The sequence below is a fragment of the Podarcis tiliguerta genome, assembly GCF_965153285.1.
Source record: "Podarcis tiliguerta genome assembly, chromosome: 6".
Lineage (NCBI taxonomy): Eukaryota > Metazoa > Chordata > Lepidosauria > Squamata > Lacertidae > Podarcis > Podarcis tiliguerta.
In genome coordinates, this window is record NC_139539.1 from 71923037 (window position 1) to 71992218 (window position 69182).

Sequence of the window (69182 nt, forward strand, 5' to 3'; positions counted from 1 at the left end):
TTCCCAGAAATATGTTGTAAATCAGTGTACCCAGATAAGGTTGCCTTGACTCCGAGAAACGAAAGCTTCTTTGTTCTCGGCTCTGGATTTCTACAGCGATTTTTTTTGTTGCAAAAAAGGATGGCTTGGCTCGTGTGTTTTTTTTTTATCTTAGAGGAAAATGCATTTTTTAAAAAATGTTTGCTGTTATGGGAAAACCCCATGCTTTGAAGACTGACAACGGCTCTGCATATATTTTTCATGCTTTTTCTGACTTTTGCTCTCTGTGGGATATTAAGTTGCTTTACAGGACTAGCAATCATTGAGCGTGCCCATTTGACTTTTAAGACTCTCCTCAACAAGCAATTGGGAGGTCGTTCAGCTCCTGTCCCTGAAATACCTAACACTGTGCATCAAGTGTTATTCACCTTAAATCATCTGCTGTATCCTCACAACAGGAATTTTACACCTGCTGAGCTTCACTTCAGGAGGGTAGAAGTGTTGCAGCACCCTTTAGTGTCTTACAGGTTGCTTCCAGACCTGGAGTGGAAAGGTCCAAGTTCCCTGATTTCCTGGGACACCAGCATCTCGAAACCATACTTCACGCTGTCTGCCGATGGAGATCTGCCATCTGACCTCAATCCACACTGCAGCTGGAGACATCACCACATTCCTTCCAACTGTGCCTTCTACAGCTGTTCCTGTGTTTCCTGGCATGCTGAAGGGCCATCTCCGTCCTTATCGCATTGGCCCTCCTACCTCCTGGGAAGCCACTTGATTGATTACCAAATACCAGTACAGTTTTGCTGCATCTTGCCTGGGGAATGAGCCTGGCTTTGAAGGATGTCCTCGCCACACTGGCCTTGCCTGGGTTTTATTCCCCAATTTCGACTACCCCATTTGTGTTGCTACCTACAACAGGGGTTGGAATTTTGATTCAGTACAAGGAACCGTGAATATAGCCTATTTACAGCTAATGGGCTCTTGTGTTTGCAAAAATGGTTGTGTTGTCTCTTCTGGATTGTGGTTTTTACATGCCAATAATCGAGCCACGAAATATCACGCAGGTTGCTCTGAAGCAGCCATTGGAGTGATTTACCATTCTCATCCTTATTGCCCCCCTGAACTATTAGTTTGGCATCGACCTCACAACTTTAAACACCTGAAAAACTCTGTAAGACGATGCCGTGATGCTCCTTACAAAAAGCAAGAAAACCTGAGATATATCATCAGATTTGGAGTAATAATATCTATATTAAGGACATAAATCATTTTGCTTTTATGCTCAATCTTTCTGATTGTTGGATGTGTATGCATATTCTTCCTCAATCAAAGCGGTTTTGCATTTATTATTGCATAGTATTTTAGTAAATGCTTTATATAAGATTAGTAATAATATGAAGGATATTCGTATGAGTTTACCTCCTGTGTTTTTGTCGCTTGTAGAAACAGCGTCTCATTGCTTTTGTTAAAAAATTACAATAGCAGTAAATTTTTAGGTCATTATCCATATGTTTTAGGAGTTTGTGCTTTAATTCATTTTCATTTTTGTATGTATATATCTGATTAATCAAATCAATATTTCTGCAACAATTAATTGTTGCAAGAAATGATAGCTCATAATCCTTTGAAACCACCTGAGGGTTTTGACCCATGGGAATGGCTTTTCTCTTGGTTACCTAATGGTGAATGGTTAAGAAAAATTTTGTTGATTATAATTGCATTAATTGTTGGATTTATAATTTTCTGTTGTTGCATTTAATGCTTATTTTTTGTTTGCTCAATGCAGTGGAATAGACTGTGTCCAGCCTCTGGGCTGACTAGAAGGATTTATGTGGCACAATATAAACGCTTAGCAAATTCCATGTATGATGCTGATTAAAGTTGTTTTCATTTGCGCTTAAATATATAAAGAAAAGAGGGCATGTGGGAAAATGGTTGCTTATATATATTGGCATAGAAAGAAGTTTCTTCCTGGACAAAGCAAGATGCTGCTTGGGGGCATGGACAACGCGTGAACAGTTCATGCCAATGTAGCGATTGGTCTGTGTAACACGATCTGAGGGGGCGTGATGTACTGTACATTCTTTATCTGCTAGCTGAGAGATTGTTGCAGGACTTTTGCAGAGAAGACTCCTGCAGAGACTTCAATAAAAGCGGGCAGCAGCTTTTGAGCTGTGTGAGAGAGAGCCCTTAAAAATCCAGCTTGGTGTGTGAGATTCTTTTCAAGCTAACTTGGTGAAACATTGCCTCATCCCAAAAAGACGAGCTGGTTCTCGTCAGATCCTGAAGCTGAGACTCCAATACTTTGGCTACCTCATGAGAAGAGAAGACTCCCTGGAAAAGACCCTGATGTTGGGAAAGATGAAGGGCACAAGGAGAAGAGGACGACAGAGGATGAGATGGTTGGATAGTGTTCTTGAAGCTACCAGCATGAGTTTGAGCAAACTCATGGCAGTGGAAGACAGGAGTGCCTGGCGTGCTCTGGTCCATGGGGCTATGAAGAGTCGGACACGACTAAATGACTAAAGAACAAGAACAAAGGTGCTACTGGACTTTTTTTTTTGGTCTTTTATATATATATTGACTGTGTCAGACCAACACAGCTACCTACCTGAATGTTGTCACTGGTCCCACTTGTGTGAACTTACCCCCAGCCGTAGTCAGAGGATCCATGTATTAAATAGAATGCTTGTTTTTGGACTTTTGTGAAATGTGCAAACTATTCCTTTACCCTCCTTTGGTTCCCATCTGCAGAAGCGATGACTTCCAAGTTGCAGAGAAGTCAAAAGCATCACACAGCTCTTGACACTTTAGCTCGGAGGCGTTCTTTTGTACCCTTGCCCTGGTGGGGCTTCTGGCGACACAGTCCCCTCATTATAAGATTGCGGAGAAGAACTAATTGCGTGTGCAGCTCAAATCCATGTTGCCTCTGAGCCAAACACACAAGACTCTTGAAAATCTACATATCTTTCAACAAATCTACCACTGCCGGATGTTAGATCAATATTGAAAAGGACGCGTTTAAAGAACTTGAGCTGTAAATTGCAGGGACGCATGTCTCTCCTGCTTTCAGCACATGCTGGAAGGTCATAGTACTAAGCTGGTTGTACAAACCAATCATTTTCATCATCTGGTGCGAACTGCAAGCTCCAGCTCCCTGAGGGAACGGAACAGGAGAATTCCCATAGCAACCTTTGCATCGCAAGACAAAATAGAACGAGAGACACAATATCCTTATATGAAGTAATTCAAACAAAAAGGATTCAGATGATTAAGTGGTAAGAGAGCTTGACAAATCCAAATCCAACTGGGAAGCAAATATTGGTTTTTAAATGAAAGGCTCCTAAATGGAATATTTGCATTAACTATTTATTTATTTAAGCTGTCTTCAAACGCATTTCTTCAGATGCAGTAAATATCGTTGCACCTTCAGGATATGATCATTTAGAAAGAAAACACACACACAATCCTGTGATTTCTGACTTCTTCAAGCTGAAGATTCGGCCAATGCAGAAGGTGTTTTGCATTTATATTGATCTGCTAACCTTTAGCCAACTTGTTCCTTTTGTACTTTGTAAACCCTGGAATTGCAAAGCATATGCACAAAGGAACATTTTAAAAACAAACAACTGTTTATCTCCCACGGCTCCCCCTCTCCTTTCCTCCTCTCCAGAAGCATCACTAACAAATATAGACAGATGGTTTAGCTGCTAGGGCTCAGTTCTGGTCCCAGGCCCAGCGAGTGACAAAGGGAAAGGAAGGAAGTGGGATCATGTGGGTTTGTGGTGTGGGTGTCAGAACCAGCAAGGCCAGAGAATCACTATGCCTCTTATATGTTTCCATGGAGCAATTCCCCAAAATACATGGTAACAAGCTCATCGCTCGAGCTCCCTTCCTTCTGAGCCCTTCAAAGCACTGCTGTTTGCCGAAATCTTTGGAACAAAGAAAGCGGTGATCAGTTTGGGAAAATGATATCACATCAATTACCTGTGCAGTTTCTGTGTGCTGTGAATTAGTTTTCATTTTTCCTCAAAGAAACACTGTCTGTTCCCTCATCTTGGGTGATTGCCAGCGAAACCCACACTGAAAGGATTCAAACACCTAGCTGATACCCACACCTAGCACACAGGGCTGGCTCACCCATGAGGCAAGGTGTGGTGAGTGCCTCAGGTGGCAGGATCCAAAAGGGCAGCAGATCCGGCCTTCAAATAAAGCAAAAAAAGGGGGGCCACCCTTATGCTATTCATATAATCAGTTATCAGTAATCAATATATTCATATATGTTCACACATAACAGGGCTTACAGTGATTTTTATAATCCATTTTGAATCAAGAAAGCTTTTGCCTAAGCTAACTGCAAACTGCTTGGAACCGCAAGTCCAGAACCGACCTTTCACCTAGAAACATGCTTGTACAGTGGTGCCTCGCAAGACGAAAAGAATCCGTTCCGCGAGTCTCTTCGTCTAGCGGTTTTTTCGTCTTGCGAAGCAAGACCATTAGCAGATTAGCGGATTAGCGCTATTAGCGGTTATTAGCGGCTATTAAAGGCTTAAGGGATTAGCGGATTAGCTGCTAAAAGGCTATTAGCAGCTTAGTGCCTTAGAAAAAGGGGGTGGGGAGCGGGAAAAAACCCCCAGGAATTGGAAGACATTTTCGTCTTGCGAAGCAAGCCCATAGAGAAATTCGTCCTGCGAAGCACCTCCAAAACGGAAAACCCTTTCGTCTAGCGGGTTTTCCGTCTTGCGAGGCATTTGTCTTGCGGGGCACCACTGTACCCTAAAGGAAAAGGGAAGCCACAAATCAGAAGACACTGGCACAAACTCCCCCTCAGATGCAGGCTAAAATGGTCCACAAAACAGGAAGGGCCAAACCACAAAAACTCCCCACATGAGGCAGAATGCATAGGGGGAGGTAAGGCCAGGAGATTCCCTCCCTGAGTCTCATTTCCCCGTTCTGTCAGAACTAGGGAAAAGGTCAGACTGTGCATCATTGTGCAGACAATGGAAAGCAGAAGTTAGAGAGTGAACTCTGCACACGGCCAGGAACCGGGAGCATGGCAAGAAGCGCGCTAATTGGTTATTTTTCGCTGGCATTCGTGACTGTCTCATGATTGTCTCATGATCTGTGATTTGCTCAGGTATAAAAACCTCAGGATTTGTATGCTTCGGGGTCCCAGTCTTTTGGAAAAGATTCCAACTGGGTCCTTATTGCTCAGCAATAAAACCTCACCTTCTTTTTCTCCAAAAGCTGTGTCTGTCTGGTCCTTATTCCACCCTAAGTGGGAACCACTATATTTTCACGTGCTTCACAAGGAGGTAAGGAAGTGATACAGGGCTTCTTACAAGCAACCCTAGCTGCTTCAGGAGTGGAGATGTTGCTCCAAATGTTGCTGGACTACACTTTCCCATCAATCTTGACCATGGGTAGGCAAACTAAGGCCCAGGGGCCGGATCCGGCCCAATTGCCTTATAAATCTGGCCCATGGATGGCCTGGGAATCAGCGAGTTTTTACATGAGTAAAGGTAAAGGGACCCCTGACCATTAGGTCCAGTCGTGGCCAACTCTGGGGTTGCAGCGCTCATCTTGCTTTACTGGCCGAGGGAGCCGGCGTACAGCTTCCGGGTCATGTGGCCAGCATGACTAAGCCGCTTCTGGAGAACCAGAGCAGCGCATGGAAACGCCGTTTACCTTCCCGCCACTTTGAGGTGCTTTCGAATTGCTAGGTTGGCAGGAGCAGGGACTGAGCAACGGGAGCTCACCCCGTCGCGGGGATTCGAACCGCCGCCCTTCTGATCAGCAAGTCTTAGGCTCTGTGGTTTAACCCACAGCGCCACCCGCGTCCCTCTTTACATGAGTAGAATGTGTCTTTTTATTTAAAATGCATCTCTGGGTTATTTGTGGGGCATAGGAATTCATTCATTTTTTCTCCCAAAATATAGTCCAGCCCCCCACAAGGTCTGAGGGACAGTGGACCGGCCCCCTGCTGAAAAAGTTTTCTGACCCCTGTTCTTGACCACTGACCATGTTAGCTGGGGGAATCTCCAGAAGCTTTGGAGTGGGTGACTCCCAGACGATACAAGCAGAGAGGAAGGAACCTTCTGAGAACTTATTTCATTTATCTTAGGATCCAAGACTAATTTTAGACAATTCCTTCCTCTTTCAGGACCGGCCCCACTGCCATGTACCAACCCACATTTCAAGGTTTGCAGTTCTTTATGCAATTATGTACACAGTCACATCAAAATTCCTTTTTTTTGTTTTGTTTTTAGGGAGTTTTAATAATGCACAAATGCAGGTAAAAACTTCGCAGCAGAGATAGAAAACCTTTAAGCAAATAGAAGGAGGTGAAAGATCGGGTGAGTCCTGCATGCTTTGCCTCAAGTGAACATACTTGTAAACATGCTCACATTTCATTGGATGCCAGGATTGGACACCTACCTTACCTTCTGTTCTGGAAGCTTCTAGAATGTGATGGTGGCGAATGCAGGTGCCTTTCCCCCATTGATGAGGGGGCGTTCCCGTACCATTTTCTTTCCCTGTACTTTTCAATGTGTCGATATTCTGTGTTAAGTTACAGCCCCATGGAAGCCATGTTTTGCCACACCCCAAGGCAACCATTTTGTGTCATGCCACAACTACGCAGTCGCCATTTTGTGGCTGGCACCCATGGCACTTTCTTGATTCCAAATGGGCTCACTGTCCCCAAAATGTTGGGAAGCTCTACCTTATTGTAATGGAATTTCACTAGAATATGCTTTTGGCATTTTATATCTTTTTTTTTTTAAAAAAAAAGTGCGTGGAGGTGGAACGATCACAGCCAAACATTCCCATCTGTGTCTCAGCTTCTTCTGCAACTGAGTGTTGGCATGCCTTGGGTTTCAAGGGAGAGAGGGGGGAAATGTCCTGTTTTCGTGTTTTTATAGTAATGAGCTGTGCAATATGCACCATCCAATTACAGCTGTGTCTGAAGCATCTTCATATAGACATAAGATGAACTTGCAGGATCAGGCCAATGTCTCATCTAGTGCAGCATTCTGCTTTCCTAGTGGCCAATCAGAAGCCCGAAAGCAATATGTGAGTGCAACATCTAAAGTTCCAAATTGTGGCAACTTTAGATTTTATTTCCCACTATTATCTTATCTGTGTTTCCTGGACCAGTATCTTCCTTTTTTTTTGGAGAAATTGTGTAGCCATTTTATAACAGAAATGTTTTTCACTTTCTACTATGAGAAAATAAAAATAACTGCCTCCAAAATGAAGGGTGTCGAAAGAAAGAAAGAAAGAAAGAAAGAAAGAAAGAAAGAAAGAAAGAAAAGAAAAGAAAAGATACAAGTGCTGTCTCTCTCCCCCCCCCCCAGCAAGGCCTCTTTTTTTAGGAGTGAGGGTATTGGAAGTGACATACAGTGGTACCTCGGGTTACAGACGCTTCAGGTTACAGGCTCCGCTAACCCAAAAATAGTACATCAGGTTAAGAACTTTGCTTCAGGATGAGAACAGAAATCGCATGGTGGCAGTGCGGCAGCAGCGGGAGGCCCTATTAGCTAAAGTGGTACCTCAGGTTAAGAACAGTTTCAGGTTAAGAACGGATCTCCGGAACAAATTAAGTTCTTAACCTGAGGTACCACTGTATATGCAACAGCCTGTATTTTTCCCACTTGAAGAAACAGACCACGTTTCAGTGTCTTTTTTCTCTCTGTGGTTTTCCTTCATCCCACAATAAAGGTAAAGGTAAAGGTAAAGGTACCCCTGCCTGTACGGGCCGGTCGTGTCCGACTCTAGGGTTGTGTGCCCATCTCACTCTAGAGGCCAGGGGCCAGCGCTGTCCGGAGACACTTCCGGGTCACGTGGCCAGCATGACAAAGCTGCATCTGGTGAGCCAGCGCAGCACATGGAAACGCCGTTTACCTTCCCGCCAGTAAGCGGTCCCTATTTATCTACTTGAACCCGGGGGTGCTTTCGAACTGCTAGGTTGGCAGGCGCTGGGACCGAGCAACGGGAGGGCACCCCGCCGCAGGGATTTGAACCGCCAACCTTTCGATCGGCAAGTCCTAGGCACTGAGGTTTTATCCACAGCGCCACCCGCGTCCCTCATCCCACAATAGGCAGTTTAAAAATGTGTTAATAAAAGGTCAGAGTATATTATTCAAACTTTTCTGGTAGCTACATAGCTTGTGTTTGTTCCTTGTGTTTCAGGCATAATTATGATCATTCCAGCTGTGCATATAATACCAATGGCACATTTGGAACCATCCCATCTTGTAGCCTTGACTGTACATTTCTATGCATGTTTACACAGAAATAAGGGTGGGGCTCTTGCAATTTCTTATTTTTCCATTCTCAAATCAGTTCTCCACATTTCCACATCAGTAACGGGATACCTTGTTTTTAAAGTCCTCCCGAAAATTTCTCCTAATATACAGGTTTGTGTGCAATATTGCTCACTATCCACAATTTGGGAAAGCTTCTACTAATACTTGTATATCCCCTAACATAAGGCATTTTTGTATGCAATATCTGCATTTTTATGCACACTTTATCCTACAATATGCATTTTATTTTTATTTTTTACGAATTACCAGGCTGGAGAACTGCATTGCAATTTTCAGGCACGTGTGACTTTAAAAGGATTGTGTTTCCAATCTGTGTATTGTTTCAGAAAGTGCAAATTTGCCTTTAAATGGAAAAACATCAAACTTATTTCCCATCCCTACACAGAAGTAAGTTCCACTTTGTTCAGTGAGGCCTGCTTCCAGGAAAGATTGCAGACGTCCTTTTGCTTCTTCCTCGTTTAAATAAAAATAAAAATAATTAAAACTGTTCACCTGCAGTCATCTAAAGAAAACAGGTAAAGCATAAGAACATTTCCAGTCAAATAAGTAGGCGGCTGAGATTTTAACAGAGCACTTGGGATGCATGAGCTGTGGCCTGAGGGAAAACAAATGTTGACAACCAAGAATACTTAAAGAAATGAATCCCCTGAGATGGGGCTCAATGGGTGATAAATTGCCAGAAAGATTCCTCCTGAAAAGTAATATAAAGTATATAACCACATCATATGTAGGGAGGGGGAAGGTTAGTGGCATTTTGATGCCTCCATATAGTAAAACTATAAATGAGTTATTGAAACAAGAAGTGTTTGGCATACTTAACATAAGAGTATTAGAAGAAGGAAGATCATAGAATGGACAATATTGTGATGTGAAGGAGCTTTGTGTTTATGGGCTACTTGTGAGATTCTTCCTTCCATAATTTACAGCTTGGCTGGATAAGGAAAGCAGAAGTACGAATTTTAAAAATGTAACACGAAAGGGAAACCTCACTAGTGGGAGGATTAAAGCAAATGTAAAATGTGCTATGATGTAATCAACAAAAATGGCCACCTGCTCTTAGAAAACTACCATCGTCCATCACCTCCCTGATTTGTGCAACACAATAGGAAAACAGCCCCCCCCCCTTTTAAAAAAAGGGAAAGAGTGTGTTCTTAACTTGCAGATTCAGAAGCGGCTTGCCTAGTGGGCAAGAGCCACAATGCCTAGCATCCCGGCAGCAGGTGGGAGGAAGAGGTGTGAGGGGGCTACCAGGGTCATCTAGTCCAACCCCCTGAAAGGCAGGAAGCTTTGTCCAATATGGGGCTCAAATCTATGAGATACAGAGTCTCATGCTTTACCAACTGAGCTAAGCTAGTGCTGCGGTTCCAACCCACCGGGAGAGAAGCTTCTGTGCAAATTACAATTTACCATCAATTAATCACCACTTTAATTGGCTGATCTAGCAATAATGAAAGTGTACGAGCCTTGTTTATATTGATCAATATAGAATAACACCATTTGTTTCTGCGTGTGAGCGTGCAAACACACACACACACACACACAGAGTAGTCTGACAATCTAAAAATAAAAATAAAAAATTCCTGGTGTCAGACACGTTAGACTAATTGGTGTTGAATCTGCCGTTAGCGGCATCCGCATTCCATCTAGTGAAAGCTTGGCTGCAGTACACTTACCAAGCTAAGATTTCATTCAGCGATTGTTCTGAAGTTTTATAAATACTCGAAGCCAGTTAAACAGGCTGCACCAATGAGCATAAAGAGAGAGAGAAAATCCTCTTAATTTTTATTTATTAAAATGGAGCTATTTTTACATATTTAAAATATTTTATATCCAAATTACAGGGTATTTAAAAAGAAAAACCAGATAAATGCACAAAACTGGTAAAAATAAAAGCAGATCTCGCTCTCACTCTGACTCAGTTTGGATCCAGTGCTAAACCATGATTTAGTGTTATGAGGTTTGCATTCTCCTTCCTCTAGCACAGCCATGAGGGATAGTTTGGGCATTTTTGTTCCATTTTTGATTAACTGCGGCTTATCATCCAAACCCAACAAACCATAGTGAATCTTAACTATGGTTAGCTGAAACAGACCAACTTCAAACCATGGTTTAATAACCAAACTATGCTTTTAAGAAACCTTAGTTTAGGGTTATGGCATAATGTGGTTGATCAAAACCTTCCAATGTCTTCCAAGATCTCATCCTCATAACATTAACCATGGTTTAGCAATGCATCCTAAACACTACCCTCACCTCCTCTATAGATATATACCATGATTCAAAATATAGTCCAGGACTGCAGAATACCTGAGACTTCAATAGGTTTGTTTTCTACATGTTACAGAATCTTAACAGTTCTATGGAAAAATGGATTTGATCTCATAGGCAGAGAACTTCTTTGGCTAGACATATTTCGAAAGAAGATTAAGGAACAGGTCCATGCTGGCGGAAGTCAATGTTGATCTTCAGGTTCTTCCAAGCGAATGTCTGTTTGAGATGTCAAGAAGGACTCCCAGGTAGCAAGGCACTTAAAACAAGAGGGGGGAAATTAAATTGAAGTCTCACAAACCTGTTCAAATGCCTTGATGTGCGTGTAATATAAAACAAGCAGTAGGGCGAAATGTTAGGACCCATTAATTTTCCTAAGGATAGCAACAATTTACGTCCATTTAAAAACCACGAGGAGTGATGAGCAGGGCCACAGCTTATTCTGACAAGTAGCTGCTTTGCCCATGTTCACGAAATCGATTCCTGGTAACTGACTGCTTATTTTAGGTACTTTTAACTTGAAAAGGTCTGCACTGATTATTACAGTCTTGATCACACTGCAATAAAAGGTCAACGAATACTGGCTCTGTGGATGGCAGCTCTTTAGGCGAAGGATATAAAAAATTCAGCTTGCCTTCCTCTCAAAAGCACAGGGGCCTACCCCTTCATCTATACAGCCTACAGGTAAAGTGTCAGGGGACACAGAACCCTTAATCCCGCCCCAAGACTTCATGCCCACATAGATCAAAGGAAGCTCTGGTGCTGTATTTATTTACAGCTTTTACACATTGCTCTTTAGTCATGAAGCACACAGGTTCATTCACAGATCTGCTTGCCTTGTGCCTAGAAAGCACAGGTTCAAGCAGTTTTGCACTTGTCCCGTGCTTTCTAGACACAGATCTGAGTGGTTTTGCCCTTTCCCCTCTGCTCTTACCCAGAAAATCTGCTCTCTAGTGCTAAATCAGAACAAACAGCAACTCATGGGAAATCCTATTGCTGTTTGTTCTGATTCAGTGCTAAACTGCGGGCTTTCCTGTTTGAATCTTTGATAGTCAATTGTGAGCATGAAAAGGAGAATCGGCTAGGCGTGGAAATTGCGATTTATCTTGAATTGTTTTGAAGATAGATGAAAGAAGATACTGGGGGATATTTAGTAAGCAGGGAAATTAGTCAAAGTCTTAATAAAGAAGGAAGCTGAAAAATGATCAGGGCTTTTTTTCAGCTGGAATTCAGTTCCGGCACCTCTCAGATGGGCGCCATTGCCATTGTAAGAGAACAAGGGAGATGTTCATGGTGAGTTGCAGCGACATTATTTCTAGAAAAATAGCACTGAAAATGATTCTATGTAATCACATGGTATTATGATGAGGGCTGATCTGAAGATCTAAATAATTTTGATTGGTTCAAGATAATGATGTTGGGTTGCAACGGCTAAGATTGCTGTGATCCTTCGAGTGGTGAGCAGAAATCACGTGTCTAATAAGAAGCATTGCTTTCACTTGAAGTCAGCATCGCTTTCTTTTGGGATTATGGGAGGTATGCCTCCAGTGTAGGAACCCCTTTTAAATTTATCCAACAGTACAAGGTGCAGAGTTCAGCTTCTCATGAAACTGGTTTCTAAATTAAAGACCAAGTTGGTTCCTAGCCCTGGTGGTTGTGAATACAGTGGAATCTTGGTTGTTGAACGCTTTGGAAGCCGAACAATTCAGAACCCGAACGCCGACAACCCGGAAGTGAATACTTCGATTTTCAAACGTGCCTCGGAAGTCAAACAGCTTCTGAGGCACGTTTCTCCATTTTTTAAAAGGAATTTGCCAACCAGCAATTGTGCCTTGGTTGTCAAACGTTTCGGAAGTCGAACGGTCTTCCGGAATGGATTACGTTTGACAACCGAGGTTCCACCGTACAGGAATTCAAGGTATTGCTAAGCAGATTGCCCTGTCTGCCCACCCCCTGTGGGCAATGATTCTGTGCTAATGATTTTGAATACAGAAAACAGAGGTGGCAGCAACTAAGAAATATACAACAGTGTGATCTTCCATGCATATAGTGGAGGTCCCAGTTGGATCACAGCCTCCAGTCCTTCTGACTGTAAAGGCAGACTGTGGATCAATTTTACAGTAGCCACAACTGTGGAAAGGGCTGCAATGTTGTCATGTAACACTGGCTAAGGGAACACTTTACTGCTCTCCAGTCAACAGAATGGAGCGAAAATGCATTGCACTGGATCAGAAATTACTTCACATTTGTAAATACTTCATAGAACTTGCTGATGCACCAGACAGGATTATGGTGTAATTATTGCAGTTGCTAATGATCTTTAGGCACAGCTGCATGCAAAATTAAAACATTTTCTGGGTTTCCCCCTATAGCTGATGTTCTGGTTTATATGTTGTAAATTGCAATGATATTCCCATGCAATAGGTCATTCCAGGCAAGCTTCTTTCATTTCGTTTTTTGGTTGTTATCCTTTCCCTGTGACCCAGAACAGTTTTATGAGTAATTAGATCCGTAAATTACAAATCCAATCCCACACGTTAAAATTAAACTCCGTCTTAACATTTTACACTCCTTTGGTGAGTTTGTGCTAAAGGTCCTTTATCTGGAATCAACCACCTCCTTGCTCCGTGCTAAGGGAGCGGAATGGAATAATTTCAGAGTAGCTCAAATGAATGCCTCAAAAGTAATGTCACTTTTGCAGCTGATGTTTTTGCAGAAGAAAAGGCCTGGAGAGCCTGAGGCACAGAGACCTACTTTTGTATTCGTATGCTTAATTATATATCTTGTCAGCTGGAGCAGAGCTCTGATCTCCGACAACAAAATAAGCCACAGAAGGATCTGAATTTTGGAACACACATTTGGTTACATAAATGTGGATAAGCTTTAAAAATTGAATAACTTATGTAAGTAAAAGAGGCTCTAAATCTTTGTGTTGAAAGGCAACGCTACACTGTTGCTTCAAAGGCGAGTCACTTACTGTGATTTTAATTTTAAAATGTCTTGCTTTGTCAGTTATAAACGAGAGCCGTTTTAATGTGCTTCTTCGAACCAATTCTGCTTCATACTTAAGCTGATGTCTACATGGTGTTCATCCTTGGTATTGCTTGATCTTACAATGGTGCACCTGATTACTGCAATGGTTTCATATATTGCTGGATACCTACCTACCTATCATCTATCTATCTATCTATCTATCTATCTATCTATCTAGGGACACGGGTGGCACTGTGGGTTAAACCACAGAGCCTAGGACTTGCCGATCAGAAGGTCGGCGGTTCAAATCCCCACAATGGGGTGAGCTCCCGTTGCTCAGTCCCTGCTCCTGCCAACCTAGCAGTTCGAAAGCACATCAAAATGCAAGTAGATAAATAGGTACTGCTCTGGCAGGAAGGTAAGCGGCGTTTCCGTGCACTGCTCTGGTTCGCCAGAAGTGGCTTAGTCATGCTTCCCTCAGCCAATAAAGCGAGATGAGCGCCGCAACTCCAGAGTCGGCCACAAAGGGTCAGGGGTCCCTTTACCTTATCTATCTATCATCTATCTATCTATCTATCTGTCTATCTATCTATCTATCTATCTATCTAGTGTATATTGCTGGAGATATTGGATAGTACCTCCTGATCACTTGTCTCCCTGGCATGGAAGTTTCTGCCCAGAGCTTCCGTCCTGTGGTCATTGAGAGGTGGCAGTCCCACAATCCTGATTTAGCAGATATAATAAACAAGGAGACAATGTCTGACTCTGAGTATTCCTTAAACTGTGACCCTTGAACAGTTACCGTAATTTTCGCTCCATAACACACAGTTTTTTCCTCCTAGAAAGTAAGGGGAAATGTCTGTGCGTGTTATGGAGCGAATGCCTACGGATGGCAGGGGAATCTGCTGCAGTTGTGAGCAGTCCGTGGCTCTCTTTGAAACAGCAAAGTGGGTGTAAGCGGCTCCTGTCAGCGAGCCGAACTGGGGAGGAGGGAGAGAAGCAGAGCGGGGTTGGCTGCTTTAAAACAACCCTGTGCTCTCTGTCCCTGCCTGCAGTTTTTTGCTGTCTGATTTTGGATTAGCCACTGTAGGGGCTGTGTGTGTGTGTGTGCTTGAGCTATCGTTCTCCTCCTCCTGCTTCCCCTTCACTCTCCCAGCGCCCCTGCGCTCTCCCAGCGCCCCTGCAACTTTAGGATTGATACTCTGTGTGTCTGTGAGGGATCGTTCTCCTTCTCTTGCTTCCCGTTCACTCCCCCAGCGCCCCTGCGACTTCCAGCGCCCCTGCGACTTTAAGGCGACTTTAGCATGGATCCACATGGATCCTCAGGATTTTTGCATTGGGCTACCCGAAACTCACCGTCAGATCACATGTCTGTGGCCACAGCATGAACCACAAAAATCATACATCCACTGTTTCATTTAGAATGTTTTTTTCTTGTTTTCCTCCTCTAAAAACTACGTGCGTGTTATGGTCTGATGCGTGTTATAGAGTGAAAAATACGGTAAGTATTATATGCCCATTATATATTGTCTTAACTCTAAGGGAAGGGTGTAGAACTTTACTCCGCCCAAGGGATGCAATCCTTCTTGTCTAACCCTTTAGGGCCTACATGCCAGCGGTGGATATAGCCAAGGGAAGCGGGTGGCGCTGTGGTCTAAACCACTGAGCCTCTTGGGCTTGCCGATTGGAAGGTCGGTGGTTCAAATCCCTGTGATGGAGTGAGCTCCCGCTGCCCTGTCCCAGCTTCTATCAACCAAGGAGTTTGAAAGCACACCAGTGCAAGTAGATAAATAGGTACTGCTGCGGCGGGAAGCTAAATGGCGTTTCCGTGCACTCTGGTTTCCGTCACGGTGTCCTGTTGCACTAGATGCCGTTTATTCATGCTGGCCACATGACCCGGAAAGCTGTCTGTGGACAAACGTTGGCTGAAAGCGAGATGAGTGTTGCAACCCCATAGTCACCTTTGACTGGACTTAACGATCCAGGGGTCCTTTACCTTTACTTTACCTTATAGCCAAGGAAAAATGGATGTGGCTACTACCTCCTGCATATACGGGGCCTCCCCACTCACATGTGATCTGCTGATGTGGACTGCTGATGTGTGCGTGCTGGTTTTGGTGCTGAAAGGAGACAGGGCAGGAGTGGAGCAGGCTGGAACTGACTTGCATGTGTCCCACTGTTGCACATGGTGACCCGGAACAGAACACCCATGTATGCAAGGATTCCCCTTTACTCACATGATTACATATAGTGGCCACCACCACGAAACTGCCCCCACATATTTTCTTCTTGAAGTCATGCTTTCCCTGCCCCCCACCCTGCCCTGAGCTATTTTGTGTGGTGCTGGCAGTTTAGAACCTTGCAATGAGAGCTTGATGAGAATCTCTGCTCAGCTGTGAAGACTCAACAGGGACCAGTCACTTTCATTCAGCCTAACATTCCTCCCAGGGTTGCTGTGAAGAGTGGGATAACTCTGTGTAGGTCACTCTAAAACAGCTTCAGTAGGGGGCACTGTTTAAAAATCAGAAGGAACCAGAAGGAACCAGAAGCAGAAATCCATCATTAGGTATTACTTCTAAAGTTATTGCTAGCCCACCCCTAAGGCTGTTCCGTTCGTGGGGTGTGTCTAGGAGCACAGGTGAGAGCTGAGTGCAGGGTCGACAGTAAGGTAAAGGTAAAGGTACCCCTGCCCGTACGGGCCAGTCTTGACAGACTCTAGGGTTGTGTGCCCATCTCACTCAAGAGGCCGGGGGCCAGCGCTGTCCGGAGACACTTCCGGGTCACGTGGCCAGCATGACATCGCTGCTCTGGCGAGCCAGAGCCACACACGGAAAAACCGTTTACCTTCCCGCTAGTAAGCAGTCCCTATTTATCTACTTGCACCCGAGAGTGCTTTCGAACTGCTAGGTTGGCAGGCGCTGGGACAGAAGGACGGGAGTGCACCCCACCACGGGGATTCGAACCGCCGACCTTTCGATCGGCAAGCCCTAGGCACTGAGGCTTTTACCCACAGCACCACCCGCGTCCCTTAGGGTCGACAGTAAAGATGGACAAACTATCTCAGAAGCAGCATGGAGTGTCCACCACCAGAAGTTTAACACCCCATACACCGGCTGGGTGAGGGAAGCCAATGGGGTCTCAAACCCTCAGTGAGTTAGGGACTTCCCCTCCATGTGAAGACAGGCAGGTTGAGTGGGCGAGACCAATAGTGGGCCCAGTGGTCAAGAAGGCAGTTCCTGCATGTGCTGTAGAGGGCAGTGAGGGGCAGGTGGGGCTCATCAACATGGGAAGGGAGCTCATCTAGGAGAAGGAAAACTCTGGTCCCAAACTTCCACTGCCTTGTGGGAGAAGAAGGGGCTAAGGAGTAAACTCTACACAAATCCGGAGTGAAGCTCTTAAAATGGTTAAATGGCTCCTTGTATGCCTCCTTTGGCAACTCTTGCAGCCAAGCCGGTACCAAACATATTGCTCTCATTTCCTTTGGACCACATCAGCGAGGCTAAGAGGGAGTCTTGTCATCTGGGCAGCCTGGGACCTCCATACACACTTCTGGGCTCACACCCTAGGGAGGTCACTTCAGTGCCGCTAACGCAGCAGTTTGACTTCACCCCCGGAGGCTCCCTCTGTTGTTTTTTTGAGACAGACAAATGCCAACAACCCCCAGGGCTGTGTACTCTCTCCTGTGCAAACGCCTCATTCTACAACATTCATCCCAGGCTATCATCTCTCCATGAAATGAGCAGTATACACAGGTAAGCCTTGCTTTTGAGTGCTACTGATTTCATCTCGACTTAAAACTGCTTGACACTTTTTTCTGGACGTACACCCCTTCCAGCAAGATGCTGCAATGGCTAATGAAGCTATCTCCCCCCAAAATGATGAATTAAACATTATAGATATGGAGCACTATGGAGAACAGCAGAAAACTCATCTGTTCTTGTCGCAGGGGAAGCCCTGCTGATATGTGACAGTACAAACACAATAGTGGTGGTTACCTGCTGGTTTGTGAACAGCGTGCTGTTCTTTTGATTGTCAAGCAGTCTGCACTTGTGCATCCATGTTGTTTTTTTTATAATACCCACCACGGTGTGGGATTTGTGTGTGTGTCACGCACACACATTTAAAAGACACCTGCTACATAGCCTCTGAGGGATGTACGCACAGCATTTGATTTCTCATTGTATGATTGCTCCACACTTGGCAACTGGCAGCTGAATATCTGACTGATTACAATGAAAGGCATTGTGCTCCGCGAGGATACTGAAGTTCTGCCTGCGATGGTTCATTCATTGGTACATATAGGTTGCTGCTGTGTCACAAACCAGTCTGTGGCCTAGCTGCCTTTTTCACTGAGCCAGAGGGGCAAATTCTCGATTGGCTATGGATAGGTGCAACTGATACTGATCAGCAGCTGGCTTCTTCTGCAAATATATATAAAGTCAGTCTGCATGTTTTCAATCTTTGCATAGGGAAATGTCCACAATGCTAATGGTCTAAGTGGAGAATCATGCTCCTTACTCAGACATAAACAGGATTGTCGGCAACGTGAGAAGGGCCAGGACACTGTTTCCCCAAACTTGTGTCCCCAGCTGTTTTAGGACTACAGTTCCTATCATCCCTGATCATTGGGATGCAATGGTGTCCACCTGAGAGGTGTCAGAACTGAGTTTCAGTGATTTCCGGTGGGGGGAGGGGAAGCCTGGGTTGTACTGCTAGTAAAGATAAAGGGACCCCTGACCATTAGGTCCATCGTGACCGACTCTGGGGTTGCGGCGCTCATCTCGCTTTATTGGCCGAGGGAGGCGGCGTACAGCTTCCGGGTCATGTGGCCAGCATGACTAAGCCGCTTCTGGTGAACCAGAGCAGCGCACAGAAATGCCGTTTACCTTCCCGCCGGAGTGGTACCTATTTATCTACTTGCACTTTGATGTGCTTTTGAACTGCTAGGTTGGCAGGAGCTGGGACCAAGCAAAGGAAGCTCACCCTGTCGTGGAGATTCAAACTGCCGAATCTCCTTCTGATCGGCAAGTCCTAGGCTCTGTGGTTTAACCCATAGTGCCACCCGCGTCCCTGGGGTTGTACTGCTAATCATTAAAAAAAATCTTATTGCTTGATAGTGCTAATTGAAACCAGTGGGGCATTCGTCACACAGTCCAACAAAATGTTGATAGCATTCTGCATTGCTAGACCACCTTTAGGCACCCAGAATAGAATTCCACTACAGGCCAAAAAGAAAGCTTAGGTATCAATAGTTATGCATAGGAGGCGGACCTCTATCAAATCATTGGTCCTTCCAACTTGGTATTGTCCACACTCTCCAGTATTTCAGACAGGGGACATTTCCAGCTCTGGCTGGCGATGCCAGGATTGCTACAGTGTCAACGAAGCCCTGCAACTCATTGTAAGTCATTTCGCTCTGTGCAGATCAGTTTGCAGGTACGCTCTGTTGTTGAAGTACTTCATACAGTGACAGCATTAATCTGGCTTAAGGAGGATAAGACGTATTCTTCCATACTAGCTAAATGGGGCTTGACAGACTGACAGCAAAAATCTTCAGGCAAACGTACCTAAGAAAGCATGTGGAACAACTCTGAGGTCACATCTTTACCCCAGACTTAACAAAGGGGAAACAACGTTTTAGAAATACTTGCGTGATACGATGGAATCCAATGCAATAAAAGGAACTAAACACAAAGCAAAGGGGCCATTGCAACCTCTTTGAACATCTCAGGGGGTCTATGCCAAAGACACCCTTTTTAAAAAAATCTGTTTAATGTTTTACTGTGCTTATTGCTCTTAAATGTTCTTTGGATACTTTTAATTGCATTTAAATGCTTTAAATAGCATTTGTTTTTTCACTGGTGTGTTTACTACCCTAGACTCTTTTGAAAGGAAGGGCAGGATATTAAATGAAAATGTAATAAAGGGGGGGGGGGCAGTGTCATCACCCAGAATACATGCCATGATTTTTGCATTCATTTGATACCAGCAGGTACATGGAAGTGCAACATAGTGGCTAGGAGAATGAACCCTGAGTCAAGAAATCACTGGTTCAAATCTCAGTCTACCTAAGAGGTCACTAGGTTTCTGTAGGCAAGGCTCAGCTCCCCATCTACACAAAGGGCACAATAAATTATGGTATACATGAGAAGGTTGATGGAGGGTTACGGAGACAGCACGTCTGTGAGACGCAGAGATGGGCAAGCCTGCTGAGGCTCTCCTCAGATAGGTGCAGGAGCCCTCCAAAGTTTCCTGGAAATAAATGGTGAAATCACAAATAAATTCCCCCAGCCGTTCCTAAACTATCTTGGAAAAGCGTCGCTCTATCCCCTTGCCAGCACCCCGCCGCTGCCCGGGCACACGCTTTTCATCTTCCCTTCCCCTAGCATCACTGGTAAGGTAAAGGTAAAGGTACCCCTGCCCGACAGGGCCAGTCGTGACCGACTCTAGGGTTGCGCGCTCATCTCGCTCAAGAGGCCGGGAGCCGGCACTGTCCGAAGACACTTCCGCGTCATGTGGCCAGCGTGACGAAGCTGCATCTGGTGAGCCAGCACCAGTGCCGCACACGGAAACACCGTTTACCTTCCCGCTATAAAGCGGTCCCTATTTATCTACTTGCACTTAGGGGTGCTTTCGAACTGCTAGGTTGGCAGGAGCTGGGACCGAGCAATGGGAGCTCACCCCGCCACGGGGATTCGAACCACCGACCTTACGATCAGCAAGTCCTAGGCACTGAGGTTTTACCCACAGCGCCACCTGCGTCCCTTAGCATCACTGGTAACCTGGAAGAAAAGCAAAAGAGAGCATTCGCCTCTCCTTTTTTGTCACCCTGACGAGATTCTGTGGGAGTATAGGTGACCCGCTGAAAGCAGGTAGTGGTGGGGAAGCCAGAAATTCCATCCCAGCTTGGATTTTGATCTAAGCCAAAAAAAATGTCAAGGCATGTAGCATTCTCTCCTCTGTTTGAAGATAGTTCCCTGAGGCCCTGAAGTCTGACAAGCTTTCCTGGCATGTCTAATGTGACAAACCTTTTTAAGGCAAGACTGGTGAACCTCTTTTTGGCCCGAGCAGTGGGTGTGGCCCAGAGTCGATGCCTCTCATGCATACCATATATATATGCACATACACACAGATGCAGATCAGCTGAGGAAGGGATTAATATGCCTTAGCTCCTTCACAAGTTATCAGTCTGACAGCCCAGTTCTGAGCAGTTGCACCAGCATATAAATGCTGGGGATGGGTTAGAGCAGATGTTGTTGGGACTCCAGCTCCCATTAGCCCCAGCCAGCATGGCCAATGGTTGGCGGCGATGGGAGCTGCCATATAACAACATCTGGAGAACCACAGGTTAGCCACCTTCAAATGTCTTGAGAGCTGTGCACTGGCACTGCATCATAATAATACTGGAGAGTTGGTGCAATGGTGGGCATTGTAAGGAGGCCATTGTAAGAATTCACAGAGATACTCAGAAGCAAATGCTTATGTTTGGGTTGCAGATCCTTTCTTTCCTCCTACGATATACCCCAAACTGCCTCAAGACCAGTCTGTGAACAGTCTAATAATTTTAGAGCACAACATTTGTATGACTAGCTTTGGGGCATGCATCTCTGATAGGAAAATCCAAAAGTCATGAGTGGATAGGAGGAAGCTAAGGAAACGGCAAGAAGCAGCAAAGCTTCAGATACGAGGAAGTGTTTTGATCTTGATTTATAGGAGCAGATTGTCAATGCCCCGTGCCTCTCTTAGACAAATTTAAACAGATCTGATAATCCAGAGCTCTCTCTAATTGCATTATGTTGAAAGCATTTGTAAATTCAGCACTGAGAGGTCAGATGAAAGCCATTCATGTTAGGGAAAACCCATATTAGAATACAACAAGGTATAGAGACTCCATCTTTTTAAAGGAACTAATTAATATGGTGCTCTCAGTCAGAAAATATAGCATGGCTCCTTTTCAAGGTTGTTAAGGGGGAGAAAAACAGAGCTGTGCCTTGTATGGCAATTTCATTTGTTCAAAAGCTCCATTCAATTGGTTTTATTTACAAAGAAAACTAGTTAAACTTACTTATTTCTGCAAAAAGCTCTTAGATGGCATGGGAGTGCCACATTAAGGTTTGCTGTGGATCAGGTCCTTAGCATTTTGCAGCAAACATTAGACATCCATGTAAGACATTCATAGATAGATATCTTTTATGATATACTTCTTATTGCAGTGATCACATCTGACCATCACACTAAACCACGGTTTACTGTGACCTGCAGGAGCAGAGACAAGCTGCAACAAGCCTTGAGCTTGCATGCTCCTCTCTCCTCGTGTATTGGTGGTTGGAGGATCTCAGAAGCTTTTAATTTCACTTTTGGTTAATCTAGTTTGCTGTGTTGTCTGACATGACAAATTGTGGCTAATGGAAACATCTGGTCAGTTTCAAAAAAGCCTACTCCAAACTGAAGCTGGCTTGTTAAAACTAATTCATACCTAAAAAAAAAGGTACCCCTGCCCGTTCGGGCCAGTCTTGCCAGACTCTAGGGTTGTGCGCCCATCTCACTTAGAGGCCGGGAGCCAGCGCTGTCCGAAGACACTTCCGGGTCACGTGGCCAGCGTGACAAGCTGCATCTGGCGAGCCAGCGCAGCACACGGAACGCCTTTTACCTTCCCGCTAGTAAGCGGTCCCTATTTATCTACTTGCACCCGGGGGTGCTTTCGAACTGCTAGGTTGGCAGGCGCTGGGACCGAACGACAGGAGCGCACCCCGCCACGGGGATTCGAACTGCCGACCTTTCGATCGGCAAGTCCTAGGCGCTGAGGCTTTAACCCACAGTGCCACCCGCGTCCCCTAAGGTGAACCATAATTCCAGGAGCAAATGGCATGGCAAACTTTAGTCAACTAAAAGTGGAAGCAAAGGTTTTCACACTCCTCCGCTTGGCTGATTGGGAAGAAGAGAGGGGAGATGAGGAGCATGCGGGTTCAAGGCTTCCTGCAACTTGTCCCTGCTTATATATGTCACGCAGAACCATAGTTTAGTGTGATGTGTGAATGCAGCCAATGGCTTTAAGAAAATAAAACAAGTGTGACCCTCTGTTAGTCTCCCCCCTCTTGCCCTACCCCAGTGTCTTTAACAACAGCTTGACATTCAGAGGTTTAACAGGCAAAACTTTCTTTTAATTGTATGGAGATAAGAGATAGGACCCTTGTACCTACGGGACCGCCTCTCCCGGTATGCCCCACGGAGCTCCTCAAGGTCCATAAAAAGCAACACCCTAGAGGTCCCGGGCCCTAAGGAAGTTAGATTAGCCTCAGCCAGAGCCAGGGCTTTTTCAACACTGGCTCTGGACTGGTGGAACGCTCTGCCTCATGAGACCAGGACCCTGCAGGATCTGATTTCTTTCCGCAGGGCCTGTAAGACAGAGTTGTTCCACCTGGCCTTTGGCTTGGAGTCAATTTGATTCCCTCCCCCTTTTTCTTTTTTCCTTTGTCCTCCTGTGATGAGGCTGCATTTTAATGTTTTAATGTTGCATTTTAATCTTGTTTTTAAGTTGTATTTATTCAACTTGTTTTTATTATTGGTTGTTAGCCGCCCTGAGCCTGGCCTTGGCTGGGGAGGGCGGGGTATAAATAAAATGTATTATTATTATTTTTATAGCTTAATTTGCTTGATCACTTCATGCTGGGTTGCTGTTTAAGGAAAAGGAACAGGTCCAGTAAAAGAGATGGCAGCTCTACCTTGAAGCTGACACTAATTTCCATCTCAGCCACACCAATTTAAATTTGGCCTACTGATTAATCAACTAAAGCGCTCAGTGATGGATCTACTATTCAAATCTTGCCGTCTTCTTCTACACAGCCCCGGAAGGCAAAGTTTTCCTGTCTTAAACGCTTGCAGCTCTCTTGAAGCAAGATAAATACATGCTTCCGTCCTTACACTTTGTAAAACAAGACTGCCCTCTGTTGACTGTCAACTCAGAAGCAGTTCAAGCTCACAGCAGCTAACTGAAAGGCCTATGTTGGAATATAAAGATGCACTGCAAATTGTTTCTTTTCTTAGCGAACTGTACAGAGAAAGCAAACAACCCCACAATGCTTTCCTAAAAGTGTGTCTTACCTGTTCATAATAATGGATATTATTTTCTGCAACATCGCCAAAAGCCAGTTTCATATCAAGACGCATACTTTCTTTCCATCTATCCCAGTCAGCTTTCAGAGCATTATTGGCACACTCTACTTTATCTTCAAGTTTTCCAATCTCTTCTGATAGCTAGACCAAGCAAACAAACAAACAAAATCAGACTAAGTAACAGAGGGTGAAATCCCAATCAAGAACTCGGTAATGGAAACTTTGTTAGCATCAAAGCAAGATCTTTGTTGCGTTTCTAGAATGCAGATGCAGGCAAGAGACCTTTTCTCTTGGCTGCAATTTCTAAAAACCCAACCTATTTTCCAGCAAACTCGGGTTCTTTGGAAGGTCAGTGGTGGCTGACAAGTTTCCCTGAAGAACTGCTTGCCTATTGCATTCATGAATGAATTTCATGTCACTCGTAGCTGTGGTATAATGAGTTAGCTTTGTTCCAGGTAACACAAAGCAACTTATACCCAAAAATAATAAAAACCTAAGAACACAGCAGTGCAGGAGGAAAGAGAGATAAAAACACAGCTAAACAAAAAGGCAGGACCAAATATCCTGTCCCACTAAAAGAGGAAGTGCCACTTTTCATGCTAAGTACCAAAAGCACAAGGAAAAAAATAAAGAGTCTTTGGTGCCTCTGCTTTACTGGTAATTATTTTTTTCCCCCCTGGAGTGTAATTCAAACCTTCAGTAGCCATCATTCTTCCCTTAATGTGCCCCTCAACTTTCCCCTTTCTCTTCCAGGCTGTGGCACTAACTGGAAAAGAGAAAAGGGTCACGTTCTCTGAGCAGGGTGCAGTCACATGGCCATTTTCAAAGTGTGCCGCAGCTGAGCGAGTTTCGACATTAAAATGTTCTTTTTTAAAAAAAGAAATAAATGAAGAGGACCCCTGTCTCATTGCAAATTAAAGAATGCTCCCCAAATCCTTGCCCCAAACATAAACTTTCTACCCTAAGATCTTGAGGGGAGGCTTGCCTGTCCCAGCGGAGAATGTTCACTAGACTTCTTATCGTTTTCTCTCATTTCCCTCCCTCTTCTTTCCTCCTCCTTTCCTGTATGTTTTTAATTTATTTAGATTAACATTGGATAAGAAGGATATCTGGTATTAAGTTTTATACCTATCTCTCTTTATAAGTTCTAATAAAATTTATTCAAAAAAAGGTGAATGTTCACTACAGACATACACACACACATACAAACTTCTTTCTTTCTCCGACTGCTTCAACAAGAGTGGAAACTAAATACATGTTGACACCTTCAAACCATTCTGGAATGGAACTTGAGAGCCAGCGTGGTGTAGTGGTTAAGAGTGGTGGACTTGTAATCTGGTGAACTGGGTTTGCTTCCCCGCTCCTCCACATGCAGCTGCTGGGTGACCTTGGGCCAGTCACACTTCCTTGAAGTCTCTCAGCCCCACTCACCTCACAGAGTGTTTGTTGTGGGGGAGGAAGGGAAAGGAGAATGTTAGCCGCTTTGAGACTCCTTAAAGGGAGTGAAAGGCGGGATATCAAATCCAAACTCCTCCTCCTCCTCTTCTTCTTCTTCTTCTTGTGCATCCCTAAGATTTCTGGCTGTTGTAGAAAAAAAAGCTGACGACTCATGTTGGCCTCAGGTTTCCATGACAGGGATATATATCCTTGAGAGCTTATAGTGGTCATTGGAAGTAACAATCATTACATTTTTGCTGTGCTGACTTCCTGGTGGTTGCCATAGTAACCACCTTGCTGCACCCGCTGCAGACAAGCTGCAGTTACTTCCTGGTCGATTCTTGTTTACTGCCATGTAAGTTGACCAGGTACCTTTAGCAGGGATGTGTAAGAGGCATTTTTTGGGCAGGCGACACTTGTGTCATAAAGCCGCTGAGATGAAGTGCACCTGCCAAAATGCTGTCTTCTCCACAGCTGTTCAAAGTATGAAAGCCCAGTTCCCATTCCTATTCTACCCAATTGCTTTATTACAGTGTCAGGTTGTATCTATCATCTATCTATTTATAATATATATCTATAATTTTTATTAAATTTTCTGTTTTACAATTTAAAATATTCATTTAAACACCCTTAAAAATATCAATGACTTCCTCTCTTCTCTTTCCATGGTTCATTTTGCATATCATAAATCCCTGCATACTTTACAAAAACTAAACCATTCAGTATTCCATTACTGATTCATCAAAACTTATTTACATTGTTGTATTTATCTTAATGCTGCCAATGTTTTCAGGTATACATATTTCCCCCCCATATATTCAATAAATGTTTGCCAATCTTCTCTAAATGTTATGTTCTTCTTGTTCTCTTATTCTATATGTTAAGTCTGCAAACTGTGCATATTCTGTCAGCTTAAGTTGCCATTCTTCTTTAGTTGGGACCTCACTCGTTTTCCATTTTGGGGTTAACAAAACATGGGCCGCAGTAGTAGCATACATAAATAATCTTTTTTGACACCTGGGAATTTCAGTCTTAATTATCCCCAACAAAAAGGACTCTGGGTTTTTTTTTTTTTTGCGGGGGAGGACTTTTAAACATTTTTTTACAATTCATTATGGATTATTTCCCAATACCCTTTTACCCTTTTACAAGTCCAGGGTTTTGTACCTGCCTCTTAGGTTGATGGGACTTGGGAGTTCCACATCTGGAGGGCCACAGGTTGCCCATCTTTGGTATGCACCAATGTTTCCCAAACTTGGGTCTCCAGCTGTTTTTGAACTACAGTTCCCATCATCCCTGACCACGGGTCCTGGTAGTTAAGGATGATGGGAGTTGTAGTCAAAAACAACAACTGGAAACCCAAGTTTGGGAAACACTAGTATACACAACACTGAGCCAATTGAAGGGCCAACTGGGTATAAAGCAGCTCCATCGGTTCCTCCTTAGTTTCACCCCTTCAGTTCTGTCTTCATGTAACCCTGAGAGGTAGGCTGGGCTGAGAGAATGGGTCTAATCCAGGATTTCCTATTGACCTTCTTGGCTGAGTAGGACTGTGGACCCAGAACTTTTTGGTCCAAGTCCCACGTTCTTTCTGAACTTGCAAACCTGCTCTTAAAGGAACCGATTGCAAGGAAGGGTCAGGAAAGGGGCAATTCACAGCCGGCCCAAATTATGCGCTTCAGCTTGGAAGCTATTGCTATTTATCACATGGCCTATCGGATGAGATCCATTTTTCAGTCTTAGAAATGACTGCCAAAACTGTTCCCGGTCCCAATCTCCTCCCTCTTATCAGGCGTCACAGCTGACTTCCCTGCAGGAACAAATCGATGTCCCCTATAAAGACCAAGCGTTCTAGCCTTTTGTCAGCGCTAATGACCTGTTTGTGATTCCATTTCTCTGGCACAACTACTCTTCGCATTACATTCTCGCTCATGCCACTCACTGTCATAATTTCTGGGTATCCGCTTTCAAAGGCAAGCTCAACTGGACAGTTGTGTTGTGCTCATTAAGGTCGATGAAAGCGCTGCCTACAGAGAGAAAGGGGCGGGGGGTTGCTGAACAGAGCCAGATTCTGTTCTGCACAGCAACCAAGCATCTACAGAACCAGTTTTCGTGTAACCCAAACAAAGTCTTTCCTCGTCATGTGACTGTGCTACTGTGGGAAGCCGCTGCCACAATTTTATTAGGAGGCCATTCACAGCCTCAGCTCCCCATCTGCAAATTCATGGATAAGAAGAATCATTTTATATGCAGTGCTTTTTTTCTAAAAAAAATAATGTTTAGGGGTACTCTCATTTTTCTGTTTGTTTGTTTGTTTGTGTCTGACTCTTCGTGACTCCATGGACCAGAGCACGCCAGGCACTCCTGTCTTCCACTGCCTCCCGCAGTTTGGTCAAACTCATGCTGGTAGCTTCGAGAACATTATCCAACCATCTTGTCCTCTGTCGTCCCCTTCTCCTTGTGCCCTCCATCTTTCCCAACATCAGGGTCTTTTCCAGGGAGTCTTCCCTTCTCATGAGGTGGCCAAAGTATTGGAGCCTCAGCTTCAGGATCTGTCCTTCCAGTGAGCACTCAGGGCTGATTTCCTTAAGAGTGGATAGGTTTGATCTTCTTGCAGTCCATGGGACTCTCAAGAGTCTCCTCCAGCACCTACTCATATTGAAATACTGCCCCTCAATGAGGCCAAACTTAAATTCACAAAAGCGCTGTTTATATGATTTGTTGGGGGCAGGAGTGAAAAAAAGACACCCCATATTTTGAATACTTGAAAGACAGATAGACAACACAGAATCATAGAACTGTAGAGTTGGAAGGGACCCAAGGGTCATCTAGTCCAACCTCCTGCAATGCATGTGGCTCTCCAGATGTTGTTGGACTCCAGTTCTCATCAGCCCTATCTATCATGGCCAGAGAGGACATGTCAGGGCCTGGCTGGATGAGGAGAAGTGGTGGAAGCCGCCTGGCCAAGAGCCCCATGAGGCTGCCTCCCAGGAAGAACTTGGAGAGTAGCTTGATCCCAGCCACTGGCCAGAGAAGAAGCAATTTCACAAAGCTTTGTTTTCTCCTCCCTGTCAGAAAAGAACACACAGATGCCACAACTCCAAAAGCAGCCTCCAGTCATAGCATGCTTTGCTGCAAAGCTTCCAAAGGTGGCACAATTTGGCCTCTGCCATCAGAGAAGAGAATAATAATAATAATAATAATAATAATAATAATAATAATAATAATAATAATAATTTATTTATACCCCGCCCATCTGGCTGGGTTTCCCCAGCCACTCTGGGCAGTTTCCAACACACTATTAAAATACAGTAATGCATCAAACATTAAAAGCTTCCCTAAACAGGGCTGCCTTCAGATGTCGTCTAAAAGTCTGGTAGTTGTTGTTCTCTTTGACATCTGGTGGGAGGGTGTTCCACAAGGCCCTCTGCCTGGTTCCCTGTAACTTGGCTTCTCGCAGTGAGGGAACTGCCCTTGGCACTGGACCTCAGTGTCCGGGTAGAACGATGGGGGTGGAGACGCTCCTTCAGTGCCTCCCGGGAAGAATGCCATGGCAAGCAGGAGACCACCCTGGCTTGGCTCCAGCCATCATCTTGAAAATGAATGGTGCAGGCAATTTCCTTTCCTCATCCCAGCCAGCTCCAGCCACCCTCATCCACAAATCTAAGTGACCGAGGTGGGATTTACGGGAGACGTGGTTTTGTCATTGCTTCAGAACCATACAGAGCTTCATACACAAAGCAGTAAAGCAACTGGAAAGAAATCAGCAGCCTACTTGTGGACGGAAGAATAGGCATCTGATTGGCCACTGTGTGAACAGAACACTGGACTAGATAGGCTTTGGATTCTGATGTTCTTGTATGGTCATCACGCCTAACGTGAGCAAGAAGCTGTCAGGGAACTGCCATCATTGCCGGAGGGAGAGAGAGCAAAATCCAGAGGGATTCCAGAGAGCGTCCCAGGATTGGGAGAGGCAGCTCATCTTCTGGGGAAGAGAATCAGCGTAGCACCAGTGGAGAAGGGGGGAAGATGGGGGAAGTGGCGAGGCGGTCCCATGACTCCTTGCCGGGGACCACCGGAGAGAGTAAGGGTCCTCCGCTGCCTACGCCCTCCTTGCGCAGAAGGCTTTTGCGCAGAGAGAGTAGGAGAAGACTAGGCGTCAAAGAGCTGCTTTGCTGGAAGAAGTTTAAGAAACGCCCACTGACGGATTCTGCCAGCGATTGAGACAGCCACGGATGAGTGGCTGTCCGGACAGAAAAGGTTCACTCAGGCAACCCAGCCAGGTGTTTGCACCGGCTTACGCACGAACAACCCCTAGAACCGTTACAGATGCGTTCTGCTTTTTTAACCGATTGAAGCTCTGCTGTCTAACGACTGTGTGACAGGCAGGTGTTGACAGGTGAAGCTTTTACTCACTGGAGAATGACTGTCCCTCAACTACTCTGTGATTGTGAGTTCCATTGCATGCTATCATGATTAAGACAATTTGGTGGTTTTGTGGAGCTTGATCACTGACCGCTCGTTTCACTCTGCTCCCATCTCTGCATTCCCTGAGAAATTTTGCAAGTCACAACAAAACTCTCTTACATTCTCCCTTATTCCTCAGATGTCTGGCCTGAGCAGCAACCTGCAGATTCATGACACGATTTCGATTTAGACAAATGCCAGCGACAACTCAGGGCTACAATGGAACACCCTTGAAGAAATGATACTTGTTTTTACTCGCACTCATTTTGCTTCCCTTGCCATTTTTCAGATGTTTTGTCCAAGCAGAAATCTCCAAATTACCTTAGGACAAATCGGATGACAATTCTATTAGAAAGTGTTTTGTGTGTGTGCGCACGCTCAAGATAAAAATCTGAGATACAAGACCAGTACTGTGACATCATCTCTCTTTTGAGCACAGACTAGCAAACTGTACCTCCTGAATTGTTTTCCCCACCATAAAAGACGTAGTTGCTGGAGTGTGGAACTTAAGTGGAAGCCAAGGTTCAAATCCATTGTTCAAAGATTGGAAGAAAGTTTTAAAAAAATAAAAAATTCTTATTTAGGATTGTTCTAGAAAATTAATGAATAGTAGAAAAATGCTGGAATGAAATTATTCGACTTTAGCAGAATTGTTAAAAAGAGGGTGGCAAGAATATGTTAAGGCTAGGAGAAATTGGTATGAATAAGACTTAAGTTTAAAATTTTAGGGTTTTTTTATGTAATATAGGCTAAAATAGATCAAGGTAATTTAATGACAGGATATTATGAAAAAATGGAAAGGATTTGCTGTTATAATTAATAACTAGAATACAAAAAAGGGAGGTATGAGGAGGTCGATGAAATAAGGTTATGACAGTTAAGGATTTGGGAATATTGGATTTGTTTTTAAATTTTCGTGGTTTATTTTGGTTTTGGGACTTTGATGTGTTATGTGTTTTGTCTTTCTTTCTTTTTTTGATTTTGAACTTTTTTGATTTATATTGTTTGATTGATGTTTGCTTTTCTATTGTTTTTATCTTCTTTTTCCTTCTTTTTCTTTTTATCTTTTTTGTAATTTTAAAATTTTCAATAAATATTATTTTGAGAAAGAAAAAAAAAACAAATCCATTGTTCCTGACATGTGATTAACTTGCAAACATGCGGGGAGGAAGAGGGATGGTAGCTAAGAGGGGATGTTTGCATTCTTTTTCCAGACACCATCTGTAGATGGGAGGGGGCAGTTTCCAATGATGTGCTTTTGCATCCTTCTACAAAATTTGACTTAACAGAAATCATCACTCAAGAGGTTCGTAAGAGGTGATGGTGAAAGGAAAAAGTGGTCTGCTAAGTATGTTCAAGATCAGCACACCAAATTACTACAGTGGTACCTTGGTTCTTGAATGCCTTGGTACTCAAACAACTTGGAACCCAAACACTGCAAACCATTTTGAGTGTTGTACTTCCGTTTGGAGTGCCATGCTTCCATTTTGAGTGTTACACTGCACTGTCTGTCTGATTTTGCTCTTTATTTTGCATTTTTGTTTTTGCGGCTCTTTTTTGTTTTGTTTTTGTGACTGTGTGGAACCCAGTTCAGCTACTGATTGATTGTGTGACTGCAGTGTGTTGTGTATTGCTTTCGTTTTATGGATCAATGGTCTCGTTAGAGAGTAACATTCATGTTAAATTGCTGTTTTAGGGGTTGTTTTTAAAAGTCTGGAATGGATTAATCCATTTTGGATTACTTTCTATGGGAAAGCGTGCGCCTTGGTTTTGGAACGCTTTGGTTTTGGAACAGATTTCTGGAACGGATTAAGTTTGAGAACCAAGGTACCCCTGTATTTGGAAGAGTACTGGGGCAGGAGCTGTAGATCTGTAGGCTCAATCCCTAGCTATTTCCAGTTAAGAGTCATTATAGGAAAGATCTCTGTCAGTGATCCAGTAAAATGTGACAGTATACTGAGCTAGAGGGATGCATCCCAGGAAGGCAGAGGCCTGGTGCAAGCCCTTTGCCATCATGTTTCATTAGCACAGTTATGTGATGCGATGGCATCAATTTTTTAATTACAGCAAGAAGCACCCCATTATTATTTAGCAATGGTTGGCATACTCACCAGATCATTTTCTGCCTTTTTATTATATAGAGCGTCCACTTTGGAATCCAGCTCTGCTTGGATGTGGTCTCTTCTTTTCAAAACCCCCTGAATTGCAAAACAGGAGAGAGAGAAAGAGAGTGAGTGAGAGAGAGAAAGAATGAGAGAGAGAGAGAGAGATACATATAACGGAGCAATGTTTCGTCCAGTTAAATAACTTATGAAAGGGAGCTCCCAACAAATATTTTCATTAGAAACTTGGAAGAAGGTGGATACAGACATTTCCGTCTCTTGTCCTATGAAATTGGCAGATTCACTACAGATAAGGGAAAGTACACAATGCATATTTACCGTATTTTTTGCTCTATAAGACTCACTTTTTCCCTCCTAAAAAGTAAGGGGAAATGTGTGTGCGTCTTATGGAGCAAATGCAGGCTGCGCAGCTATCCCAGAAGCCAGAACAGCAAGAGGGATTGCTGCTTTCACTGCACAGCGATCCCTCTTGCTGTTCTGGCTTCTGAGATTCAGAATATTTTTTTTCTTGTTTCCCTCCTCCAAAAACTAGGTGCGTCTTGTGGTCTGGTGCGTCTTATAGAGCGAAAAATACGGTAATTTAAGGAATCTGCTGCCCAAAAAAATGTGATAATGGCTGCTAACTTGAACTTTTTAAAATGAGCACTAGACAAATCCATTGAGGATACATCACATGGCAGCATCCTCTGTCTCCATCAATTGGACAGGGGACTAAAAGCTACTGTGAGGCTGCCTCCCAGGAGAAACAGTGGAGAGCAGCTTGATCCCAGCCACTGGACAGACAAGAAGCAATTTCACAAAGCTTTCCCCACCCCTGTCAGAAGAAAACAACAGCCAGCTCCAACCATCAGCTTCCCAGGGAGTGCAAAGCTGAAGGGAAGCACATTTTGACCTCTGCCGTCAGAGAAGAGACCGAAGGCCGCAGGGAAGCTGCACCCAAAGTCTCCCGGAAAGACTGCCATGGCAAGCAGGGGACCAACCTGCCTCTAGCCATCGTCTTGAAAATGAATGGCGCAAGGAGTTTCCTTCCCTCATCCCTTCCAGAAAGAACACGCTGCTCCAGCCTTTGTTTTCCTCTCCCCTCCTCATCCCCTTTTCCTTATCTATCACATTCATTAGACTGTAAGCACATGGGTTGTGACTGCCTTATTTTTAATCTCTGCAGAGTGCTTATACTTTGAAGCACTTTAGGGGGCTAAGGTAAAGGTACCCCTGCCCGTACGGGCCAGTCGTGACCAACTCTGGGGTTGCGCGCCCATCTCGCTTAAGAGGCCGGGGGCCAGCACTGTCTGAAGAAACTTCCGGGTCACGTGGTCAGCGTGACAAAGCTGCTCTGGCGAGCCTGCACCAGCGCAGCACACGGAGTCGCCGCTTACCTTCCCGCTATAAAGCGGTACCTATTTATCTACTTGCACTTAAGGGTTCTTTCGAACTGCTAGGTGGGCAGGAGCTGGGACCGCAGACAGGAGCTCACCGTGCCGCGGGGATTCGAACCACCGACCATGCGATTGGCAACTCCTAGGTGCTGAGGTTTTACCCACAGTGCCACCTGCGTCCCACCCGCATTAGGGGGCTAACTTGGGGCAAAATCCAAACCAACAGGGCGGTACGGAGTGGCAGAACCTTCCCCTGATATCCACAGTTCCCTAACATGTATAAGGAGAGTTTGAGATAAGGAGAGTTTGAGTAACAGCAGCAGAGCTGCTTCAAAGCAAACACCCCCCCCCCCATGCCTAAAATGGCTATTCAGGGCTACATTCTCAAGTGAATCCTGCCAAGTTGTATACAGATGCCATATATTTTGAGCAATTTTTCCTCGACTGCTGTGGAGGCTTCTACCTCCAATTTTCCTTTGATAGCTGCACAATCAGATTGGCCACAAGAATATACAGTATACAACACACACACACACACACACACACACACACACACACACACACACAAAATTGCAGGCAGAATGGAGCTTTCAAATTGTCCCCTTCGCTTTGAAAATGCTATGCCATTCCTAGTAAGTACCCTATAAGTAGAGGGGGTTCAGTTGTGATGAAAGCGTATTGGATGTGATTCAGAGAAAAACAGACACATCAAAGTTCTCTTCATGCCACTGGAGTTTAAGCGCATTTTACTCTGAGCTGCAGACCCACAAGTTCTGGCCCACCTTCCAAATCATCTTTTGCTTCTGAGTTTCTCTAGCTAGAAAACAGTTATTGTGCATTGCTGCTCAAGAGAAATTGCACATCAGAGCTGGTGTTGAGGCTGGCAACCTTTAAGAGGTGAGAAAGTGAGGAGGTGAAGGCAGTTTTCCACTCAAGATGCTGACTACGGCGACAGAAAACAGCACCCTTGAAACAAAGGTGAGGATTTTGCTCATAGGAAACTCGAAGATATGGACAACCAGGGCTTTTTTTCAGCCGTAACTCACCAGAATTCGGTTCCGGCACCTCTCAGGTGGGGACCATTGCCATTGTAAGAGAACAAGGAAGGCATTTATTATGAGTTGTTGTCGTTGTTGTTGCTATGATGATGATGACGATGATGATTAAACAACAACAATATTTTTTATTATTTATATCCCACCCATCTGGCTGGGTATCTCTAGCCACTCTGGGCGACTTACAGCATATATGGTTGGCTTGTAAAGGGGACCCCTGACCATTAGGTCTAGTCGTGACCGACTCTAGGGTTGCGGCGCTCATCTCACTTTACTGGCCGAGGGAGCCGGCGTACAGCTTCCAGGTCATGTGGCCCGCATGACTAAGCTGCTTCTGGCGAACCAGAGCAGCACACGGAAACACCGTTTACCTTCCCGTCGGAGTGGTACCTATTTATCTAGTTGCACTTTGACATGCTTTCGAAATGCTAGGTTGGCAGGAGCAGAGACCGAGCAACGGGAGCTTGCCCCATCACGGGGATTCGAAGCGCCGACCTTCTGATCGGCAAGTCCTAGGCTCTGTAGTTTAACCCACAGCGCCACCCGTGTCCCATGGTTGGCTTACAGCACATAATTAGCTAAATTTATATACTGCCCTATACCCGCAGGTCTCAAGGTGGTTCTCAGGACAAAAACTCTAGCACTGCAGACAATGCAATGCTGGACTCACTGGATACTGACAACTCATCAGCACCCTATTACCTATAAAGTTTGCTTTCAGAGCTCAGAACCACTCAGGACTGGGAGGTGGTCTGGATTATATCCATGGACCCCAACCAATCCTGTGATTGTAGTAGAGGCCTGCAAGACAGAGGTGTTCCACCAGGTCAGGGCCCAGCCTGACTCCCTCCTCTGGCAACCTGCACAGAATTTTGCTTAACGGTTGCCATTAATTTGATTTTAATTAATTTTTATAATGGACCCCTGACCATTAGGTCCAGTCATGACCGACTCTGGGGTTGCAGCGCTCATCTCGCTTTATTGGCCGAGGGAGCCAGCGTACAGCTTCCGAGTCATGTGGCCAGCATCACTAAGATGCTTATGGCGAACCAGAGCAGTGCATTGAAACGCCTTTTACCTTCCCGCCGGAGTGGTACCTATTGATCTACTTGCACTTTGACGTGCTTTTGAACTGCTAGGTTGGCAGGAGCAGGGACCGAGCAACGGGAGCTCACCCTGTCGTGGGGATTTAAATCGCCGACCTTCTGATCGGCAAGTCCTAGGCTCTGTGGTTTAACCCACAGGGCCACCCATGTTCCATCAAGGACATTAGGCCCACCCTAAACGGCTCCGGCCCTGTACACCTGAAGGAGCATCTCCACCCCTGTGATTCAGTTGAGATCCAGCACCTCTGAGGGCCTTCTGGCAGTTCCCTCACTGCAAGAAATAAAGTTACAGTGGCCTTCTTGGTAGTGGCGCCTGCCCTGTGGAAGGCCCTCTAGATGTCAAGGGAATATGACATATTCATATTCTATATGAAGGCAGCCCTCTATGTTTAATGTTTGATGCTTTACTGTGTGGTGTTTTAATTTGTTGGAAGCTGCCCAGAGTGGCAGGGGCAACCCAGTCAGATAGGAGGCATATTGTTTTCATGATGATGATGATGCAGAATAAAAAGGCCAGATGCTCAGTCTCTTAAGCCAGGGGGTAGCCAGATCTTCAGGAGTTGTTGGACGTCCAGCTCTCATCAACCCCAGCCAGCATGGCCAGTGGCAAGGGCTGATGGGAGCTAATAGTCCAGCAACAGCTAGAGAGCACCAGGCTTGCTGCCCTTACCCAAAGTACTGCATTGCCAACACCAGCTAAGAAAACACACTGACTGCAGTCATTTGACAGGCTGCTTACACTACAGCAATGCAATCAGAAGGGTGTTGAAAACAAGAGTCCATGACAGATGAATCCACGCAGTGCCCGTTCCATCTTACCGTTAATATTTCACTGTACAGCACATATTCTTGCAGAGTAGGGAAGAGGCTTTCGGAGAGCCCTGCCATCTGTTTCTCGGTCGCCTTGCAGCACTTGTCGATGCAGCTTGCCACCCCTTTCAGTGTGTCCGCCAGGTCTACTTCGGATGCGGACCAAAGCGTGTGGATGGGGCCAAACTCCTTCAGCTCACAAAAATAGTCTTTAAAACGGGAGGAAGGAGAGAAGAGAAGGGATTGGCATTTAAATTCCGTTTCTAAAATAATATTTTTTTTACAAAATGTCTGTAACAAGGTGTGGCCACAGGCAAACCAGTTCAGTCCCATTTGACAGGTGAGGAACACATAATTAGCCCAAGATCTGGTCTTGAGTTCATGGCAGATAGTTCTTTAATTTCTATTTGGGACAAGTGGGGTCTGCAGCAAAATGTTGCAGCGTGGCGTCTCACTGATTAGAATTCCAGATACTCCATTCCATCACCCTCCCACCAGGTTTACTATTTACCCACCCTCAATAGTTAGTAAGCATTCTGCAAGCACTGAGCATGCTCGGTCCTCGTTGGACCGATTCTGCCTCCTCAACCCTAGGCTTTCTAAATATGTTTACTACTTTTCCAAAACTTGTGGCTCCTCCAAGCCTCCTGATATCCCCTTCTTGTATGTGACTAGTACCATTTTGATTACTTAAACATCCCTACTCAGAAAATGGAGATCATATTGGTATACATGAAGTTTAGAGAGGGAACATAGGCTGGATTCTAATCTGCCATACTGTGGGGAATCTGAAACCAGAAAGGAGGAAGAATCTGGAAGCCCACCAGAAATAGCCAAGAAAGTTGGCTTTCTTGTCCACCAACCTCTCTCTTCCCTGTAGACTCGGTGAGAGATTTTATCCAACAGATTGATTTTCTGGCTAAACACCTCCACGTGGTCCATCATTTCTGTAAATGCTTCTGGGCGGTTCTTCACGGGCGCTCCTCGCATCGACGACGCGACTGCTTTGACCGTTTGTCCCATTCTGCTGAGCAGACCAGGCCCCTGCTTCTTGTGAGATGAAAGTTCCTAAAAATTAAGGGATGAAATCAAGCTTTGACTTGGGTGAGTTGTTGTTTACGTACTTAAAAAAAAAAAGATGTAGTAAAAACCCAAGTTCACATCACAGTCCATATGAAACATGATAAACCTTTGTTCCCATCGCTGATGCCAAAATTAATCTGCTAACTCACACTCTACTAAGGTATAACCTCTGGCGGTTCCTGCATTGTGAAAAGTGAGGTTGAAGGGAACCAGGCAAAGGGCCTTCTCAGTAGTCGCACCTGCCCTGTGGAACACCCTCCACCAGATGTCAAGGAAATAAACAACTATCTGACATCTGAAGGCAGCCCTGTATAGGGAGGTTTTGAATGTTTGATGTCTTACTGTGTTTTAATTTGTTGGCAGCCTCCCAGTGTGGCTTGGGTAACCCAATCGGATGAGAAGCATACAACTATTACCTATTACAGTCATACCTCTGGTTGCGAATGTGATCTGTGCGGGAGGCATGTTCGCAACCCGCAACATTTGCAGTCTGAAGCGCTGTGTCTACGCACGTGTGTGACGTGATTCGGCGCTTCTGCGCATGCACAAGCGCCGAAACCCAGAAGTAACCCGTTCCGGTACTTCCAGGTTTGGTGTGGTTCGTAACCCAAAAACGCACAACCCGCAGCATTCGTAACCCAAGGTATGACTGTAATAATAATAATACAGTGGTGCCCCGCAAGACGAATACCTCGCAAGACGGAAAACCCACTAGACAAAAGGGTTTTCCGTTTTTCAATGCGCTTCGCAGGACGAATTTCCCTATGGGCTTGCTTTGCAAGACGAAAATGTCTTGCAAGTCTTGAGATTTTTTTTCGCTCCCCACCCCCTTTTTCTAAGCCGCTAAACCACTAATAGCCTTTTAGCAGCTAATCCGCTAATCCCTTAAGCCTTTAATAGCCGCTAATAGCCGCTAAACCGCTAATAGCACTAATCCGCTAAGCTGCTAATAGGGTTGCTTCGCAAGACGAAAAAACCGCTAGACGAAGACACTCGCGGAACGAATTAATTTCGTCTTGCGAGGCACCACTGTAATAATAATAATTCTCGTGTCTTTTTGTTCTTGTGTTCCTTGTTTTGTCCAGTGCTTTCAATGACTGCTTTAAAAGCATGGCTTTGTCTATAACCCCCACTTAAGTAAAAATAAACTGGTGCCTATAAATATTCAAAGGCATTCCCATAACAGAGGAGTGTATGTGCATTTTGATACTCCAACTAAGCTTTCTGAGAAGGTCCTAGGCTCTTTCCCTGAATATTCCATAAAAAACAAAAACACAGGGTAAACGCAACAGGGTATTTTTGATCTGGACTGTATCCGGACAGAAGCAAGGAGGAGATCTTTTGCTCTGAATGAGCAAACAGGGAGTTCTCTCTGTCTGCTTTCTCTCAGTTTTGGTCTGCAGAGAACGTGGAAGGGTGCAAGAGAAGAAAAGAGGTGTCTGAAGTTAGTGCACAACCTCTCCCCAATTACAATCCTGGGGGAAAGGAGGAGAAATAGTCTGAATTCATCCTAACCCAGTTAGATAGGTACCTATTTTGGTCAGACTTGACAAATCTTACTTTTATGATCACCGCAACAAAATAAAAAAAGAATATTTACCCAGGCTTGTGCAGTAAGAAAAATTTTGAGGTCCTCATTAAAAGTTAAAGTGGGATGATCAGCAATCCGGTTTAAAAATTTATGCAGTGCTTTCTTTCTCGTTTCAATGAATTCTTCATTAAATCGTTCCACAACTCCTTTCATTATGAATTTTTCAGGCAATGGCTAAGGCAGAAAGATAATGGAAGGGAAAACACAGTTTTATAAGTGCATGTATATGTAAACAGCCATTCCAAAAATATTGGTCTGCTTTGGATGTAACCCAAAACCATAGTTTATAGTGTCACAAGAATGAGGCTAAGTGATTCAATGGGCTCACATTCTCCTCCTCCTCTGGCATGGCTTGCTTTCATTTAAGATTTGGGGTTTTTGCATTATTCTAACTGTGATTCATCTAAAATAAAAGCAGAGGCTCAAAGGGTAAGAGGAGGGGGGTAGTGTGCAAGCCCAAGGCTCACTTAGGCTTATCTTCAAAACATTAGAACATGGTTTAGTGTTACATGCGAACCAAGTCAAAATAAAATACAGTGGTACCTCGCAAGACGAATGCCTCGCAAGACGAAAAACTCACAAGACGAAAGAGTTTTTCGTTTTTTGAGCTGCTTCGCAAGATGAATTTCCCTATGGGCTTGCTTCGCAAGACGAAAACGTCTTGCAAGTTTGTTTCCTTTTTCTTAAAACCGTTAATACCCAGGGTGCATTGCTTGACTGATTGCACCAACATCACCCTGCGGGAATTCTGGAAGGACCACTTTGACACTTAATAAACTCTTTTTGTACCAAATTTGGCTTTGTTTGGACTTTTTTTGACCATAGGAACACATTAATTGATTTTCAATGCATTCCTATGGGAAACCGTGCTTCGCAAGACGAAAAATTCGCAAGACGAAAAAACTCGCAGAACGAATTAATTTCGTCTTGCGAGGCACCACTGTATGCAGTGGTTTCATTATTAGAACAAATATGAGGGAGAGGGTACACTGCAGAAAAAGAACAGTTACCACTTATCACTCTTAAGAAATCAGTTTAGCACATCCAATGTGCTTTTTCTCTTCTTTCAATCTCAGCTTTCTGCCTAACAAAGCAAGAGTTGATTAGACCTACAGGAATGATGAGAGTTGGGTGTGCTTCCTCAAGCCTGCCCTTTAACCAAAGGAAATCTTGATAGCGTCGTCTAACTTCATACTCACTGGAGTCGAATTCACCACGCATTGTCTAGAAAACATATAGAAGACAGTCAAATGATGCATATGTCGAAAAGGCCTTCAGGCACTCGTGGTGTATAATGGCTATTTGGCGGAGAGAATGAGTGTTTTAAAAGCAAACAGTGCATGATTATTGAGGAGCCACTATGAATGGGACTTCCGCTTCGGCACAGAGGTCCTTTTGTATCAGAAGAACTGCACACAGCCAGAGCAGAACTACAATTCATGACTCTGAGCATGAGCTAGGTTCATGAGATCATTCAGTCTTACTGCAGCACAGATTAGCACAGGAAGTTTGCCAAATTTGTATTTACAGCATGCTCTGAAGACGTCTAAGCTTTAAGTAGCCTTTTGAGAAGAACCTGCAGAGAAGAATCTAAAATGGGTGGCATCTTCCTGTGCACTGGGGAACAAGCTCCTCGCTGCCCCCCCCTTGAATACAATTGGACTGACTTCCAAGCAAATATGCATAAGATCAAGCTGCCTATCCTCTCCTTCATTTACAAATGGAGAAAAGAAAAAAAACAAGCACTCAAAGCAGTGGATGGATAACTCAGTTGGTGTATCTCAGGGCCTTGGGTTTGAGCGCCACATTTGGGCAAAAAGTCCTGCATTTCAGGGGGTTGGACTAGATGATCTTCAAGGTCCCTTCCAACTCTATTATCTAAGCTGGTCCTTAGAAACTCAGCTCTTCTCAGGGAGACTTCAAAACTGACTAGTTGTATGGTTTTTTTAATTTAAAAAATGGGCAAAGTGCATTTCAGTGCAGCCACAAATATATTCCTATATTCATCACCCCTCATTTTAAGATTGTTGTGTAACTGTCAGACAAACGTGTGTGTGTATGTGTATAGGAGAAATATCTGTGAAAGGTTATAAAGCATAATCACAAGGCAGGAATATGTGTGTGTAGAACTATAGATATAGATGGAGGGGTGTGTGTTTGTGTGTATATATGCAGAAGGTAACTATCATAAACTGGCAGGCAGCCTTGCCAAACCACTTCCTTGTTATCTTTCCGTTCATATACATAGCTTTGGCCAGGACACCCCATGGGATTTCTGACCTTTTTTAAAATTCATTTTTCTTTTTCATTCATTACATACATCTCAATTTCTTAACATTTATTATATATTCCCCCCTCCCTTCCTTCCAGGGCTTCCCCCAACTTCTGCTTCTGGTTTGTTTCTCTTTTCACCCACTTTGCTATCTCCTAACAGAAAAAGTTATTAATAACATAACATCATAAATAAAATTAAATACACTATAATATTTCACTATTTTCTAAACATTTTCTAATACTAATATTGTGAATGTTTATCTAAATCCTGCCATCAAGTCTATTGACTTTCTTTGTTTCTGCAAATATAAATGGTTCCCATTCTTTTTCAAAGTCACTGTTGTCTTTTTCCCTTAATCTATCTGTCATTTTTGCCAGTTCTGCATAGTTCATCAACTTCTCTTGCCATTGTTCTTTATTTGGTATTTCTCCAGTCTTCCAATTTTGTGCAATCAACATTCTTGCTGACCATTCCCTCCTCCCCCCCCACAGCAGAATCGCATGCTATATCACACACAGCTTTTGAAACCCCCTTTATTTGGGGGTAAAAAAAGCCTTCAACATTATTCTTATTTCAAAAAGTCTGTCACATGGCTGTTGGGAAAGCCCAAGCCCAAAGCCCTCTCAGGTAGGAGTAGCTGCCCCGCAGGTAAAGTCTCGGATTCCCATCAGTCCCAGTGGTGAGGGATGATGGGAGCTATAGTCTGACAACATCTGGCTTCCTCTAAGGCAGGGGTAGGCAACCTAAGGCCCATGGGCAACAAGCAGCCCATAGGGGTCATTTAACCGGCCCATGAGCCACTCCCGAACCAAGTCGCCTGCTCGGAGAGTCCCCATGAGCTGCGCTAAATGGGCATGGGGACTCGCTTCTGCTGTACCATAAATTGTGTCTGCATCGGAAATAGCGTCTGCACAGATGCAGATGCGCGAAAGCACATGCAATCCGGCCCACGGCGAGATCTCCGCTGCAGTGAACCGGCGCATGCGAGGTAAACCTTGCCAACCCCTGCTCTAAGGCAAGCGGAACACATGTGCTTCTTTCTCGCCAAGTACCACACAGCACCTGCGACGTCGGTACCAGCTGCAAAGTTTACTTTAAATGGCCAAAGCGGGAATTTGCTGCAATAAGAAACTAACCTTTGTAACAACTCTGTAGGTGATGAACGTCTCTAGGGCAGTGATGTGGCTTTCCGGATCGTCAACTGTAATGAAAAGATCCTTTAATTCTGGTTCATCGTCAAATTTGTACTGGTTGATCATCGAAGACGGGGATGTGGGCATCAAAGGACTGAATGAATTGATCTCGGTGAGGGAGGCATCCTGTGGACAAAACAAGGCATTTTAAAGAATTGCCACTTACACCAAAATGATACAACTTACTTGTTGTCCTCAGAGCTAGTAGTGACTCCTATATTATATCATTGATTTGTCATAGTTTGTGAGGCTAAAATATAGCCAAGGGTTGTAGCTCATCTGTGGGGCTTTCACCATAATCCAAAGGAATGTATCATAATCACGACACTATCAGTCTTCAAGACTGTGAGGAAAAGGGGGCATCGACAAGTACTAACCAGAACCATTCCTACCTTAGGCAGCTATTTTTGAATGTCATGGAAAGTAAGCAAATGGTGAATTATCTCGGCTTGAATCCAAGCAGTGCAAGGGTTTACAATATTAATAGAAAAGGCCATTGTACATTGAGAAGAGGCTGTAACTGCTGCTTCTCGCTCACCTCAGGGTTTAACAGAGGCCCCTGTGGAGAGGTGACAGTTGGAGGAGGAGCCACCGCTGGGAACTGGATGATGGCAGAGGTAGTTTTAGGGTAGTGCCACCAACTGGGTGCCCCACTGCGGGGGGGGGGGGGTGTCCACAACAATGCTGCAGAATGGGGTGGGGTGTGGAATACCAGATTTTAGCATTGCACAGGGCACCGCTGAAATTTGAGAGCCCAAATGCTGCTGCAACGCAGGTCTGTGGAACCTTTAGCCTTCCAGATGTTGTTAAACTACAACTCCCATCTTCCTTGGCCATTTGCCACGCTTGATGGGAGCTGTAGTTCAGCAACAGTTGCAGGAGCAAGGATTCTCCAGCCTGGGTCTTGTATGGCACTGTAAGATGGCTCAATGTGTGATTTAATGGCGGGTGGCGCTGTGGGCAAAACCTCAGCGCCTAGGACTTGCCGATCGTCAGGTCGGCGGTTCGAATCCCCGCGGCGGGGTGCGCTCCCGTCGTTCGGTCCCAGCGCCTGCCAACCTAGCAGTTCGAAAGCACCCCCGGGTGCAAGTAGATAAATAGGGACCGCTTACTAGCGGGAAGGTAAACGGCGTTTCCGTGCACTGCGCTGGCTCGCCAGATGCAGCTTGTGACCCGGAAGTGTCTGCGGACAGCGCTGGCCTCCGGCCTCTTAAGTGAGATGGGCGCACAACCCTAGAGTCTGTCAAGACTGGCCCATACGGTCAGGGGTACCTTTACCTTTACCTTTAATGGGAGCCATTAACACTTAAAGATTAAATTATTGACTCACTTCTCTCTGGTTAACTGCTTTTTCCATATACAATAAAATATTTTATTCTCAGACTTTCTCAAAACACTTCTCCAGCATTGCATCCCTGTCCCCTGCTGCAGGCACACCAGTCTCAACTAGCTGTTTTTTTATTGTCAGGCAACACCCAGATCCACAATGGCAATCGCCTTGAAAACTGGCTACTGAGTTATCAATGAAGCAGCAAAAGGGGTGAAAAAGACATATCAATCAACCAGCAAGGCACAATAGCTTTTATTGCCGTGAAAATGCCCTTCAAGTCTGGGATGACTGTGGTGCTTTCCCTGATTTCCAAAGGTCATGCATCTCTGCCTTTTTGTTTCTTTTCGAGCAACAGAACCCCTTTGTACAAAGGAAGCTTAACTTTGCACTGGAAACCACATTTTTACAATGGCTAAAGTGCCAGTATTCCATGCTTCTTTTCCTGGCAGATCATTAAAAGATATAAATTGCTAAGTCACACAAAAAGGTGACTTTGCATCCCGAAAAACTCCCTGAGCTGCCATGGGAGACTTTCTTTGCATTGAACATTGAGTGGTTGTTTTTAACTTTTATGTCCCACAAACACAAATCACTGCCTCTCTAGGATTAGAGTTAGAGAACCAATGTGGCTAAGGAAATGATCCGTAGATTAGGAAGTCCCTGGTGCAGTTCTTCACCTTTGCCACAAACCACATGGGATGTCCTTCCACGAACTACCATCTCTCATGTCATATGCAACATGGGTAAAATAAGGGTCACAGAAGATGTGACTTTATGCATGTCATCCAAAACAATGCTTAGGCAGATCACATCTTTTTTGTTTATAAAGTGCAGCCACAAGGCCCATTCCCAAACTTGATGAGGACCAAAATACTTCAATCTTTTCCCTATGTCAGCAAAAACCCTCCTTCCACAGCTGTATCTCAATACAGTGGTGCCTCAGGTTACATACGCTTCAGGTTACAGACTCCGCTAACCCAGAAATTTTACCTCAGGTTAAGAACTTTGCTTCAGGATGAGAACAGAAATCGTGCTCTGGCGGCGCGGTGGCAGCAGGAAGCCCCATTAGCTAAAGTGGTGCTTCAGGTTAAGAACAGTTTCAGGTTAAGAACGGACCTCCGGAACGAATTAAGTACTTAACCCGAGGTACCACTGTATATGGATGCTCACTCCCCAATATGTATCGTGATGCTTATCTGAGCCCAATTGAACTGGTAGGATGTTTTTGCTGTGTTTTTTTTTTTTAAATGTAGATTGAGATGTGCATAATCTTCTAGGTGTTAAGTACAATTAGTTGACTGGCAAAACAGTTGGGTTGGGTGTATATTTTCTTACATCTATATCCCATCTTTCTTCTATCATGGAACAACATATTGCATTGCAATTATCTCAAAAAGGTCTATCCAGCCCTAGTGAAAGCACAAATGTGAATGCTATTCCATCTTGCAAGTTCTGGTTGGTTCGCAGAGTGCTAGCCTTCTGCTTTTGGTACATTTGATCCGCCATAGGGTTTTTCAATATATTTTTCAGCATCATTTTCTCTTGTTATAGATAATGTAGTTTGTTTGTGCCTCTCTTCAAGTACTTTTAAAAAAATGCTCTTTCCTTTTGTCTCTGTGTGCAGACTTTTGTCTCGTCTTTGGCCTCATCTGCAGTATACATTTAAAGCAGTATTCTAACACTCCATACATTTAAATGGTTTATCCCCTGTGTGAGCCCATTGATGCTTTCTATGGGTTTCTCACTGAAGGTCCTTCCATATTGCAGACATTTAACTGGTTTTTCCCCTGTGTGAGTTCATTGATGGTAAGTAAGGGAAATACAAAAAACAAAAACAAAAAAACACTTCTCTTTCTGTTTGTCCCTGTATGAGTTCGTAGATGTACAGTAAGTTCCGACCCCTGAAGCTCTTTGCATATTTGATGCATCTAAATGGTTTATCCCATGTGCAAGTTCCTCGATGTGAAGGAGTCAACCCTGACTGAAACCCTTTCTGCCTTCCATTCATCTAAATAGTTTCCCCTGTGTGAGTCTGTTGATGTTTCTTAAATGTTCCACTCTCACTCTTTCCATACTGTCAGGGAACTGCCATCGGAGCTGGAGGCGGAGAGAAGGCTCCAGAGGGATGCCGGAGAGGGTCCCAGCAGGGAGAGAGGTAGCCCATCCGCTGGGGAAGGAAATCAGCGTAACACCAGTGGAGAAGGGGGGCAGATGGGGGAATCGGAGAGGTGGCTCCAGGACTCCTCGCCGGAGACCAGCGGAGAGAGTACGGGTACTCCGCTGCCCACACCCTCTCTGCGCAGAAGACTTCCGTGCAGGGAGAGTAGAAGAAGACTGGGCGTCAAACAGCTTTTATGCTGGAAGAGGTTCAAGAAACGCCCACTGACGGATTCTGCCAGTGACTGAGGCAGCCACGAAACTTGAGGCTGTCCAGACAGAAAGGGTTCAACCACGCAACCTAGCCAGGAGTAAAGGCAACTTACACACGAGCAACCCCTAGAACCATTACACATACTCCATACATTTAAATGGTTTCTCCTGTGTGTGATGCTTTCTCCTCGTCGATGTGAAGTTAGTTGTGCACACTGACTGTAGCAGATTCCACAATCCAGTCATTTAAGTGGTTTGTTATTCCAAATAAAACTACGCATGGCCCCCGACAATTCCGGCCGTCTTCTCCATTGCCTGCTTTCAATTTCTCCTGGGCAACCAACATCTCTGTATTTATATTTTTCAAGCAAGCAGATGAGCTCAGACTTGGGCATCAGAGTCTCTCCAGATGTCTCTAAGGGTCCTGGGTGGGAAATCTCAGAGGTTGTGGAGAGGGGCACAGTTAACAACCTGACCCGGGTCAACCATCCACCTTCCTCCTTCCATTCAGATTCAGCCTCATCTTTCCTGAGGAGCTCAGAATCTAAAACAAGTTGTAGATGGTGGACCCATGGCCGGAATCCACATAAGACAGTGTCCTGTGTTCAGGTCTTCCAACCTCCAATGCAGCAGGAGCAGCTTCAGCTTGCCCTGGGCATGATGAGGGGGGTGGAATTTAGCTTCCAGGGAAGAACAGAGGCTGGGAGGAATTGAAACTCCCCCTTTTTAGCGATCCCTCTCCAGGATGAGTCACAGATTCCTGAGAAGATGGGAGAAGACAAGGCAGCCTAGGAGCCCCTCCAGAGATTTTCCTACCAGCACCCCAGATGGAGAAATTCCCCAAAAGGCCACACCTCTCTCCCCACCCATGCCCAGCTGGGATTTTCTCCCTGGGGATCCACTCAGCCCCCTCAGAGTCTGGCCTATGCCCAAGGGCCCCATTTGGCACAGCTCACCCCTCAATTATTTTAAGTTTTGATGCCTGCCTTCCTACTTAAACCTCTCTGCTGTGCCTTAACTGTCCTCACTGCCATGATACCTCCCTCTCATCATTCAGATCACTTACTCCTTTGTACCACTCCATTCACCGGCTTTCTCCTGCTTGTTGACTTCGCACTAAGCTTCTTATGCTTACTTTCAAGTATTTCCTTGGTCTTCCTTATCTAGATCTACGGTCTCGTCTTTCTTTGTCTGCTGCTGCATGACACTTGTACAGCAAAGCTTCCAATCTAAAACCTAAACCTTACAGAACCCTTTATATTTAGCAATGGGAGCACAGCTTGGAAATTTAGATATCTATACCAAAAGTGGGTTTAAAACCTTTAAGAAAATTGGTTTTTTTGCAACACTTTTAGTTATGTTCCAGTATTTATAATGTTGTATGTTAGCCCTAAGGGACGCGGGCGGTGCTGTGGGTTAAAGCCTCAGCACCTAGGACTTGCCGATCAAAAGGTCGGCGGTTCGAATCCCCGCGGCGGGGTGCACTCCCGTCGTTCGGTCCCAGCGCCTGCCAACCTAGCAGTTCGAAAGCACCCTCGGGTGCAAGTAGATAAATAGGGACCGCTTACCAGCGGGAAGGTAAACGGCGTTCTGTGTGCTGCGCTGGCTCGCCAGATGCAGCTTGTTACGCTGGCCACGTGACCCGGAAGTGTCTTCGGACAGCGCTGGCTCCCGGCCTTTAGAGTGAGATGAGCGCACAACCCTAGAGTCTGGCAGGACTGGCCCGTACGGGCAGGGGTACCTTTACCTTTACCTTAGCCCTGGACTCCTTTGGGAGAAAAGGTAGAATCTACCGTATTTTTCGCCCTACAGGACGCACCGGCCCATAGGACACACCTAGTTTTTTTGGGGGGGGGGAATAAAGGGGAAAAAATTATTTCCCCCCCCCCCAGCTGCGGGGGAAGCCCGAGCTTTTAAAAACGCACCTACCGTAGTTTTTAGAGTTCCTTGCGGGAACTCCCACAGGGCTCCCTAGGCTGCGGATATCTTCCCGAAGCCTGGAGAGCTCTCCAAGCTTCAGCGAAAGCCTACATTCGCCCCTTAGGATGCACACAGATTTCCCCTTCATTTTTGGAGGGGAAAAAGTGCGTCCTATAGGGCGAAAATTACGGTAAATCAAATAGATAATAAATCATCATCATCTATTTACCCTGGAACTTTCTTACTGGCCTTCAGTCTCTTTTCCCACCCTTTATTTTTCTGTCCTGCCCCCCTGGCAATGTGTCTTTAAACTGTAAGCCTACAGGTAGATCTGCTTAATTTTAACATGACTTAAAAGTGATTTGCTCTTTCACTAGTAATTTGCAGCAGTTTATCAAACCCATCAGCATGCATGTGTCTTCTGCTATCACACAAGGGAGGGGGGGGTAATGGAATAGAAACTTAAATATTTTTATTGGCTCAACTTCAGTGAGGCTAATAATGTTTATTATTTATACCCCGCCCATCTGGCTGGGTTTCCCTAGCCACTCTGGGAGGCTCCCAACATAATATTAAAAACACAATAAAACATCAAACAGGGTTGCCTTCAGATGTCTTCTAAAAGTCAGATAGTTGTTTATTTCCTTGACATCTGATGGGAGGGACTTCTCACAGTGAGGGAACCGCCAGAAAGACCCTTGGAGCTGGACCTCTGTGTCCAGGCTGAATGATGGGGATGTAGATGCTCCTTCAGGTATACTGGGCCGAGGCCGTTTAGGGCTTTAAAGGTCAGCACCAACACGTTGAATTGTGCTCAGAAATGTACTGGGAGCCAATGCTCTCAGGACTGGTGTTATATGGTCTCGGTGACCACTCCCAGTCACCAGTCTGGCTGCCGCATTCTGGATTAATTGCAGTTTCCGGGTCACCTTCGAAGGTAGCCCCACGTAGAGCACACTGCAGTAGTCCAAGCAGGAGATAACTAGTGCATGCACCACTGTGGCGAGACAGTCTGCAGGCAGGTAGGGTCTCAGCCTGCGTACCAGATGGAACTGGTAGACAGCCTCCCCGGACACAGAATTAACCTGTGCCTCCATGGACAGCTGTGAGTCCAAAATGGCTGCATACCTGGCCCTTCAGGGGCACAGTTACCCCATTCAGGACATGGATAGAACACATTTTGGGCACAATCCTATGATCCCTGAGATGGCATTCCAAAGGCCATAGGAGATCCCTCTCTGGGTGGAAAGGGAGGCCCATCCCAGACACATGGAAAGAACCACCCACATTGCTCCTCTGCTATCAGCCCTCCAATGGTAGAGAGGAAATGTGGGGGCTGTTCTGAGTGTTGGTGTGGCTTTGCATCCTCCTGTTCCCCCGACCTGCTTCCAGAACGAGCCCTGGAACTGGCATGCTTCTTCCCCTTCCAGCTCTTCTACCTTCCAACCTGACGGACGCAAAACCAGGAGGGCTTCTGGCCGTTCCGGTGCCACAAATCATCTCCGAACCACCCTCATGACTTCCTTCTGCCCAAGGGCACATTGACACCATACTTTTCGAGCACATGGCTTCCTCCAAAGAAGCCTGGGAACTGTAGTTTAAGGGTGCTGGAAAATGGGACTCAGATATGCATGCCTTGAGCGCTTCACCATCAGACTCCTTACTGCCTTTAATCAGGTCTTTTTTCAGCTGGAACTCGCCAGAACTTAGTTCCGGCACCTGTCAGGTGGATGCCATTGTCACTGTAAGAGAAACGAGGGCATTCATAGTGAGTTCCGGCACTTCTTTCTCTAGAAAAACAGCACTGCCTTTAAGTATATAAGTTTCGTATACAGTGGTACCTTGGGTTAAGAACTTAATTCGTTCTGGAGGTCCATTCTTAACCTGAAACTCTCCTGAGGTACTACTTTAGCTAATGGGGCCTCCCACTGCCACAGCACGATTTCTGTTCTCATCCTGAAGCAAAGTTCTTAACCCAAGGTACTATTTATGGGTTAGCAGAGTCTGTAACCTGCAGCGTCTGTAACCCGAGGTACCACTGTACTCATATCCTGCAGATGGGTGATCTAAGTCTGAAAGAATTGCTGAAAGCCACACAGCATATTGAGTTTATGGCAGAGGTGAAATTTAAACTGGTAACTTTAAATTTCATAATATATACTCTTAGCTGCAGAGCCACACTGGCTCCAAAGGCAGAAAAGGGATAAATTGGCATAAGTTGTTCCCCGGTGCCAGCTAGATTTCAAAGCAGATGTCTGACACAGATAAACCATAAAAGCAGCCCTCTGCAGAGCACTTTTGTAACCTTTTAAAACATATTAGTCCAAGTTCTTTATACAGAATATAAAAGTCCGGGGATCTAATGCCTATCAGGAATGATGACAAAAGGTGATGGCCTACATTATTATCTTCCAAGGCACCTTCCAAGCTTTCTAAACACCAGGGGCACCATTAGGCCACACAGCCAGGTAGTTGCTAAAATCACATGTGCTTTATGTTTATGCTTTGAGTAATAATCTGGATTATTACACTTGACAGTTTTAAGATTCTCATTTTTCACCATTTAGGGAGCTGTTTTATTTCCATTGTGCAAGCTGCGAAAAATGATATATGAAGTCAATTTACCTCCAGGTACTCATGCACTAGAAAAATAATGTTTTGGTTAGGCAGCAAACTTTGCAGATGAATACATAGAGGGGGCATGGAAATGGAGGAATTTCCTTCATATTAATATTGATTTCATAGGAAATCTTTTATTAATGTTCGCAAAAACCGGTTTATGAAAATAAAATAAAGTAAATACTGACCAGGAAACAATGAGAAGGCTGCTTCCCATTCAATATCGCTATACCACAGTGTACCAATATCAGAAAATGGTATTTTGACACAGGAATGGCTAAAAATCTTAGTGAAGACTTAGTGAAGATGGGAAGGTAGCGATTCCCATCAGACTCAGCGAGCATGGTCAACGGTCAAGGATGATGGGTATTGTAGTCAGTGTTAGAAACTCAGATATATAAGCTAGATGCCAAATTGCTCCTTAAACCAGGATTACAGTAGCCAAAAAGGATTGCTTAGTTGGCATTTTGGGGCCAGGCAGCTTGAAAGTTGCATTTTTCAATACGAAGTTTTCGTTCCTGAAATTCATTCCGATTGTGCAGATAAAAGATAGCTGATAAAATTCCACAGGGTGTGGTATTAGTGTGTGAAAACGGTCAAGATCCAAGGATGTACCGTGCCACATTAGAAGCAAAAAAACTTGTTTTGATGAATTGGAAGAGCCGCAAAAAGATCCCATTGAGCACATGGATTGACAACATGGACAGACTAGTTACATACGAACAAATTGCATATCGACGCAAATTAAGAATGGATAAATATGAAGAAATCTGGAAGGAATACTTAAGCGATAAGGCAGAAAATGGTGGGAAGTAGGGGGAGGAGAGGTGGGGAAATATTGTTAAAAGGGTGTAGTTATAGGTATATCAGTACAGTGGTACCTCAGGTTAAGTACTTAATTCATTCCGGAGGTCTGTACTCAATCTGAAACTGTTCTTAACCTGAAGCACCACTTTAGCTAATGGGGCCTCCTGCTGCTGCCGTGCCACCGGAGCATGATTTCTGTTCTCATCCCGAAGCAAAGTTTTTAACTTGAAGCACTATTTCCGGGTTAGCGGAGTATGTAACCTGAAGCGTATGTAACCTGAAGCGTATGTAACCTGAAGTGTATGTAACCTGAGGTACCACTGTACTCAAATCTGAATTGTTAAATTGTATTATTAGTGTTCTTGTGGTTTTTGTTGTATGTGGTTTTTGTGGTTGCTGTTGGTATTAAAAAAAGAAGAAATAAATTAAAATACAGTGGTACCTCGCAAGACGAATGCCTCGCAAGACGAAAAACTCGCAAGACGAAAGAGTTTTTTGTTTTTTGAGTTGCTTCGCAAGACGAATTTCCCTATGGGCTTGCTTCGCAAGACGAAAACGTCTTGAGCCTTTTTCTTAAAACCGTCAATGCATTCCTATGGGAAACCGTCAATGCATTTCCGTGCTTCGCAAGACGAAAAATTCACAAGATGAAAAAACTCGCAGAACAAATTAATTTCGTCTTGCGAGGCACCACTGTATATATATATCCAAAGATCCCCAGGCATTCACCTCCAGATGGTGGAGAGGTCAGTCACCATCCTAGCACCTGGGAATCTTCACTTGGTCGCAAGTGGCTGATAGCCAGGGCAAAATGCACCTGGAGCCTGCCAAATTTGGAACACTGGCTGTAGTCTAATGCCATGATGGGGAAGGTTCCTATTAATTTCTATGGAGGCTCTCACAATCTGGGACTCCTTGTGTGCAACACACAAATTTGTTCAAAGTGTGGGGAACGGTGTGATTTGTAGTAGTGGGCACAGGGATGGCTAAGGAGAAGAAATGAATTTCTCCTTCTCTCTCTCTCTCTCTCTCTCTCTCACACACACACACACACCTATTTCAGCCCATCCACTTCCCCCAAATTCACTTGACAGAATCTGTTCCTGTTCATTAGGACTTTGGAATCAGCATATTCAAGTATTAAATTGTTGCCTTCCAGTGTTTACCCCATCGCCACCCAAAGAGGATTCTGTACACAGAGCAGAAGCAGAAATATTATTTCAGCATTAGCCGGATGTATTTTTAAACATTAGGAGAAGTGTACAATTCATAAATGATTCATTAATGCCTCTTAGGCTTCTATTCAGGAGCAAATCTAGCAGTCAAATCTAAGATGCTGACATTTGGATTTTTCACTCCATAAATTTCTGTCATAAACAGATCTGTGAACACGGGTTTTCAAGAATGAAAAATGTGTGTCGTCTCCTACAGCTGCTCTGTGAATGCTCTTCTGCTTAATTTGTAGAAAGGCAGCAGGGGTTGAATGTTTGCCATTTCAAACAGCTGGTTTTGAACCAGTAACTGGTGAACTACAGTAGCCTGCAACAGTTTTACCTCACAGATTGATCATGGAAGTAACGTAATTCTTTTGTGTTCCAAGGTGCCACCTTTTGATTGCCAAATTCTCTCAAGCCCCAAATGGCTTTAATTCTGGCCACGCGAATGGTTCGAAGTCTTCTACAAACTTCCTGCTTCAGGACAGCCATCGGTCATAAATATCCTGCTCATGGTTTCAAATTTCCTCTGCCACATGGCTCTTTAGGGTTTTGTTTTTGCTCCTTTCCCAACTGACAGGCTTGCCTTTACACTCTTTTCTCAATATTTCCCATTCTTCTGCCCTGAAGCATAGACAATTACTTGGACAACCAGGGTTAACATGACCCTACACAAACACACACATACACACGACTGTGCAAGGGGGTTGTGGGTAATGTGAACTAATCCCACCACACATACCAATGCGTCTGGTCGCTACACACGTCTGCCATCCACAGGTTTGGAGCACACTGAAAGGGACTCTATCCTTGAATTATGCACACACAGCTCTTCCACACAAAGGAACACTCTGGCCTCATCTAGGTTCCCCCTTAAAGCCCTATGCTGGAACGAGCGTCTCCGCTCCCATTCTTGAGCCTAGACACTGAGGTCCAGCTCTGAGGACCTTCTGGAGGTTCCCTCATTGAGAGAATGAAGTTACAGGGAACCAGGCAGAGGGCCTTCTCGGCAGTGGTGCCCTCCCCATAGATGTCAAAGAGATAAATAACTATGCAGCTTTAAGAAGACATCTGAAGGCAGTTTTTAATGTTTTATTATGCCTTAAATTTGTTGGAAAAAGGGACTTGCCGATCAGAAGGTCGGCGGTTCGAATCCCCGCAATGGGGTGAGCTCCATCCCTGCTCCTGCCAACCTAGCAGTTCGAAAGCACGTCAAAGTGCAAGTAGATAAATAGGTACTGCTCCAGCGGGAAGGTAAACGGTGTTTCCATGCACTGCTCTGGTTCGCCAGAAGCGGCTTAGTCATGCTGGCCACATGACCCGGAAGCTGTACGCCGGCTCTTTCAGCCAATAAAGCAAGATGAGTGCCACAACCCCAGAGTTGGCCATGACTGGACCTAATGGTCAGGGGTTCCTTTACCTTTACCTAAATTTGTTGGAAGCCACCCAGAATGCCTGGGGCAACCCAGTCAAATGGGTGGGGTACAAATAAAATAACAACAACAACAATAATAGCCTGCACTAGATGACGCTTGTGGTTCCTTCCAGTTCTACAACTCTATGATTCTATGTTCTTTTAATGCATGAGGGGTTGCCAGGAAAACCCCTCCATGACTTCTCCTTGGCCTATTTGAGCATGGCCGTGTTCAGATCCTAACAACCAGTAGCCTGCCTGCTCACTAAAACTATGTGCACATTATCAGCTGAACACACAGCGAGATCGTCCCCAGACCCTTCTCCATCTCAAGTCACACTTGCACATTGCTGTGCATAGCAGGGATGCATTCACTGAATACATGTTGGCTGCTTGGCTGCTCCACCTCTGCAACTCACCTCGACTCATATGCATGAAGATGTCGTACGTGCATGCGCAAAGTCTGCCTCAAATGTATACACCTCAAAGTGAATGTGCCCTATACCTTCAAATCAGATGGAAACTGGCCTAAGGGGAAATGCACCAGACAGCAGTGCTTATCAAGGAACTATGACAGGCTTCCTCAAACTTGGCCCTCCAGATGTTTTGAGACTACAATTCCCATCATCCCTGACCACTGGTCCTGCTAGCTAGGGATCATGGGAGTTGTAGGCCAAAAACAGCTGGAGGGCCGAGGTCGAGAAAGCCTGACCTAAGAGATATAGAGGTGGATTGTGGCTAGTATCATGGCTTCAAATACCAGAGGTGGGAGTGCACTGGAGCCAGAATAATATAGAAATATGTACACAGTCTAAGAGCTTCTAGGGAAGTTCTCCTTTGCATCTCTTCAATATCTGAATTTCATTTAGTTTGGATATAGGAGATGGCCTTCTCAGTGGCTTGGGAATTCTCTCCATAGGGAGACCTGTCTCACTTGCTTCTAAAGACCTTCTGAAGGCCAAAGTACAGCTTTCTCTTCTATTAGGCAGTTTTTTCTGCCAAGTTGTGAAATATTCTACATTTCAAGTTTTCTTTACTTGATTCATACCTGTCTGCTGTTTTATCTTAAACTTGTTTCGGGACTTTATATCTTCTTATTGTATATTATGAAGCTGGACCTAAATCTATTTGTAAGCCAGCTCGGTTTCTTCTTTTAATGGAAAGGAAGGGAAGAAATGGTTTAACATATAAATAATAATAATAAAATAGTTACGGACTGACCTGACTTGACCCAGGCTAGTGCCGCAGGCATTCCTACCTAGTGGCAGGGCTCTTGAGGTTTGGATCAGAGAAAGAGATTCAAATGCACACGCTGCCATTTGACAAACTTGAGAAATACAAAACGACTGTTAGTCACTAATTTCTTCGCAATGAAATATGCCATGATTAAATTACCGTTGCGCGTTTCAGCAAGAATTTGCAGTTCCGCATTCGGTGCTCGCCATGAGCCTTTCGAACCAAACTCTGACCTTAAAAACTAAATTCTTTGCCTGAGAATATATAACAGTGGTGGTTAGCACTTTAGAATGTACGAAGCACCTTTAAATGTGCCGTGGGAGGGGGGATTATTGGTTTGTTACTGTTCTTACTTTTACTATGTATTCTGAGGTTCTTTTTTTGTAAATTTATCTTGAGGTCTGTGGATGAAGGGCAGTACAGTGGTAACCTTAGTATTCAAACAACTTAGTATTCAAACAACTTGGAACCCAAACACTGCAGACCTGGAATTAAGTGTTCCGGTTTGCAATCTTTTTCCGGAAGCCGAACGTGCTCCGTTTTGAGTGGTACGCTTCCGTTTTGAGTGCCACACTTCCGTTTTGAGTGTTACGCTGGGGTCTGTCTGTTTTTGCTATTTATTTTGCTTTTTTGTATTTGTGGCTCTTTTGTTTTGTTTTAGTGACTGTGAGGAACCCTGTTCAGCTACTTACTGATTGACTGATTGATTGTGTGACTGCAGTACATCGTTTATTGCTTTCATTTTATGGATCGATGGTCTCGTTAGAGAGTAAAATTCATGTTAAATTGCTGTTTTAGAGGTTTGGAATGGATTAATCCATTTTGCATGGCTTTCTATGGGAAAGTGCGCCTTGGTTTTGGAATGCTTTGGTTTTGGAATGGACTTCCGCAACAGATTAAGTTTGAGAACCAAGGTACCACTGTATACAAATTTCTGAGATCTGCAAATGAAGGCTGGTATACAATTTCACTTACTGACTAAAGAAGTATCAAATGGCAAAATAGCCCAGAAAGGGCAGAAAAGGCGCAAAAACAGCGCCTAGCAATCCCCCCCAGCCTTTGCAAGCGCAATCCCAGGAGCCCTTCAACCAATTGTTGAGGCTTGTGGAGAGTTGGAGTTTGAGCAAAGAGGTTTGGAGGGAGCGAATGCCAATAAGTACTTGTAAGTGCTGCTGGTTTTTAAGGGGTTTTCCAAGGGTTTCCAGAGGGTGTTTGCAGGATCTGCCAATGGTGTTTCAAATATACGTGGTTTCACTGCATGTGTGGTGCCTCAGAACATAACCCTCGCATGAGATGGGAGTTGCCTGTTCCTTCTTCAGATCCACATGTAACAGCTCCATTTCCATGAAACTTAAGAGACGCCCATCACTCAAGTCCTATTGTGGAGCAGGGAGTCTATTACATCACTATGGTCAGTGGAGCAGGCAGAAGCCACTCCAAGATTATCCCCTCTTCCAAATGGCAGTGAATGAAATAAACCCTCTCCTAAACTGCAAGAAGGAGGGAAGGTAGGTGCTTCGTGAAGTTGTGCTTAGCCATCAAGTAGGTCGGAGCTTTTATATGCCTGTTGTCTTTGTCCATGGAGTTTTCTTGGCAGGGATACTGGAGTGGCTTGCCGGTTCCTGCTCCAGGTGGATCACGATTGGTCAAAACTCTCCACTATGACCTTTCCATCTTGGGTGGCCTTGCACGGCATAGCTCATAGCTTCTCTGAGTTATTCAAGCCCCTTCGCCACGGCAAGGCAGTGATCCATGAAGGGGAAGTGAGAGCTGGACCATAAAGAAGGCTGATCACTGAAGAATTGATGCTTTTGATTTATGCTGCTGGAGGAGACTCTTGAGAGTCCCATGGACTGCAAGAAGATCAAACCTATACATTCTGAAGGAAATCAGCCCTGAGTGCTCACTGGAAGGACAGATCCTGAAGCTGAGGCTCCAAAACTTTGGCCAACTCATGAGAAGAGAAGACTCCCTGGAAAAGACCCTGATGTTGGGAAAGACAGAGGGCACAAGGAGAAGGGGACGATAGAGGACAAGATGGTTGGATAGTGTTCTCGAAGCTACCAGCATGAGTTTTACCAAACTGCGGGAGGCAGTGGAAGGCAGGAGTGCCTGGCGTGCTCTGGTCCAGGGGGTCATGAAGAGTCGGACATGACTAAACGACTAAACAACAGGTGGGAGCAGCACAAGAGATTTGTAATAGCTTCTGCTTGCTTCAAAGCCCAGAGCACGATGGAGCATCCTTCCTGTACCCCATATTTCTGGCTGCAGACCAGACTTGGGAGAGAGAAGCAGTCAGTGGTGGCCACAAATTACGGCTGATTAGTGAACCGAAAGGCAAGATTTGTGGGTCCCTGCTACAACACGTGGAACCATGGAGAATGGTGGGATGTGGATTGGGAAGAGGTGGGTTCTAATCCTGGAATAAGCTCATAAAGATCACTCAATGGTCTTGGGCAGGCATAGGCAAACTCGGCCCTCCAGATGTTCTGGGACTACAACTCCCATCATCCCTAGCTAATAGGGCTAGTGGTCAGGGATGATGGGAGTTGCAGTCCCAAAACATCTGGAGGGCCGAGTTTGCCTATGCCTGGTCTTGGGTAAGTCACTCATTCCTTTCAAGAGAATAACTTGCACCAGAAAAAAAGGAATAATCCCATTTCTTCCACACTCAACTGCTGGGAAAGACCATGAGTTATCAGAAGTTCTAAACAGCCTTGGCCCTGTATACCTGAAGGAGCATCTTCACCCCCATCGTTCAGCCCAGACACTGAGGTCCAGCTTCGAGGGCCTTCTGGCAGCTCACACACTGCGAAAAGTGAGGTCACAGGGAACCTGAAAGGGGGCCTTCTTGGTGGTGGTGCCCACGCTGTGGAATTCCTTCGCATCAAATGTTAAGGAGATGAGTAATTATATAATGTTTAGGAAAAATCTGAAGGCAGCCCTGTATAAGGAAGCTTTTTAATGTTTGATGTTTTATTATGTTTTTATATGTTCTGGAAGCCACACAGAGTGGCTGGGTCAGCCCTGTCAGATGGGTGAGATTATTATTATTTACAAAGTATGATTATTTGAAAGAACTCATGGCCTAAATTAGGGACATTGCAGAGACTCCACACCCTGCTCTCATGTCTACCAGATATGGAGAAACAACATGATGCTTCTGATCCATGTGATAAGCACCACCAATTATTAAAGTAAAGAGAAAATTAGTCATCACAAGAAGTCTGCTTTCCACACTAGTCTCATGGCAAGTATAAAGTATTCTTCAAGGCCCCTCCTGACCTATGTTGCTTGCAGGTATTTTTTGCAACATGTAACTGACACCACAATAGTGCACACTGGTGGTGGATTTATACTGGGTCATCCACACATCATTTCATTTTATTAGTTGTTCTGAATGCTTTCTCAGTGTTATCACATCATTGCCATCTGGTGGGGCATTCCTGCAGTATAGCACAGCAAAAGCAAGGGGGAAATAAAAAATAAAACCGGAACATTTGTGGTGTAAAAAGTTATGGGATGTGCACTGATTGGAAATGAAACTATAACCACATTGGCATCATACATTTAAAGTGCTAAAGCACTTTAAGCAATCATGGCTTCCTGCAAGGAATTCTGGGAAGTGTAGTTTGTAAAGGGAGAAGAGGGTTGTTACAACACCCCTAATACCCTCCCAGAGCTGCAATTCCCAGAGTTCTGTGGCAAGAGAAACTGACAGCTAAATTGTAGCTCTGCAGTTGGGGGCAGGGGAGAATAGGAGCCTTCTAAGAACTTTCACGGGACACGGGTGGCGCTGTGGGATGCGGGTAGCACTGTGGGTTAAACACCAGAGCCTAGGACTTGGCAATCAAAAGGTCGGCAGTTCGAATCCCCGTGACAGGGTGAGCTCCGTTGCTTGGTCCCTGCTCCTGCCAACCTAGCAGTTCGAAAGCATGTCAAAGTGCAAGTAGATAAATAGGTACTGCTCTGGCGGGAAGGTAAACGGCGTTTCCGTGCGCTGCTCTGGTTGGCCAGAAGCGGCTTAGTCATGCTGGCCACATGACCCGGAAGCTGTACGCCGGCTCCCTCGGCCAATAATGCGAGATGAACGCTGCAACCCCAGAGTTGGCCACAACTGGACCTAATGGTCAGTGGTCCCTTTACCTTTAAGAACTCTCAGCACCCTTAACAAACTACACTTCCCAGAATTCTTTGGGGGACTGTTGAAAGTGGTACCATAGCGCTTTAAAGGTTATGATGTGAATGTGGCCTATATCCGCCCTGAAAAGTTTGCAGGCACAAACAAATGTCAGAAGCAGGGCTGCATGCAACTGCCCTGATAACCATCATGAGCACCAATCTTCACGAATCGGCCAGAAAAGGGACACTTGACATCTCACCACTTCCATGGGCTGCGATGGCTGAGCAGTCTTAGGAAGGGTAATCAGGGCAACATGAATTATTGTTCCGAAAAGGATGCCTGAAGTTTGCTTGGGTCCAAATTCATTAGCAGAGTTCTGCTGCATTAAAAAGAACCCCCCACGTCAGGAACGGGGGTCTCCTATGGCCATCCTGATGCTTCTGATCTCTGATGACCCTCAGCCACACCTAGCATGGCCAATCAGGGATCCTGGGGACACCAGTTCCACATCTCTGTGGGTTGGGAAAATCAAAGGCATAGGTCACCCTTTAGGCCAACAGCAGACTCAGCGATGCCCTGCACCAAGAGGGAACCTGCACACCCAACCTAGAAACCTAGAGTTGGAAGGGACCCCCTGCGAGGCAGGAATCTTTCTCCCGACGGAGGACTCGAACCCACGACCGTGAGAGGAAGAGCCTCGTGGTTCCGTGGGCGGCGCTGTCTCCCCGCCCCTTTCTCGCCTTCCTGCCAAGGGCGGGGATGCTAACCTTCCCTGCTGATGCGGGCGGACCGGAGGAGCGCTTGGCAAAACTTCTCGAGAGTCCCACAGCCTTTCACCGACAAGGAGGGCGCGAGGCAGAGAGAGGCCCGGACGGGGCGGGTCGCCTGCCCTTCTTGTCCCGGTCCCCTCATCACAAGCCTGTTGTGGGGGGGTGGATGCGGGGAAAATAAAGAGAAAGAGAACTTTTTCTTCCCAGCCGGCCAACTTCAGGGCAAAGGGCGGCGGGATCTGGGTGGAGCGTCTTGCGCTTGGAGGTGGAGAGGAGAGCGGGGGCGTCCCGTCGAGGGACGGCTCCGCTTGCCTCCACCCCACCCCCAGGGAAGCCAAGGGGGCTGGCAGGCTCCCCGGGAGCCCCGGGGAAAGAGGGATCCCCCTTCCCTCTACCTTGCTGAACACTTCCAGGTCCTCGTCGTCGTCGAACTCCAGCAGCTCCGCGGGCACGGGGCGATCCGGGTCCGGGGGCCACGTCGGCGGCTCGGTAGGGGCGGCAGCCTGCCCGCCGCCAGTGGGAAGGCAGGAGGAGGCGATCGGCGGCGGCGAGCCGGGCGCGCAGCAATCAGCCTCCATCCCTCCCTCTCCGGCTGGTGTGCGCGCCCCGCCCGGGAGGCGGGCACGATCCCCGGCGGGCGCCCCTCCTCTCGGCGCCGCAATTGGTCGCCGGAGCGCTTCTCCAGCCCTTTCCTGCCACTGCGCAGGACTGGAGGAGGGCGCGGGGCGGCCGGGAAGGGGTCCCCGTGGAAGTGATCCACGCGGAACGAGAGACGAGATCAGCCCCGGCACCTATTCTCCGAGCCCGGCGCGCGCCCAGCCTTACACCTTAAGGAGGGTGGGAGAGGAAATGGGCGGGGGCAGCTATACCCGGATTGCGCCTGGTTGGGTTTCAGGGATTCGCGTAGGCACCTCTCTGACTCTGACTCTGACTCTGACTCTCTCTCTCTCTCTCTCTCTCTCTCTCTCTCTCTCTCTCTCTCTCTGTGTGTGTGTGTGTGAGAGAGAGAGAGAGAGACTGCAGAGCAGCAGCCAGTAATTCAACAGGTGAATTCAACGCGGCATTTGAAACACGCGAGAGATGATTGGAAAGGAGGGGATGTCAAGCTCTTGGGCTGGCATGAGGGACTCTGGAGCTGAACAGCAAAGGCGTTTTGGGTTATGTGGCACTGTCAAATTTTTGAGTCCCCTCCCTCCTCTGCATGTCCTGCATGGCTGAATGGTCATGCCAGTTTGATGCCTTGTAGGATAAAAACTGCAATGACCTGCAACTTTTATTTGTTTTAGCTTTAATTACTGAAGCCCAAAATAATGAAAAAGATAGATATAGATATAGGTACAGTGGTACCTCAGGTTACATACGCTTCAGGTTACATACTCCGCTAACCCAGAAATAGTGCTTCAGGTTAAGAACTTTGCTTCAGGATGAGAACAGAAATCATGCTTTGGCGGCGCAGCAGCAGCAGGAGGCCCCATTAGCTAAAGTGGTGCTTCAGGTTAAGAACAGTTTCAGGTTAAGTATGGACCTCCGGAATGAATTAAGTACTTAACCCGAGGTACCACGGTATATTGATGCTTTTGAATTATGGTGCTGGAGAAGACTCTTGAGAGTCCCATGGACTGCAAGAAGATCAAACCTATCCACTCTGAAGGAAATCAGCTCTGAGTGCTCACTGGAAGGACAGATCCTGAAGCTGAGGCTCCAATACTTTGGCCACCTCATGAGAAGAGAAGACTCCCTGGAAAAGACACTGATGTTGGGAAAGATGGAGGGCACAAGCAGAAGGGGACGACAGAGGACGAGATGGTTAGACAGTGTTCTCGAAGCTACCAACGTGAGTTTGACCAAGCTGCAGGAGGCAGTGGAAGACAGGAGTGCCTGGCATGCTCTGGTCCATGGGGTCACGAAGAGTCGGATACGACTAAACAACAACAACAATGTGTCTGTGTGTGTGTGTGTGTGTGTATATATATATATATATATATATATGTACACACATACACACACAATGTTGCTTTTCAGGAGCAATACATAATCACTACACACAAACACAGTTTTACAGGGAAAACAGAATTAAAAACAGTTTTACTCTGCCTTGCAAACCTGATTTGAAAGATGTGTCTTCACACTGTATCTTTAGGCCAGGGGTGGGGACCATTTGGGCCAACCTGGACAAGTGGAGGGGGGTTAGGTTGTTTTTATTTTATTATGTATTTTGTGTTTTTATATCGTGTTTTTATCTTGTGAACCGCCCTGAGACCTGCGAGTTTAGGGCAGCATACAAATTCAATACATAATAAGAATACTAATAATAAAGTGGGCATGACCATTCACCCATCAATCATTTGATGTCAGAAGCACTTCCCAAACGCTCAGCAATCAGATGGTTGTCAGGCGCTTGTTCTTAAGAGTCTTGAGTCTAGAAGGGAGTTCCTTAAAGGAAGCAACTCTTCCCTGTGCCGCTACCCTACACCCCATGTTTGGCGATGGGATTGTAAGGGGAGCCTTCCCAGCAGGTGTCATTATTATTATTATTATTATTATTATTAGTTGACAAAGTCAACTGTTGTAGGGACTCGGGCAGCGCTGTGGTCTAAATCACTGAGCCTCTTGTGCTTGCTGATCAGAAGGTTGGTAGTTTGAATCGCCACGTTTGAAACCATGCCAGTGCAAGTAGATAAATAGATATTGGAGAATAGGTGCTGGAGAAGGTAAACAGCATTTCCGTGCTCTCTGGCTTCCGTCAAAGTGTCCCATTGCACCAGAGGCAGTTTAGTCGTGCCGGCCACATGATCCAGAAAGCTGTCTGTGGACAAATGCTGGCTCCCTCAGCCTGAAAGCAAGATGAGCACTGCAACCCCATAGTCGCCTTTGGCTGGACATAACGGTCCAGGGGTCCTATTATTACTACTAATACTAGTACTATTACTATTATTTTAGGGAGCCTGGGGTGGCAAGACACAGGCTGGCAGATAATCAAAGAGTTGCTCCTTCCGGTACTTGTGAATTTACAAGTTAGCAGCAAAACATTGAATTGGGGCCGGTAGCATATCGGGAGCAATTGCAGTTTGAGCAGGACTGGTGTTATATGGCCTGAATGGAAGCACCACTCACAAGTTTGACTGGTTTCCTGCAAAGCTTCCCCATAAGTAAGCCAGGTAAAACCGAATGCTATTACATGGTTATTGCATAATTATTGATAATAGTATTAATTCATTTTTTATGCATTTTGTACAATTTTTATACACACAATATACCATATTCATCATTTATCCCTTTTCCTAGGACTTCCCAGTCCATTTCTTCATGGCCTTCTAAGCAAACCTTAGTCAGCTGCATATCCCAATATTCCACCTGTTTTCTTCTCAAATCTTCCTTTATTTGATGTTAACTGCTGCCAAATGTTAACTCCTACTTGTAGGTTAAATTGAATATTGTACCCTCTACGATATTCTCCAGAACACTTCCACTCTTATCTGTGACTCATCCTTATTTCTTAGTTTCGCGGTCATTGTCACAAGTTCTGTGTATTCTATCAGTTTATTCTATCAGGTTTCTTTCACAGATACCTCTTTTTCTTTCCACTTTTCACAAAAAAACCCCACCCCATAGAAGTATAAATTCAATTTATAGCCCACTCTTCCTCCTGAAGGAGCCGAAGGTGGCAAACACATCAATAAGCAAACATTTCTTTTTTAAAAAATTCTAAAAGCAGGTAAAAACAGTTACTGTATTTTTCGCTCTATAAGACGCACCCGACCATAAGATGCACCTAGTTTTATAGGAGAAGAACAAGAAAAAAAATGTTCTCTCCCTGTCTACTCAGTGCCTCTCCAGCAAAGCAGGAGGAGAAGTGGAATGGGCTCCGTTTCTCCTCCTGCTTCGCTGAAGGGGCGCTGCGCAGAGTGGGAAAGCTGCACAGCGGCTCTCCCGCAAAACGAAGCCAGGAGAGCAAGAGGGATCGATCCCTCTTGCTCTCCTGGCTTCAGCGAAAGCAACGCAAAGCCTCCGGAGGCTTCCAGCGGCTATCCCTGAAGCCAGGAGAGCAAGAAGGGTCCATAAGACGCACACACATTCCCCTTACTTTTTAGGAGGGGAAAAGTGTGTCCTATAGAGCGAAAAATACGGTATCTCATGGTTTCCAGGAAGAGTGTCTCAGCCATCAAATGTCTGGGCAACCATAAATGTGGATACATTTCTCCTGCATTTCAGTAATGACAGAGGCCGATATATCTCATCAGGGAGGGCAATCTGCAAATGGGGAACCACCACTGAGACTAGTGGAAGGTTTTTATATATGCTTTGTTTTTATATAAGCTGTAAGCGGCTGGGGAAACCCAGCCAGATGGGCGGGGTATAAATAATAAAATTGTTGTTGTTGTTCCTTTGGAGGGTCTCTGTGCAGTTATGCCATTGCTACAGACTCACTGTGGCGTAATTTCTTTATTGTTTTCACACAGTTCATTCTGGATATCACAGTGGGAAATTAGCCTTCCTGACAAAAGTCCAGCCTTTTGCATCAGACACCTATGGTCCACACATCAAAGGCTTGTGTGTTCATGTTTCCAAGTGATTGGCTGTGAACTGAAATACCCAGCTTTGCATTTCTGGAGTGCCAGTAGTGACATTTTTTTAATCTTCTCTGCATAGCTCAGGCCACGATTTGTGCTATCTGAAGCATCTCTGAATAAACAAAGCATCCGTCTGTAGGATTTAAACCTCTAATCCCACCGTCAGAAGGATGGCTTACGTGAACATTGGCTTTTCATTCTGGAATGCTATGCACTCATCTTAAAAGACTGGAACTTGAATAGCTGCCGGATACATCAGCGTTACAATGTTTGTTAACTCTGGCATAATCACAGTTTATGATGTGCTGGGATACTATTCAATTCTATTTTCTATTTTATTATATTAAATTATAGGCCACTTTTCAAACAAAATGTTTCCCAGAGAGGTTAGCAGAAATACACACAAATATAGAGGCAAGATAGTACTTGCCTCCAAGTACGATAGCACCACAAAATATTGTTGCATGCCACCCTAATCTCTGAGTGGTGGGGGGTTCCAGGCGCTTACCAAGGATTCATGTTTCTTTTTTGAGATGAGGGACAGCAGAGACTGTTGTGGCTTTAGGATATATGGTTTATTTACACACATATACAACCTGAGCCTGCAATGGAGGGGTTCAGAGCATTAACACCCCCAAAGGATCTTGTTTTCCCCATAGCTACAACCTTGGATTCAAGCTGAAAGCAAACATCAAATGAGGGCAACTGAGATGATCAAGGGTATGGAAACCAAGCCATATGAAGAATGGTTGAAGGAGCTGGGTATGTTTACCCTGGAAAAGAGGTGACCGAGAGGAGATATGATAGCTGTCTTCAAATATTTCGTGGGCTGTCACATGGAAAAAAGAGCCAGCTTGTTTTCTCCTGCTCTGGAGGGTAGGACTCGAACCAATGGCTTCAAGTTACAAGAAAGGAGTTTCCGACTAAGCATCCGAAAAAACCTTTTGACTATAAGAGCTGCTAAACAGTGGAACAGACTCCCTCCAGCGGTTGTGGACGCTCCTTCCTTGGAGGTATGTAAGCAGAGGTTGGATGTTCCTTTGTCATGGATGCTTTAGTTGAGATTCCTGCATTGCAGAGGGCTGGACTAGATGACCCTGGGACAGTGCCAGATTTATGTATAGGCTACATAGGCTGAAGCCTAGGGCCTCTAAAACTAGGGGGCCTCACCAGCCCATCCGCTCCCCAGCGGGAGCGGGCAGTCTCCCCTCTCCCCAAATTGCAAACCCAAGACTTCATGCGAGGGCAGGGCAACTCAGGCCAGCAACTCAGGGCTAGCCAGTGGGGCACAACTTGATTTTTTTTTTGTAGGGCCCCCACTTCACAGCCAAAGACTACAAAATCTTATAGATATAAATAAAATCCATCTACATTGCCCTGGTATGGGGGGGGGGGGCCCTTGGAGCGGCACGCGGTGCCTAATTTGGCCAAATTGCTCCAATTGCCTTAAGGTCAGCCCTGATGACACTGTGCAGGGGTTGGACTGACAAGCCATGCACCTTTTAGGTTACTGGTGTCACTGTTCAGAGTACAGACTCAAGAACTTGTTATGGAAATAAAGGGGGACACTTATTGGAAATCAGTTTTGTCACCTCCCCCCCAAACCCCGAGACAATGAGCCCAGGCACTTTTTATTCACAGTCACATAAGTACTACACTAAAGCATGGCCATAAACCTGTGCGTTCAACAGCTGAAATATGCACCCAATATGTAGCCATGGAGATTTATGTTACTGCTTTATGAGTGAACACTGTGTTTTATGAATGGACTCTGTATTTTGTGAATTACCTAAGAGCCACCAATAGGGAGCTCTAGAATCTGACAGCTAACCAATTGGGTACTACCAAACAACGACCCCTATTGTTGAAAGCAGATAACCAGGAGGGAATGCTTCAGCTCAGCCTTTGCACTGTTGACTGAACACCCTCTGCTGTGCAGATAATGGAGAAAGCTTGTAAATTGTATCCCTTCTGGCATCCTGCCCAACTCTATTATGCTGGTGTAAACCCTGTAAACACCAGAAGCCCAGAATAGCAGCAAATAAAATCCTCTCATATGTCAGTGACTGATAAGACTTGTCAACCAGTTCTTCCAAAGTCTTCCTAAATTATAAAGCTCCAAAATACAGGCCAAAAGAGAACAGGTGTGGGAAGAGCGAGGCATACAATGGGCACCACCAGTGAAAAGGCCCTGCTCCGTGTAGCTCTTGCCCTGTCATTTGATAGGGTGCCCATTTGCCCTCCTTCTTGACATGGAATGCTCTCTATTGGAGTCTCCAGGTCCAGTACAAAGACCATAAGAAGGGAGAGCAGGGACCTTGAAGTTCCAAACAGCTGTTATTCAAGCAAGCAAGCAAGCAAGCAAGCAAGCACACAGGTCACCTTTGTCACAGGACGCCTATGTCCTGGCCAGGCCTGCGCCCAATCTTGTTTTTGTACAATCTTGTTTGTTCTCAGGAACCAAAATTCTATTATCAACATATACAAGCAGTAAAGTTGTTTTCCTTCATTCGCAAGCAATCGTACAAAACAAAGTGGCACTATTAAAGAAAAGTTCCAGGGTGGCAACAGAAAGCAAACTAAAAATGCTTTTGCAGTTCATCAGAACTATCCAGCAATATCACAGGAAAACTGGTGCTATTAACAGTAATCCTTCTAGTTGGTTAAATGGTTCGGCAACTTCCATGCACATGATGTGTGATGCTAATTATTTTTCCCAAGAGTTAAATGATAACTAATCAGAGCTACAGTCGCAAATGGAAACAAAATATCTGTGAAAGGAAGAGGAGCAGGTTTGCTCAAGTGTGTTGTAGGTAGAAACCCTGTTTGTAATGAAGTGAGAGCAGTAGCTGCTCGAATTAACAAATAAGAAAGTTTTGAGAATTTACATGCTAGATTGAAATTGAATAATTAATTGAGAAGGGAATGGTAAGAAAAACACTGGGGCCTAATTTGAATAATAGAATGGGCAATCTCCTCCTTTATTTCCATACTGTGGCTGCAGACCAAATCACCTGTCAGGAGAGCTATGAGATTCAGGTGAGGGTCATATTCCTTGTCAATCCCAGCAGGTATATAACAGGAAGACCCGGCCTGCCCAGGCTGATGGCCTGCCCACATTAAACTCTCACTTTTGTCTTTCTAACAGAGCCCCTATCACCTTTTCTTTGTTTTTTGAATGACCCATCAAGCCAGGCCATCTCCAGAACACAGGAAGGTAGCCTGGCTTATTTAGCTTTTAACACTTGCTGGGTTCATGGGTTAGAATTGTCCAGCACCCAGCTTAGCATTCCAGACCATGATTAAATTCTAACACTTACTGGATCAAGGAATGTATAGTGGTCTGTCACCCACAAACTCATAACAATATAAGTAGTGGTGCCATATTGGACTGGGCAACAGGGAGAAGAGCACACCTGATCTGCATCTAGCATCCATCTCCCCTTTGATCTAGATAAGACAAGATAAGGTCTACATCCACAACCCAGCACAAAGAGGGAAACATACAAATCAGGCTATATAGCTCATGTTCATCTCATGTTCAAAGCCAACATCTGTGCCGTGTTTCAATATCATTAACAGAGGAATGAAACTATTAAGGTCTGATCAACAAATGCTCCTGCTGGAGATTCTGTTGACTGATTGAACTGATTAGGATGAACATTAAAGGATTTTTAATAATGATAACAGTCACCTCACAACAGGGGCAAATTAACTGATCTGTTAGAGAACCATCTTTGGTACAGTTCCAGAATTTCAAAAAGTGCCTGCCACCAGCATCCCCATCCTTACACAATTCAAACAAAAGAAAATTTTGATTTATAGCCTTGGCTGTTCCACAAGGAGGCCCCCAAAATGATATATTTACCTTGATTATATTTACTGATTTCTATTCATTAGCATTTGAGAAATATGGGATTTGAGTTCGCTCAAAGGCTAGATTTCCAGTGATCGTGGGCAAAACTGCTCTATGTAGTTCATTGACTCTCCATGTAGTGAATTCTGCAAAATAGTAAAATGCAGCAGAAATAAAGAACGCAAAATAACTTTGTCTGGATCACACGCATGCAACTCTACACCCCAGCAATACAATTACAAAACAAACAAAAACCCACCTGAATTCTGCAGCATGTGGAAATCATAAAATTGTACAGGTTGCATTTTCAATAGTAAATAGACTTGCTGGGCGCTGTGTTCTAAGTTTAGTGCTTTTAACCTCCACTGATTTTGGTGTGGATATTAGCTATGTGCTCTCCCTCCTGACATCAGTTGGACTTAGGACAGATAAAAAGAGGGAGATGTCTTTATGATGAGGGAGGTACGTTCTTTATTTATAAAGGTTTTTATATACTTCTCTCAAAATATCAGGGTGGTGAATGACAACATAAGGTAAACGTAAAGGGACCCCTGACCATTAGGTCCAGTTGTGACCGACTCTGGGTTTGCGGCGCTCATCTTGCTTTATTGGCCGAGGGAGCCAGCATACAGCTACCAGGTCATGTGGCCAGCATGATTAAGCCACTTCTGGCAAACCAGAGCAGCGCACGGAAACGCCGCTTACCTTCCCCCCAGAGTGGTACCTATTTATCTACTTGCACTTTGATGTGTTTTCAAACTGCTGGGTTG

General features: G+C 45.1%; 1 protein-coding gene across 1 annotated transcript; it reads right to left on the reverse strand.

Annotated features, from left to right (window-relative positions):
• Positions 1-10082: 10082 nt before the first annotated feature.
• Positions 10083-60592, reverse strand: SNX7 (sorting nexin 7). Its single transcript, XM_083444969.1, has 9 exons — positions 60381-60592; positions 42126-42308; positions 39828-39938; positions 38724-38888; positions 36904-37108; positions 36050-36249; positions 31682-31768; positions 23655-23807; positions 10083-10839 (listed from the first exon to the last, which is right to left on the reverse strand). Exons 1-9 carry the CDS (start codon positions 60561-60563, stop codon positions 10765-10767), a joined length of 1362 nt encoding a protein of 453 aa, XP_083301095.1. The 5' UTR covers positions 60564-60592; the 3' UTR covers positions 10083-10764.
• Between the last annotated feature and the right edge of the window lie 8590 nt (positions 60593-69182).

What these genes read in the sequence shown, in the direction of transcription:
- SNX7 (XM_083444969.1), bottom strand. Translation starts at nt 60,563, where the DNA reads ATGGAGGCTGATTGCTGCGCGCCCGGCTCGCCGCCGCCGATCGCCTCC. An exon ending in ACCTGGAAGTGTTCAGCAAG is followed by an intron (nt 42,309 to 60,380) that starts GTAGAGGGAAGG and finishes TTTTGTCCACAG; the next exon opens with GATGCCTCCCTCACCGAGAT. An exon ending in TTCTTACTGCACAAGCCTGG is followed by an intron (nt 37,109 to 38,723) that starts GTAAATATTCTT and finishes CTTAATTTTTAG; the next exon opens with GAACTTTCATCTCACAAGAA.